General features: G+C 55.2%; 4 protein-coding genes across 9 annotated transcripts in view; 1 reads left to right on the forward strand and 3 right to left on the reverse strand.

Moving 5' to 3' along the window:
* Positions 1-952: 952 nt before the first annotated feature.
* ELF3 (E74 like ETS transcription factor 3) lies at positions 953-6,898 on the reverse strand. Of its 4 annotated transcripts, XM_022562034.2 has the most exons (9): positions 5,485-6,660; positions 4,954-5,124; positions 4,451-4,672; positions 4,210-4,305; positions 3,984-4,103; positions 3,771-3,860; positions 3,498-3,614; positions 2,357-2,552; positions 953-1,712 (listed from the first exon to the last, which is right to left on the reverse strand). In XM_022562034.2, exons 2-9 carry the CDS (start codon positions 5,114-5,116, stop codon positions 1,598-1,600), a joined length of 1,119 nt encoding a protein of 372 aa, XP_022417742.1. In that variant the 5' UTR covers positions 5,117-5,124; positions 5,485-6,660; the 3' UTR covers positions 953-1,597. The 4 variants fall into 4 exon arrangements, with proteins under 4 accessions (XP_022417742.1, XP_089759960.1, XP_089759985.1 ...); XM_089903834.1 differs by lacking the exon at positions 3,984-4,103 and having other exon boundaries at positions 5,485-6,898; XM_089903859.1 differs by lacking the exon at positions 4,451-4,672 and having other exon boundaries at positions 5,485-6,896.
* Positions 6,899-8,090: 1,192 nt separating this feature from the next.
* RNPEP (arginyl aminopeptidase) lies at positions 8,091-23,978 on the reverse strand. Of its 3 annotated transcripts, XM_089903758.1 has the most exons (12): positions 23,513-23,977; positions 19,607-19,747; positions 19,146-19,294; positions 15,107-15,223; positions 14,354-14,589; positions 13,864-13,977; positions 12,420-12,533; positions 11,616-11,728; positions 11,421-11,529; positions 10,401-10,625; positions 9,537-9,679; positions 8,091-8,622 (listed from the first exon to the last, which is right to left on the reverse strand). In XM_089903758.1, exons 1-12 carry the CDS (start codon positions 23,957-23,959, stop codon positions 8,464-8,466), a joined length of 2,067 nt encoding a protein of 688 aa, XP_089759884.1. In that variant the 5' UTR covers positions 23,960-23,977; the 3' UTR covers positions 8,091-8,463. The 3 variants fall into 3 exon arrangements, with proteins under 3 accessions (XP_089759884.1, XP_022417678.2, XP_089759831.1); XM_022561970.2 differs by lacking the exon at positions 13,864-13,977 and having other exon boundaries at positions 23,513-23,976; XM_089903705.1 differs by lacking the exons at positions 12,420-12,533; positions 13,864-13,977 and having other exon boundaries at positions 23,513-23,978.
* A 4,936-nt stretch (positions 23,979-28,914) lies between these two features.
* Positions 28,915-42,675, reverse strand: TIMM17A (translocase of inner mitochondrial membrane 17A). The gene is made up of 6 exons (XM_022562011.3): positions 42,581-42,675; positions 39,158-39,257; positions 38,961-39,024; positions 34,787-34,915; positions 33,966-34,076; positions 28,915-31,840 (listed from the first exon to the last, which is right to left on the reverse strand). The coding sequence occupies exons 1-6, from the start codon at positions 42,604-42,606 to the stop codon at positions 31,755-31,757; spliced, it is 516 nt and encodes a 171-aa protein (XP_022417719.1). The 5' UTR covers positions 42,607-42,675; the 3' UTR covers positions 28,915-31,754.
* A 6,187-nt stretch (positions 42,676-48,862) lies between these two features.
* The window catches only part of LMOD1 (leiomodin 1), a 33,442-nt gene continuing 13,926 nt past the window's right edge, over positions 48,863-68,378 (forward strand). The window contains exon 1 of the mRNA XM_022562016.3: positions 48,863-49,870. Coding sequence (XP_022417724.3) covers positions 49,610-49,870 — 261 coding nt within the window. The 5' untranslated portion in view covers positions 48,863-49,609. The remainder of the gene's footprint in view (positions 49,871-68,378) is intronic.

Genomic DNA, 68,378 nt, shown 5'->3' on the forward strand with positions numbered 1-68,378 from the left:
TAGCCCCCAGGCCCTGTCCTCCTGAGTGAGCCCCATGCACACACGTGCACACGCACACACCAGCACGCAACTGTTTTTCTCAGATGCCTTTCTTACCCGCATCCCTTTGGTGAATAATCTGATCTTTCTAAGACAGCTAAACAGCCTTGCAAACGCACAAAATGGCTTTTTAAAGTGCTCCCCGGAACTCGAGGCCTCAGACTTAAGGAACTCCGCTCTGGGAGACGTTCTGCACGAGGACCCCCCACCTACAGCCCCACCTGAACCCGGAGGTATCATTCTGTGCAGACGGAGCAGCACCTTCTGGAGTCTGCAGAGGACACCGTCAGAGGAGCCCCAGCCCTGGAGAAGCCTCTGGGGAGACGGCAGGGAGCACGGCTGAGTCCCCGGGGAGCCGAGCCTCCCTCTGCGTCTGTGACCCGGGCTGTCAGTCTCCGTCGTGGGGAGGGGGCCGCGCGGCGGCAGCGGTGTCCGCGGTGCCACGTAGACCAGGCCAGGCGTTCCTCCTCCCCCGAGTCCTCAAGCACTCATCTCGCTTTGTTTGCTTTTCCCTCCGCAAGATCATAACTCCGATTCCACGTCCGACAACGAAAGCTTGGATTCATCTTACAGATACTCAGCTTGCAGCCAGCTTGGCTGGAATGCACATCTACTCCACAAGGCCAGACACGCAATTCCAGACTCCTTAGTGGACGCCAGGGCACGGCGGCCTGACAGTGGGGCAGTGGGCTGCAGAGGCCTGGCTCGGCCCAGGTCGCCCCGCTGGTGCCTCGTGGCGGCAGGACAGCCCAAGCTCCAGGGAAGGATCACCCGTACCCTCACTCTCCCCCAACCTCAGCCTCCACCTTCACCTGCAGCCGGCAGACCCCTGCCCTGGTCCCCTTTCCCAGCCCCATTGCCCACATCCGGGCCAGAGCTCTAGACTTTAGTATACAGGTAGCTAAGACAAAGGTTAGAAAAAGCCCAGAAGGCACTTTATTGGAGGTCTCTGCCCCCATTCACAGGAGGAGGGAGCCAGAAGCCCCGTCCCAAGGGTCCCAGCACCGCCCTGCTCCTCACTGGTCCACAGAGGGCCTAGAACAGTCAGTGTGGCCACCAGCACCTGGTGAGGGAGGGGCGGGAGGGGAACGTCTTAGAAAAAATAGATCTCTATGTACATATCTGTATTTATAGCACATAAATTACGGAGTGCTCTGACCCCCGCCCGCGGAGTCCAAGCACTGAGTGGGGAGGGGGAAGCCAGTCCAGAAAGAGGGGGCCCTCTCAGGGCCCAGGGCCCCCAGCCTTCTCAGCCCGCTCCGGCCTCTGTAGGAGGTGTCCGCCACTGGGGTCTGATCGGGTCTGACGCGGCCCAGACAGAAGGAGCCGCGAGCACAGCTACAGCCAGCACACAAGTGGCCTCAAACACCAGGCTTGTAATTCCAAGAGGAGAACAGAGAGCAGAGGCCACTTGCCCCAGATGTCAGGACGACGGCCGACAGGAGCCAGAGCCTCAGCTTCTCTCCACGGCGCAGGGCGCATACCCAGGCGTCCTGGTGGTCCCCTCCGGGGGCTGCAGCCTCACGTCCGAGCTTTGGTCGCAGGGCCGATCCGACCCTCAGTTCCTATGCCCGGCCACTTCCTCCTCCTTCCAGCCGCTGGAGTTTTTGCCGAACTTGTAGACAAGCCGCCGGCCGTCCACCCGCTCCAGGATCTCCCGTTTGTAGTAGTACCTGAGGGGAGAAGGGTGGTCAGAGGTGCCCAGGCAGGGGCCCGCCTGCCAGGAATCCTCAGGTGACCTGCCCTGCTGGGCTGCAGCCCGGCCGACCTGGGCCCGAGCCACTTCCTGCACGGAGGAGCCTCTGCTCCTTCGCCCTGCTCTGTCCTGAGCACCGGGCCATGCCCTGGCTTCTGTGTGGCTTTCGCCTCTGTCCTGGGCCTATCACGAAGCCACGTGATTTTAGGGTTGAGAAAACCTTAGCGATGGTCTGCGAGGAAACCAAGGTCCAGAGACAGGCAACTTAATGGCTTCAATGGTGTGGGCCTCGGCTACTGCCCTTTTTACCACCAAGGGCCTTTCTTAGGACAAGCCTTGCAGGCGACACAAAGAAATGCTGTCAGACCGAATTCAGCGTGTGCTGCGGGCCAGCCAGGCTCCCACAGAGTCCACGATGTGGCCAGACCCCGTGGTTCCTCGCTGCACGGGACTCACAGCCGCCGGAAGGGGGAGGTTCTGATGGTGCCGGCGCCGCGCTGCCCGGGACTCACAGCCGCCGGAAGGGGGAGGTTCTGATGGTGCCGGCGCCGCGCTGCCCGGGACTCACAGCCGCCGGAAGGGGGAGGTTGCGACGGTGCCGGCGCCGCGCCGCCCGCTCACCTCATGGCCCGGCTCAGCTTCTCGTAGGTCATGCTGCTGTTCTTCTTCTTCTGGCCCCAGAGCTGGGCCACGGCCTCTGAGCGCAGGAACTTGAAGACGCCCTCTTGCCGGTTCTCCCACTTCATGAGGCCCTCGTTGAGCTCCGGGTGGATGAGGATGTCGCGGATGAACTCCCACAGGTGGGTGCCTCTGGGGGCTGCAAGGCCAGGCTCCATCAGTCAGCGGCCCAGGCGACCCCTGACCCCCACGACCGCTGCCCATCCCGGCGCACAGCCTACTGGCGGCTGCCTCCCTCCTGGCCTCCCCCACGGGACAGCCGGGGAAGCTCCAGGAAGACCACGTCTTGCACGGCACAGAGGTTTAACTCGCTCAGGTACTGATCAAATGTCTGGCTGGGATACAAGAGCGGTTGAGACATGGGACCGCATTGAGGGTCTCACAGTTTCGAGGGGTCACGGTAAAAAAGCAGATACAGCAAAAGGTGGTGAGAGCTCAGCAGGTGCAGGACCACAGAGCTGGCACTGGCCTGGGACACAAGGGGACGGCTTCCTGGGAAGAATGACCCCAAGAAGCAAACAGGCCCAGTGCGTGTGGGAGGGGTGCATGTGCAGATGAGAAGGAGCTGCGGGGGCCCACCCGGTGGCTCTGGCGGCAGGAGCCCACGCAAGGGCCAAGGCCAGGGGGCAGGGACTTGGTGGGTGGAAGGGCTACCCCTGCATGGCCCTCGGTGGATGGGCCGTCCAGCGGCCGAGCCACTGTCCCTGCCTGAGCCTGCCCAGCACCCGCCAGCAAGTGTGTCCCTCAGGCAGGACGAGGGGTGGGCAGGAAGCCTGGACCTCAGCCCCACCCTTCCTGCAGCCCCCGTGGCTCCACCGCCACATGCACCATGAAGGACCAGCCAGGCCCTGCCACCGGGCAGTGACCACGCGCACCCTGGCCCCGTGCACAGGAACATGTAGAGGGCCCAGCTCAGGAGAGAGGACCCACCGGCCCCACCACGGCCCCCAGCCGTGCAGGGTCCCCCTCACCATGCACGGCCCCCCAGCCGTGCAGGGCCCCCTGACCGTGCAGGGCCCCCTCTCACCGTGCAGGGTCCCCCAGCCGTGCAGGGCCCCCCCTACCGTGCAGGGCCCCCTCTCACCCTGCTTGCTCTTCTTGCCCTCAAGACACTCCCGGGAGTCTTTACTCAGCTTTCGGGGCCGGCCCCGTTTCCGCTTCCCATGCTTAAGATCCCCCTTCTTGTAGTCGGGAAAGCCGTCTGTGGGGAGAGGTGGAAGGTCAGGAGAGGGAGGGATGGGGGCTGCTGGGGGACGACCCCCCTCCAGGAAAACCCTGAGGGGGTGGGGGCAGGGGGCCAGCCCCTGAGCACTGCCAGAGGAACACCCACGGGGACCAGGAGGTTCCCTCCGCTCACCCCCAGAGAAGAGCTTGCTGTCCAGGGCGTCCAGGTCCACGTCGCTTCCACCGGAGTCTGAGGCCTGGGGGCTCTGAGAAGCGCCAGTCCCTGGAGGGGCGGGCTAGAGTGAGCCCCTTCCGGTCCTCCCAGAAAGCCTGGGGTCTAGTGCGGGGCGCCAGTGCTCAGGGCATCTGGGGAGGGGAGGCTGTGGGCAGATGCCCGAGGGCTCACCTGCGGTGGAGACGTCAGAGCTGCCCGGGGAGGGGGCCCCCGTGCCGAAGCTGCCCGGGTAGAAGGGGCTGGCCTGTCTGCAGTCCTCAAGCATCTCCTGGGCAAAGGGGCTTCCCTGGTCTGGGGGGAGGTGAGAGTTCAGAGGGGGCCCTGACTCTCCCAGCTGGGGGTGTGGGGCAGAGAGGGGACGGGACAGGCTGGGGGTGTTGAGAGAAGGGGCTCTCACCCAAGGGGCCCTGGTCCCCCAGGGGTTCCAGAAGCGCCATGCTGTCCTTCTCCAGAAGCTCCATGATCCAGCTGAGCTCGTCGGGGAAGCTGGAAGCTGATGAGAAGGGGGTCAGAGCCTAGGGGTCTCCCCTCCCCTCCCTGGGGCTCTCTCCCTGGTGGTGCCCTCGGGCCAGTCCCCAAACCAGCCTCCCTAACTGAGGAGGGGGCGGGGAGGAGGCGGGCTCCCCTCCAGGACTCACTGAGGTCCCACAGCTGGGCGTAGAGCTGGTCCCCCAGGGGCCCGAAGACCAGGCGCAGCTCCTCAGGGGCGCAGCGGCAGAGCGCAGCCCCGTCCATGTCACAGCGCGAGAGGTCAATGGTGCTGGCGTCATACTTGTGCTTCTCCACTTGGTAGCTGATCCAGTCCAGGACCTGGGCCTTGGACCAGAGCTGGGGCTGCTCTCCCAACCAGCTGGCCTTCTCTGCAAGGGGCCGGCACAGTGACGGGTCAGCCCCCTTTTGGGGCCAGCTGGGGATTCCGGGGGTCCCGCCTAGACTCTCAGAGCACCCAGCCAGGAGCAGGGCGGGCGGTGGTGCTCACAACACCCCGGCCAGCACCCCCGCCAGGCGCAGCCCCCAAATCCTAACACCCCAGCTTCTTACAGCTCACCCCAGCCCTCCCCCTGCCCGATCCCCCACTTGTCCCAGGCTCTTAGGCGGATGTCTCCCCCTCCCCAAACGCCCAGCCCCTCCTGAGACCCACCTGTGCCCTCCAGGGGCACCTGCGGGCTGCTGAGCGCCAGCACCAGGTCATCGGCCCCGAAGGCGGCGGCAGGGGGAACAGAGGCCAGATTGGGGTCATCCGAGCTGTACATCGTACTGAAGTAGTTGCTAAAAACGTTGCTAATCTCACAGGTTGCAGCCATGAGGCTACCTGGGAAGGGAGGGCAAGGCCGGTGAGAGCCAGGGGACCAAGGGCGTGAAGGTCAACATCTCGTAGGACACCCTCTCCTCAAGACGGGCTCCAGGGTCTCAGAGCCCGGGGGACGGAGGGTGTGCTGGTGGGGCGGGGGGCACAAGGCCCCCCGCTGGGCTCCCTCCTCTGCCCTCCTGGGCCCACGAGTGGGACCTGCAGTCGTGGCCACTCTGTCCTTTGCAGGGACAGGCTCTCGGGCCCTCAGGACACCGCCCAGCCCTGCAACTCCTGCTTGGGCAGGCTCAGAACCAAGCTCCACCGGCCCCTCCCCAATCCCCCCGGGGCCAGGCGGGGGAATGTGATAGGCAGGGGTCCTACCTTGGCGGCCGAGGGTGTGGCAGGCGGGTTTAGGGGCAGCAGGCGGAGGAAATCCAGGGGGAAAGCTCCGCCAGGTAGCGCTGACACGCAGGCCGCGCTAAGTAGAAGCTCCGAGCTCCGCCCGCGCCCGGGCCTTTATAGGCACCCGCGGTAACCTGAGCTGGTGGCTCATTGGTCGAGGGGATTTCCTGGCCTTTAGACTGGGCTCCTGGCCCCAGGTGATTTGCATATTTTGTGCCACTTGGCCGGGATCCAGGCCGGCGGTGCTGGGAAATCAGGCCCGGCTGGTTTAATGATTGTCAGGGTCTGTCATCCCGCACCCTCTGGGGTTGGGCGCAGGGCAGTGGCCTGGGCGGGTGGCAGGTGGACGCTGGGTGGGCATCTACACTTTCGGCCACCCTTTGGCTCAGGAAATTCCTCTGGGGGGCCAAGCCAAGGATGGGCTGAAGCGGGGAGGGGCGGGGAATCTGGGTCAGAACTGGGTCAGGAAGGCTCTTGGCCCCCAAACGTCTGCGGGTCTGAGGACTAGGGGGCCTAGCAGGGAGGGAAGATACGGAGGTTTGGGGATCTTTCCCATGACGCCCGGGATTCAGGCTGGAAGGCTCTCCAGACACCAGGCAACGTTCACGGCCTGCCAGCCTTGCCCAGGGCCCCAGCGTCCCCAGCGTCCCCAGCCACAGGGCCACCGCTGGCACCCACTTAGTTGGCAACGTCTTGGCATCCTTTGCCTGCCGGACGCCATCCAAGCATCAGAGCCGCTGCAGCCCCCTCTGGAGGACCTGGCTCTGCTCCAAAGAACTTACCCGGCCCCTGGCAGAGCCCACTGCCTGGGGCTGCCGAGGGAGGGGCCGGACCCACGTGGACATGTTTACCCCTCTATCTATCTGGCCTCCATCTAATCGCCACGCACACGGCTCAGCGGCACCTACCTGCTGCCCTCTAGCGTCAGAGGCCCGGCTACCTGGGCTGGCTCAGCGCTCATCAGGGGCCAGGCCACGTTAGCAGGGCTCCGTCTAACCCTTGTGAGAATCCTCAGGATGCGTGGTGATCCCCATCTTACAGACGAGCAGGTGGCAGCTCGAGGGTTGAAGACTTGCCCAGGCCACGCGGAGCTAGTTAAGTGGGGCTGAGGTTTAAATCCCCCAACTGGCGCTCCTTCCAGAGGCCCTCACCCTCCCTGTGGGCAAGGCAACCCCTCCTACCCGGGTCTCCTCCACGATCTCAGCCCTAACCACAAGGGCCGTGTCCCGCAGACCAGAGAGACCTGCGTAGGGACGGCACAGGCTGGCGAGGGGGCACAGACGGGTCCTGGGGCCTCTTCCGTTTCCCATCCATGAAGACAAGGCCCTTTGGACTTACTGACCCCTCAGACCTTTATGCATCAAAGATGCAGCATCTGAGCATCTCTTTCCCCTCCTCCTTGGTTAATGCCAAGGTCCTGGGAGGCCCGGCCTCAAGGGAAAGGCCACGCCCCAGCCCCCCTTCCTTTAACCCTCTGTAGGACTAAGAGGTTTGTCTCAGGAATCTGCCTCTCGTCCGGGGTCTGACACTGCTGGGTGCCCCGCAGAGCAGAGGGCGTTAAGGTCCAGGGTCCCTCCCACGGGCCACGGTGGGGAGCCGAGCTCTGGGGCAGCAGCTCCCCAGCCCTTCAGGGGCCTCCCCCACAGCCCGAGGCACGCCCTCTACCCTGTCCCTCGCCCTGGAATGTGGGAGAACCAGCTCCAGCTCCAGACGGCTCACGTGCTCCCCGCCAGCCCTCCGAGAGCACCTGGCTGGGAGAGGGCTGTGGAGGGGGCGGGAGAGGCGCTGTCGCAGGCCCACCTGGCGGGACAGCGGGGGACACAGCTCAGGACGCCTGGCTGTGAAGCTGCACTCAGGCTCCGGCTGCGGAAGGGGTCCCGCGGGGCCCCTCGGCGCCCCAGGGTCTGCACGGAACCAGGAAGGACACCGCTGGGCGCAGAGCTGAGCGGCTGGGCACCGAGCAGGGCACGGGAGGCGTCTGGCCGGCCCCCGGTTGTCTGCGCCTGTAACAGCGGCCAGGAGCAGCCAGGAGCCAGCGCCCGCGTCCTCGCTCCCACGGTGCAGGGCGTGCTGGAAGGTCTGCGCCGCCCGCCCGGCAGCCAGCCACCAGGGAGACCCTGGATCTAGGAAAACGAAGATCCTGAAATACTTCTGTGCGACCTCCCCTCGCCCCACACCCCACCCCAAGTCGCTAACTGCCTAGATCCCCACGTGGAAATCAGAGCTTAGTGCCAGGTTCTGAACAGACTCTACTACAGACCACACGGAGCCCGTCACCCAGGACCGGGGAGGGCAAGGCCCCGCGAGGCCCACGGATGGCGAGAGGCTGCAGAAAGAGCACTCCGGTGCGCGCTTATTAGCAGCAACGGTAAAGAGGAAGGGGCGGGCGGGACGCTGCACGGAGGGATGCGGCTCAAAGAGGCGGCCTCGGTGCCCTCTGTTTTGCACATGCTCCTGTGGGAACCCCACCTCCTCCAGCCCAGGCTCCTTAAGAACAGGGAGCCAGCGTCCTGCTCTGGGTCTCCCCCTAACCTGCTCAGAACAGAGAGCGGGACCTGGGAGAAGGGATTTCACAGTCACCAAGATACTTTTCACTTTAAAATATTTATTAAAATAATGATTAAACCTGAAAAAGGAATCACCAGAAATCAGCCCTTTGCACGGTACTTCAAGAATCAGCAAAAAAAAAAAAAAAGAAAAGAAAACAGAGAGTAAGGAAAATCCTTCCTGCTTTTCCCAAGACCCAGGCGGGGAGGGCAAAGCCTGCCGCCCACCCAGCCCAGAGAGTATGGAGGTTCCCGGTCGCACAACGGGTCCAGAGCCGTCCAGTCAGAGCAGAAGCCCAGAGTCCCAAACACCAAGCCCAGAGAACAGGTTACCCCATGGGGACCTGAACTTGGGAAGCTGATAAGAACTGGAATTGGCAGTCTGCAGACACAGAGGCCACAGTGGGAGCCTCTAGCTGCCCAGGGGCGCCACGATCTGCTGGACGTAGTGGACCACGTTGCTGTGGAGGTGGGAGGCCGTGGCCGCGAAGGTCTCCTTGGCGAGGGTCTGGGCGGCCTCACTGCTCCCCATCATGGCGTGGTAGAGTGGGAGGGTGTACTTCTGCTTCCCCTGCAAGAGACGTGCGTGCTCGAGGCCCGTCAGCCTGCATGGTGGTCTGCAGCCCCCAGCCCCTGCCCTGGGCCCATCTGACAGCCTCGTGATCAGGGGCCAAAAGGGATACGGGTATCATTGCTGGAAAGAGAGGCTTCCCAGATACGAGGGCTTGTGTTCCAGAATCTTCTTGGCAGCCAAAGATCCATGCGGCTAGGGTTCGGTATTCACCCTCCTGGAGATGTCTACACTCAACAAAACCGAGTAGGGGGTTGGCACATGGGAGACTCCAAACTTTCAGAGCTCTAAGTGGTCATGCACCGAGGCAACAGCTCACGGCAAAGGCTGCAGAGCCTAAGCCTAAACCAGGGCCCCAGAAGGGCCGCCTGCAGCCAAGTAGAAGGAAACCCGCACCTTCACGTCAGCGCGAGACGGCCACACCTGACACCCAGAGGCTGGGAAGCCTTCAGGGGCTCGAGAACCTGCCAGCAGGTACCTGCCAACAGGTGAGGGAGTCTGCGCGTGGCTTGTCCACAGCCCGGCTCTGGAATCTTGTGGAATGGTTCATCCTGAGGGCCATGGGCCCCTCCCCGGCAGGGCAGCGCTCCCGGTGACCTGGGTCCAGCAGGCCTCTGGACCCTCCCAGGCCACCGGCTTCCCCCAGAGGAGGAGCCTACAATCTCACCTTCACTCACCTGTCCTGGTCTCCGGCCTCTCCCGGAGACCAGCCCCGCCGTCGCATGACTGTCCCTGCCTCGGGTCAGTGCCGGCTGACCTGCAGGAGCTCCCGGGCCGGGGCTTCTCCCCCAGGGCGGCACCACAGCCTGCTCACAGGACCCCGCCAGGCCCTTCAGCCCTGCTCCGGAGAGGGCGGTCCGAGAGGCCCTGCCTGCCATGTGCGGAAGGGGCACAGGCAGGTGGCGGTCACCCACCTGGCTGTGCAGGAAGTCCCTCACTTTCCAGAAGTCCTCCTGGTGGTCGTTCTTGAGGACAATCTGGCCCCATCGCAGCCGTAGCTCCGCGTTCTGGGCATTCGAGATCTTTGGGTACGTCTCTCCAAGTTTCTTCACATTCCCTGGAGAAAAGAAACGGGTCATTAGTGACTTCGCCAGCACACCATGAGCTGAGGCGGCCATGTGTGTGCCCGAGGCCCTCCGAGGGCACCCGGAGGAACTTCAGGGAGGCTGCCGACCACCCGCTCTTCCTGCTGCTTCAGGCCCGAGGGGGTCACGCCTCGTCTTGACTTTGCTGTAATTCCCACGGCTCTTCCTCCAACCTTCCCTTAATACAGACTTCCTGTGGTCACCCCACTAAAGCCTGCGCACCTACCTCAGATATCCCACCGCCCACCTGCTAAACGTCAGCTTGCTCTGTTTTTCTGAGTTAACATCCCTTGGTGAATACTACTTCTGGCTGAGAAGCAACAAAGCATGTGTGCCGAAGAGCTGCGGCCCAGCAGGTCCAGACCCCAGCCCCACGTCTACTGGCTGTGGGATCTGTTTGTGCCTCGGGTTCGCTCCCCAGTCCCTGGGGTCACAGAGCAGCGACGAGGATTAGATGGCGTCATAGCCGGGGGAGCTTGGAAGAATGACCTGCACAAGCTGAGGACTCCACGAGCACCAGGCTTTACGATTTCCCGCCCCCTGGCACTCGTGCGGGCACCTGCATCCCTCCGCCGACGCGCTCCTTGCCCCGGGCTTCCGTCCACCCGCCCTCCCATGCCCCGCAACCCCCTGGGACGAGCGTCACAAGTCTGTCTCCCTCCAACCTTGAAGGAACAACCCACTTTTTCTCACCGGGAGGGAGAGGGGATTTCTGGAGGATCTTATCCAGGAAATAAACCAGCTGGTAGGTCTTCCAGGCAGAGGTGGACACGGCCTCAATGGCCCTCATGTCCAGCTCCTCGGCTGCCCACAGCTGAGCCAGCTCCTCAGCTGGCCTCATGAGGGAGTCCCCAGGGGAGAGGTCAGGGAGGTAGGGGGGCCAGCCCGGGGTGTTCAGCCAGCGATCAAATTCAAATCCTGTTTGGCAGAAGTAGAGAAGATACCGTCAGAATTCCCCAGCAGCATCACGGTCCGCCTGCCCAGGCAGTGCCCAAGACCTCGAGCCTCCGTCCATCCCAAGCTCTTCCCCCGACGATGGCACCACTGCCCCGCACGGTCATCCGCTCCACAGGGTCCCAGCCAGCGTGACGCCTAGACACTCTCTCATGGACCTGGCCGCCCCTTTCCACGTGAGCGTGTTCTGTCCTGCAAATCAGCCGTAGAGCCACGTGCACAGACGCGGCCCAGCCCCCACGACCAGAACGGCCGTGCTGATGCCCCTGGGCTCCGGAGCCAGCTGCCTGGGGTCCTGCCCGGCCCCACCCCTCACTAGCTGGCAGGCAGCTGGCTGGACAGCGCCCAGCATGGAGCAGGAAGTGGGGGCACATCTAACGAGCTGCCTGGCCCACGACGGGCCGTGCTCGCCCTCTCTTAGGAAGCAGGCCTCTCACGCGCTCCCCAGGCGGGGCCGCTGCCCCATTCCTGCCCTGGGAGCCCCTCGGGGCGGGGGCAGGCCTGGGCAGAGCTAAGGGTCTGACTACGTGTGTCCAGCGACGGGGAGACCAGAGGACAGAGAGGGGCAGAAGAGCGGAGTGGGGAAAGGGGGCCAGGGGGTGAGCGAGCTCCTCCTGTGGGATAGAGCCTGGGCCCCTGGGCCTGCCCCAAAACGCCGCCCCCAGGGGGCGCACCTCAGCTCCCCCCCCCCCCCAAGGCGTGGACCAGACCCCACCCTCCACGACCACCTGGAAGCGGTGGGCCGGCTCCTCTGCTCACCCGGGATGGAATCCACCCTCCTTCTCTTCAGCTCAGGGAAATAGTCCAAGAAGAATTCCAGAAAGTCATCAGCTAGGACACTTTGGAACTTAAACTCATCCACGTAGGCCTGTGAGGAGGGAGACACGGTCGGTCACCCAGAGCCCCCGGCAGCGGGGCCCCCGCTTGTCTCCCCTCACCTCAGAGCTGATGTACCTTGAGGAAATTGTCAAACTGGTCCTGGTCACCCACCAGGTGGGCCAGGTAGGAGACAAAGCAGAAGCCTTTCTCGTAGGGGGTCTCGTTGTAAGTATCGTCTGGGTCGACACCTGCAGAGAAAGCTCTGGATTCAAAGAGTAGCCACGGAAGAGACCGGAATTCAGCTTCCCAGGAACAGCAAGGCCACGAACGTTCCGGGTCCATCCTGGCCTCTCTCGAGGGACTTGAAGATGGACCCAGTGGGAGGACAAAGAAAGCAGGCTCAGGGGGATCACGGCTGCCCCTGCCCGGGGTGCTGTGCTCGGGGGGCCCTTCCACCCAACGCCTTCCCAGCCCCACGGGTCACCCACAGGCGCTGCGCCTGCCCAGACCGGGGCGGGGTGGGTTCTGTGCATGTTCTGGAGTAAACAGAACTGACTGCCCAACTACAGGAAGTTCATGGTCAGAGTCACAGGCATCGAGGAACACGCGCTTCAACTGCACAGAAAGGTTTAAGTTAGTCACACGTAGAACTGAAGAAAAATCTTAGGAAACAAAAACCCATGACCTCAGAGCAGTCACGAGCTTTCTGGTGCTGGGTCACGCCCTTGGTGAGGTGAGGGCGACCTCGCTCTAGAAACGCCAAGGGGCTGAGCTGACCATGGACCAGGGGCGGCAAAGGGACGAGTAAGTGACAGGGACCCAGACGCACAGAGCATCTCGGAGTCGCTCAGGAGCAGCCTGGGGGCTCCTCCCTCCCGAGGGGGGATCCAGGTGTGCCCAGCCCGACGGGGGCTGGGCGGCGGCCAGAGCAGCCCCCACCTGGCTCGATCTTCACGCGCAGCTTGTTCAGCGGGTGCTCCTCGCCCGTGACGTCCATGTGCTGCCGAAGCAGAGCCCGCCCGGTGGCGGCTTCCAAGCAGGTGTAGGCGGGTCCTGCGCGACAGGAAAGCGGCTGGCACCCCCCCGCGGTGCCCACGAGGCCCCGAAAAGAGGACGGAGGCCCCAAGCCCAGGGGTGGCACTCCCCAGGCACGGCGGGGGCTGTGGACAGCTGACTCCTCAGCCTGCCCTGCCCACACCACCCCTCTGACAGTGAGTGACCTTTCCCTTAAGCATGTTGTTATCTGTGGAGACGGTAATTTGATCTCCCACGAAAATAGAATCTCTTCATCTGACTGTTGTCAGACAAGAGAAACTGTCACCCAAGATTCTTCTAGCATCTGAGTCTCCTTCTGGCTCTAAAGACGACTGAGGGAGGGCATCCCCTGGCGGTGCAGTGGTTAGGACTGCGCGCTTTCACTGCGGAAGGCCTGGGTTCAATCCCGGGTCGGGGAACGAAGATCCCACATGCCGTGGGAAAGAAAGAACAACTACTGAGGGGACAGGGTTGGGGAGGGCCCGGGTGTGTACCAGCCACCGCCGCCGCTCGCGAGATCCTCTGATCTGGGCCAGTGACACCCCCCCCCCCGCCCCCGCCAGCCTCAGCGCCCTCAGGCGCACGCACGGTGCACACGAACAGCTGCGTGCCAGAGTCCGAGCGGCCGGTACACTACCGCTTTACGTACTCTGGATGGAAGTGTAAACTTGGGAAGCAGGAGACAATGTATGCCAAACAAAACAAAAAGCCTTGAAAATGTTCAGGTCCTGAAATGATGTTTCTAGAAATTTGTCTTTACCGAAATCATCTGAGACGCACGTGAACCTATGTAAAGATGTCAGAATATTATTTCGTTTGAAAATTGAAAACAGCCTAACAACTGGAGGTTGACTGAATAAATTATGAAGCCTCCATACTCTGGAGCTGTAGAAGAAAATTTAATGACTTGGGAAAATGTTCAACTTTATTAAAAAAAAAAGGCAGTTCTAAAACCATGTACAGTCTGATCACACACACACACACACACACGTAGAAAAATGTTTGAAAGGATAACCATCGATTACCTCTGAACAGTGAGATTACAGATAAGTATTTTTGTGTGTGCTTTTCCACTGGTGCCAAAATAGATTTTGATCAGAGAAATAATAAACATAACAAAAGCACCTGATACACCATGGCTTTTCAACATGGAGATTGTGTTGATAATGTATTGCATTTTATTTTTCGGCTGTGCTACGTGGCTTACGGGATCTTAGTTCCCTGACCAGGGATCGAACCCATGGCCTCGGCAGTGAAAGCGCGGAGTCCTAACCACTGGACCGCCAGGGAATTCCCGAGAATGTATTTGAAAAGCACAGCTGGGCTCAATTTGAGGGTCTGCCCTCACCTGCTAAGTGGCTGAGGGACATTTTCTGTCCTCTCTGAGTCGCAGTGAACTCACACGTAAAATCGGAGTAACAGTATCTCCATGCAGCCGCTGGGAAGGTGGTACGTGACAGATCTGGTACAAAACAGGTGTTCAATACAAGGTGACGACGACAGTGATCTGACGACTCGCTCGTTAAGCGAACTGGTACCTGGGCGATCAGCCCGGGCCACTCTCCCCCAGGCGAAGCACAGGGAAGCTTCAGCCCCAGCGGGAGGCACGTCCACCGCTAGTTCGTCCCGCCGTGTGTCATTGTCGAGACCCCCTCTGCCCCCAGCCCCTGCTGATGCGTGACGTGCAGTGAGGTGGGCGCAGTTCCTTACGTGTAACTTTGTCTCGAGTTGCCCTTCCTGGCTGTCACGGGCTCACTGCACTACCCCCTCCTCCCTTCACTCCCCAGAAGGAGCCTTGGGGGCCCAGGACCAGAGGCAGGTCCTCGGGGGCGGCTCACCAAACAGAACGGTGGAAATCCTCCTCTGGGCGTACATGGTGAAGCCTTCGTTCAGCCAGAACTCCCCCCAGTTGGCGTTGGTGACCAGGTTCCCAAACCAGCTGTGGGCGATCTCGTGGATGATGACGTCGGCCAAGGAGCGGTCCCCCGCCAGCAGGCAGGGGGTGACGAAGGTCAGGCAGGGGTTCTCCATCCCTCCAAATGGGAAGGATGGGGGCATGAAGAGCACGTCGTACCTGCCAGAGGCAGGCTGCCGTGAGGGGCCCAGCTGCATCCCGGCTACTGACGGGGGTGGCGGCGCGGCACAGCGAGCCGGTCCTCAGCCCTGCCCCCGCCCCCGGCCCGCCGGGCCTCCCTCCCAGGCCCCTCACAGTGGGCACGCGCTTGACTCCATCACACCCAGCTCCCCAGAGGCCCACGTGGGTCACACAGACCTAATGGAGCCTCTTATCTAGGGGCCGTCAAGTCTGAAGATGACAAAGAGAAAACGGGTACGGAGCTGCTTCCAGCAACAGGAAAGACAAGTCAGCCACGTCCCCGACAGCGCATCCCCACCTCCACCCCGGCAACTGCTGGCACGGGCACGCCTCTGTCTCCGCAATGCCTGCCCTCCCAGGCCCCTCCTTGGCCACAGTGGATGAGGCCTGGCTTATCTCCTCCCCCCTCCCCTACGTCCCCCGGATCAGAGCGGGGGAGGGGGGAGGGCCGGCTCACTGTAACAACAGAGACATGAGAGTCCACGTGATACCACACCTTCCCCAAACGTAGGGTCCGAAAAGCTTCTCTCCCGTTGCCAAGAACTCTTCTATGACCCCGTCATACTCCTCCTTGGCAGCTGCGATGAGGCAGGGCTCGGCCCACACCCAGCTCCTGGAGACAAGGGCGCAGAGAAGGCAGCACTGTGCTCAGAGGCCACGGCGGGACCCGTCCTGAAAGCACGTGCACCAACTGGGGGGGGCTGGGGGGGGCTCCTGCAGGCGACAGGCTCTCCCCCCGCCGAGCCTCAGTCCCCATCCGCAAGGTGTGCGGTAAGGAGACGAGATGGGTGTGAAGACCCTTCATACGGTGGCTCAGGTAGGAAATGCTGGTGTACCTCCGGAGAGATTAGAAAGGATTCTCACAATCGAATCTTTAGAATTGAAAGAAACGTTAGAGATAAACCAATTCACATTAACAGAAAAGTGGTAACTGTCTTCACTCTTCGGACAGGCAGGCGGATCTACTTGCTTTTAAATGGTCTAGCAAAAACCCCACAGATCCACACGAAAGCAAACCTAGTACGGCAACATGGATGGGCAGACAGGTGTTCAGTGCATCATTCCTTCAATTTCCTGCAGGAATTTCCAATTATGAAATTTTCACAGTAAAAAGATGAGGAAACAGAGGTAAGGGGGGGAAAAAAATCAAGAAGATCCAGTGCGAAGGAAGCCAAGGCTGAAAGGGGGTGGGAGGGACCGAGACCATTCTCGGGGTTCAAGGACGAGCTGACCCCAAGTTCAGAGGCCCTGCAGCCGAAGGCTGTGTCGAGGCCCCTCAATGCTCCACAGAGCGTTCCCTACACGGACATCCTCAGTCGAGGGACAGACGGCCAAGTGGGTGGGTGCGAGGCCAGGACAAAGAGAGCTTCCTTTCGGCAGAACTTCGGGGACTGTTCTAGCAGGAGGGGGAGCGGGGCGACCCGCGTCGGGGGTCCCAGCAGCAAAAGCAGGAGCCTCGTAGCGGCGAGGAACCACCGGGGTCTGGGGTGACCAGAGTCCAAGGTCTGATGGGGGTAGGTTGGGGGTGGGAGAGGCCCCAAGCTCGGGGCACAAAGGGCTTCAGATGCCACGTGACACAGCTGCCCCTGCAGAGCGCAGGGGGCGACACCATCAGACTGTGTCTAGGGAGCTGTGGACACAGGAAACATGCTCAATACTAGGGGGCGTGAGCTTTCCCAGGCACAGCCGGGGGCGAGGACCGAACCTGGGGCACCTGCGCCCAGGGCAGCCAGACCCACGAGGAGCCCAGCAAGGACCGGCCAGGAGGGCCCGGGATCGGGAAGTGGAGGCCAAGGGCACGTCCTCGAGTCCCTGCACCTTCCACGCTGAGCAACGGCCTCTTACCTCAGGAGCTTCAGCGAATTTAGGGGACTGGACTCCAGGGGTGGAGAGGAAAGAGCCAGTTGGCCAGTTGGGGGTGGAGGCCGCAGGTCTGAAGACGGGACTAGACGATGAATCAAAGCCCAGAGGATGGGGGTGGGGGTGAGTCAACGGGTCAGGTGAAGACTGGCTTTAACAAAGAAAGGACCTGTCGTCGGGGTCCAGACGGACGAGTCGGGGGATGAGAGCAGACGGAGGGACCTTGGACGTGCAGGACACAATCGTACCCGACAGACCAAACATCTCCACAAAGCAGAGCCGAGACCCTGTGCTTGGAGGGAGGGGCCGGCGTCTGAAAGGAAAACTGGAGAGACGGTTTAAGGGGCGCGAGATGCAAAGGTGAGTGAAAGACGGCTGAGCGCACGGAAACCTCTCAAACGCCTGCATCACCTTTTCTCTCATTCCAGCATCTCACCAAGAGACCAGAAATGTGAACGGGTACCACGCACAGCTTCATTACTTTCTCTGTCTCTCAAAAGAGAGAGACGCTGAGTGGAGAAAGGTGCTGAGTGGAGAAAGGTGCTGAGTGGAGAAAGGTGCTGAGTGGAGAAAGGGGATGGCAGGAGCCCGGGGCAGATGGGCGGCAGCAGGACACGCCGGGCCTGGGGTGTGGGCGAGAGATGACCAGTCACCACCCAGGCAGGAGAGAAGTCTTGGGAGAGGCTGCCGCCCCGGGAGCAAGCACCGCCCTGAAGGGCGAGGCGCAGGCACAGCGGGACGTGGTAGGAGTGAGGCCCCCAGAGGGCGAAGGTCAGCAGGAGGGGCAGAGAATGAAGGCCTATATGCAGCTGGAAGTTTCTGATCCCGCCTGGTTCACAGCGATACCCGAGTCCAGGCCTGGGATGCAGGGTGCGGCCGTGAGTGGGAATGGGGGTCGGGCGGGGGGTGTGGGGAGAAGGCAGAGGAGGTAGAGAAGCCCTCAGGCCACCCTCAACCCAGGAGAAACCCACATGGAGAAAAAGGGCACCGGGCTGAGAATAAGACCCCAGCACAGAGTCCAAGTCCCCAGGTACTACTCTGAGCTGCTCCATCACCAGCCAGGGCACCACAGCTAACGAAGACCTTCAGCCCTGTCCTTAGCGACAACGGGCTAGGCCGCGGACGCCCACGACATTTCCGCCAGCACACAGATTTCTGTCAAAGAAACCAGGATGCTCTCAGTCAAGCTGGAATCTCTTCACCAGGATTCTAGGGGCACAAAGCACGGGATCTGCAACAGAAACCCTTGCCTCTGAAATCCAGTTCTACCAACCACGTGACTGCACAAGGCTCTTTACCAAAGCCACAGTTTCTCAACTGCAAACTGGAGACAGCAATACGTCCCTCAGTGTTGCCTGTAAGGGTTAGAAGGGACCGTACATAAAGGGGCCCCTGGGGATGTCCACCAGTCTCTCCTGCCCAGGGTCTTCCCCCTGAGGTAACGGGGACTAGATGGAAGACCCTCCTACGCGGCAGACTCCCTCAAGACAGACCCTCCGACATGACCCAGGAGGCAAGGACTGTCCACCTGACGGGGGACTGGAGTAAGTCATCAGCACCAGTAAAACGGGTTCTGTCACCTGGATTAACGTACTGTGTCGTCACTTCAGTACAGAGGGTTGAAAAAACCTCCGTGATCCAGTGTATTTAGAATAGACTGTTCTCTCATTTCCCCTTCGTAGCTCCTACTCCTACTAACAGAACCTCAGCAAGAGTAAACACCCTAAAAGATGTTCCTCCCCTTGTCTGTTTTCCACGCTCGCAGGTCACCTACTGCCCCGTCCACCAGGAAGGGACCCCACGTCTCTCAGGGCTGGCGCTCTCCTGAGCGCGTGGCGGGAAGCAGACGCCAGCGGGGCCCCGCCCATCTCTCCCTCTGATCTCACGGCCCTGGCGCCACTGCTGACCCCAGTTGCGAAGCCCGAGGCGTGTAGCCAATCCAGCACCTCCAGGGGCTGAGGGCCCGGCAGAGAGAAGGACAGCAACAGGGCCAGGAAGAGCCACGGCTTCACATCCAAACCGACCCTCTCACTTCAGGACTATGCTACGCTGGTGGGTAAGATGACAGCCAGGAAAAACCTGTGCTCCTGGTCAAATTTCTTTCTCAGGAAACCGCACAAAATCCTTATTTATCTCCACTAAACCCATCTCACTTCACGGAGGCCCCTCTGCCAACACAGGTCCAGGCCTCTGCGTCTGGAGCAGACAGACAGGCGGCTTCCCCGGGCCTCTCCAGAGGGAGACAGAGAGATCAAGGCCGTACATTTCCAGGACTCAAGCGCCAGAGAGAGTGGGGAGATTTGCTACAAAGATAAAAAAGCAACTATAGTAGCAAGAAGGTAATTTAGACCTTAAAGATGCTAATAAAGATCATCTTCTAAAACTCCCACCTAAAACTCCCTCTAAAGCTCCCACCTCCCTCTGAAGGTGGCCCAGGACCGCAGCCACTGCCGGACCGACGGTCTCAGCGCAGACACGGGAGGAAGGCAGGAGGGAGGGGGAGGAAAGGGCACATCCTCTGGCCATTCAGGCCGCACCCTGTCCCGCAGAAAGGTCCCAGGCTCGGGAGGCTCCGACGTGACCCCAAGGGCCACCCCAGGAGGTCCGCTCGCTGGTCAGAGGCCTCTGTGCTCAGAGGCCGGTTCACTCTTGCCTGCGGGGTCTCGGTCTCCTACCTGGGTCCAACTTCAGCCGAAACCAGATCTCCGATGGCCAAAGCTATCAGATAGGACGGGATGGGCTGACACATCCGGAAGAAGAACTTATTTGGCCCTCTCTTCTCCCAGGTGTTGGCACTCATCACAGCTGTGAAGCCATCTGGGACCTGACAAGAGAGAAGGCTCAGGAGATTTCGCCTGGACAGAGTCTGCCCTTGATCAGCTAGAAGGGCGGCATGGCCAGCACCCTGCGTGGTGATGACAGAGGCCTGGGGTCCACCTTGGGAAGCACAGAAGCTTCAACAAACTGAACTTGTGCCAAACTGATGGGATTTAGCACAGATCAAATTTCTGCAGGTGGAGGAGTTTTTCAGAGGTACCCCCCAATGGAGGTAGTAATCTACCACCTGAAACATGACCTGATAGAAATGAACTTTTCAGTCCCAAGGGCAGGTACATTTGCTCTCAGCCTGCTTCACCTCAATAAGAGCAGAGTACGTGCACTTCACCGCGGGAGTGTCGAAGCAGGGGAAGAAGGACCGGTTCAGGACAGCCTGGCCCTGCGTGTAGACGAACGGCTTCCTCTTTCCTGCTGTCTGCTCCGGAGACAACCAGCAAACCTAAGAGGAGGCAAGACCCTTTGGGAACTGACATCCTGCACGAGCACAGCGCGGCCGGACGGAGCTGGCAGGAGGGGAGGCTTGAGGTGACCCTCGGGATCCTCCGCCCGCCAGTCCAGCTCAGACTGTGACGCTCTCTCCCCCTGTGTATTTAATCCCCCTGGAGTCCAGGCCGAGGTCTGACGTCCACTTCCCAGGGTGGACAACACCAAAGGGCCACTCCTCAGTGTGTCCCATGGGCCGTCTCAAGCATTCCTGGGGTGGCCTCCGACCCCCTGGTCCTGCCTCCCTACTCTGTCCCCCCCGCTGTAGTAACTTCTCACCAAAAAACAAATACTGAAGAAGCTGTTCTTGAACTTGTGATAAAAGACACAGAAAAGCAGAAGATAATAGCAAGGAGTCTGATTAATGCGTGTTCTCCATCCCTCCAATCTACCCTTTCAGAATAAACGTGTTTTACATTATAGGCATTGGCTATGATTCTTGTCTTCTGTCAGCCCTTAATCAAGAGCACATTTGAACGATTTTTACAAACCCAAATCCTGCCCACAGCGAAGAGAAGTTCACCTGTAACACAGATGCCACCGCAGGGGGTGAGGAGGGTGTGTGTCAGCACCGCACACCACGGAGAGGTTAGAACAGGGTCAGGTGACTCCAGGAGGGTTTCATAGGGGAAGCAAAACTCCCTGGCTGGACCTTCAAAAGTGGGCAGGATTTAGACGGCAGGAAGGAAGGGAGGAGAGTCCCTCCAGGAGGTGGGCAGCAGCGTGAGGACGGTGCGGGGGAGTGCAGCTTCCGGCAGAGGTGGGCACCCACCCGGCAGCTGTGATGAAGGGCTTTGAGACCAATTTCCTCCCCCCTGGGAAAGACACTCAAGGACGAGAACATTCCCTGAGGTGTCTCTTGTTCTTTTTTAAATTAATTATTAATTAATTTGGCTGCGTGGGGTCTTAGTTGCGGCACGCGGGCTTCCCTCTAGTTGTGGTGCATGGGCTTAGTTGCCCCGCGGCATGTGGGATCTCAGTCCCCGACCAGGGATGGAACCCACGTCCCCTGCACTGGAAGGCACATTCGTAACTACCGGACCACCAGGGAAGTCCTGAGACCAATTTTTAAGAGGCACAAGGGAGACACAATGGGTTGCTGGGGTTTTCTTTGCTTGAGAATGTGTGCGTGCGTGTGTGTGTGTGTGTGTGTGTGTGTGTGTGTGATGAGTCTCGTTCCAGAGTCCAGTACAGACGGAAGCAGGGGAGAGAGAGGAACGTCCTGGTGCAGAAACCCAACAAGCTCTGCCTCAGCCCGGAGACCGGAGGTACATTTGCACAGCAAATAAATGTACCGGAGATATATTTGCACAGCAGCCATAAATCCTGTCAATACTGTTGCCCTCAATACGACGTTACAAAAATGACACCTTATCTCTGTGAACTTCTGCTCAGTTTTGCTGCGAAACCGGAACTGTTCTAAAAAATAGTCTATGAAAAACAAACAAACCCCCATAACCCCAGTCTAATCGTGAGAAAAACAACAGACAAATTCCAATAGAGGGTATCACACTCCTCCAAACTATCACGGTCACCACAACAGGAACATCTGAGAAACTGTCACAGCCAAGAGGAGCCAAAGGAGACGTGACAGCGGAACACACAGTGGATTTCTGGATGGGACCCTGGAGCAGAAAAAGACACATTAAAAACTAAGGTTGTGGACTTCCCTGGCGGTCCAGTTGTTATAACTCCGTGCGTCCGCTGCAGGGGGCAAGGGTTCCATCCCTGGTTGGGGACCTATGATCCCACATGGCATGCCGTGCGGCCAAAAAAATAAAATGAAATAAATTAAAAAAAAAAAAAACTAAGGTTGCTGTACACCTGAAACTTACACAACATTGTAAATCAACTATACTCCAATATAAAATAAAAATTTTAAAAACACTAATAATACCTTTACATGAAAGTCGCTCAGTAAATATCAGTTATTATTTAAAAAAAAACTAAGGAAATCTGGAAAAACTGTGGATCCCAGTTTATAATAAAGTTATCAATACTGCCCCATTAACCGGAACAAATGTATCCCACTTGTAAAACACCAGTAAAGGGTAAACAGTGTGTGTGTGGAAGCGGCTCATGGAGACTCTGTACGATCTGCTCAGTTTTCCTGGTAATCTAGACACCTATCTATCTATCTATTTAGGCTGCGCCAGGTCTTAGTTGCGGCACGCAGGATCTTCATTGTGGCATGCGGGATCTTTACTTGCGGCATGCAGGTGGGATCCAGTTCCCTGACCAGGGATCGAACCCGGGCCGCCTGCATTGGCCGCTGGACCACCAGGGAAGTCCTCTACACAGCTTTTTAAAAAATAAAACCTATTAATGAAAGCAACTGTAATGAGTTGGCAGTGAGAGGTACCAGGCACCGTATTAGGACTTTACATAAAGACAACTCACGTAGCTATTGTGAGGCTTAGCTCAATAAACACTGACTATCATCCCCTCAACCACAATTCCTTCTCGTCATCTTTGCTTGAGTTTTCTTTGGTTCTCGGCTTTGTTTTATTGACATGAAGAGAAGAAAATGAAGGAGGCTGGCAGGACACACACTATAGAGTCCAAGTCAGAGAGATGCTGCAACCCACGGTGTCCAAGGTGAGAGCCCTCCCTGGGACGGTGGCAACGAGAGGAAGGAACAGGCACAGTGCCACCAGTGGAGCCTTCACAGGGCAAAGGACAGTTCTTCGTCAAGCGTGTATCTCTGCCACCACGTCTTAAATAAAAGCTATTTAGTTCCGATATTTAATTTGGGGTGCCACTTTTGTTAGGCACACCCAGGAGGGCCTGATTTTTCCACTCATCCTATTTAATTTCTGCCCCAAACCAGGAACCAAAATATACTAGAGCAACCAAACACATTTCCCGATGGCATGTTATCCCTAGAGGTCCCTGGGTTTCTCCTCTGCCTTAGAGGTCAGTCTACATTGCTTTGGACTTTAATTTTTTAAACAAGTTCTACCTTAAGGTTCATTTACTTCCCGAATGGTGAAAGATGGAAACAACTGCCCTTGGAGCGAGCTGCAACAGCAAAAGGGGAAGTGCAACCAAATAAGCAAGCTTCCACGGTAGGCAGGCAGCCACCTGAGACCTGTAGCACACCCCATCCAAGAAAGGACTGGCAGCCACGCCCGGACATTCACGGATGTGGACACATGACCTTCCCCTTTCTGATCGCCAACATTTGCCGCCCCCCGCCCCCCAGTTAAGATTTGAGTCAACCAACAGTGAGAAAGCCAAGTTATTACAAAGGCTGCTACACCCTAATTCTGGTGCTCACTTTTACTCAGACTTTTTTGTTCATCAAATCCAGGACTTCGCAGGAGGAAACACTACTAACTGCCCAGTTTCGAGCTGTTCCAGCCCGAGGCATTAGGAGGGCACCTGGAACAAAGGACTGAGTCAGCAGCGGGTAACCAGCCAGCACTGTCAGGCCGCCCTAGAGGACAGCGGAGCAGCTCATCACCAGGGCCCAGCCTAGGCCGAGCGCAGCGACAACCCTAAGTTCTGTTCGTGAACCGTCTGCTGCCCAGCCTGGAGGAGGTGACCTCCTCGGGCAGACGTGGACTAGAGACAGCGGTGCCGTGGGAGGCAAGGGTGGGGGGAGCATCTGGATGAGGATGGGGCGGAGGGATGGGAGGGGAGGTGGGAGGGGATGAGGGGGGCGCATCTGCACGAGGAGGGGCGGGAGGAGGGGCCGGCGCGGGGCTGGGGCACTCACCCCGGGTCCTTCGCCGACGCGGTAGGTGAGCTGCACCCGCAGGCGCTCGCCGGCGATGCAGGGCTGCGGGAAGCGCACGCACAGGGCCTGGCCGTAGTGCGAGAAGGGCCGCGTGCACACCGGCACCGGCTCCGGCTCCGGCTCCGGCTCCGGCTGCCCCGCGTCCGGCCGCTCCCGCCGCAGAGCCGCCGCCGTCACCTCCACGCACGGGTGCGAGTCCAGCCGCAGCTCCGCGGCGCCGCCGGGCTCCAGGCAGCGCAAGTCCAGCACCGCCGAGCCGCTCAGCCCGCGGCAGCCCGGGCCCGGCCCCGGAGGCCCGAACTCGGCCCGCAGGTCCAAGTGCAGGTGCAGCAGCTCGAAGGCGCGGAAGTTGGAGGCGGACGCCACGTCCTCGGCCTGCGCTGAGTGCAGCACCCGCCCGCCGGCCCCACGCCCGCTGCCCGCCATGGCCCCGCGCCGCCGCTGGACCGGGCCGCCGCAGGCCCCGCCCCGCCGCGCAGGCCCCGCCCCGCCGCTTGTCGTGGTCCCCGGAGCTTCTGCAGCTCACCCGAGTGGGCCCCAACAGGCAGCGCTGGGCTCGCCCCGGCACTCAGCATGGCCACGCCCCAAAGCTCAGACTACGCCCCGCCGTTCGCCATGGCCCCCGTGCACTGGTGCAGGCCCCGCTCCTCAGACCACGCCCGGAACCGGCATGACCAAGCCACAAAGCTCAGACCACGCCCCGCAGCGCTGACCACGCCCCGCCGATTGCCAAGGCCCCGGTACAGGCGCACCCTGACCCTGCCGCCGGCCCCGCCCCACCGTGCAGACCCCGCCCCGGAACGCGGCCGGGCCACGCCTCTCTTCTTGACTTTCCCGCACTCCCAGCTCTGCACCGGCGTCTCAGGACTTCCGACAGGCGTGCGGGTGGGGGTGGGGGGGTACAATTTGATCCACCTTGGCCAGAATTCATCCCACTGGGATGTTCCCCAGTCCCTTCTCTACTGAGGTTTCCCGTGTCCTACTCCTCCAGGCAGGCCGCACTGAGCACGATTGCAAGGGTCCGGGTTGGAGGTCGCAAGCTCGACGCTCGCCCAATTATTAGGGCCGTGTCATCCTGGGCCGTGTCAAACCTCCCCCAAGAAAGGGGACTCTTTCCGAGTCTCCCTGTGTACCTGTAAAACAGAAGGAATTATAGCATCTCTCGAGCTAGCTGTGAGAGCTCAATCGGAAACAGCACGGGATACCACGCCGATGGGGGTCCTCCCGGGACTCCGGGCGCGCGAGTCCTTTGTCCTTCCGCCAAGGGATGGGGAGAGGCACTGCACCTTTAAGGCTGGGCGTCTGCTGTGCCGCTTGTCCCCCACTCCTGAATGGGACAGCTCTTTGAGCCAGGTACACACAATTCCTGCTGTGTTTCTCTCCTGTACCAGCGGTTGCAGTAGCCCTTCTGTGACTAGGAGCCACTGGACGGTGAGATTTTTATGGATCAGCTAGGAAATGAAATTTTAAGAGACAATGTAGGGAGTTTTTCATAAAAGGAAATAGTATCCTAGTATGTTCTTCCTAGTTTTACACTGTTAAAATACATTTTATTTCATGAAATGCTTATAGTATATATTTTTAAATTCCATATAAGGTCAATGTTAGTTTTTTTTCTTTTCTTTTTTTTTTTAACTTACTGGCTAGTGAAATCCAACAACTTTGGAAAACCACTTTTCCGTGGCATTGAGCACAGTACTTGGTACTTACTAGTCATTCAATATAGCTACCCTCAAATTATTCGTTTCCTTACGCAATGCGGTTCTGTTGAGCATCTGCATACACCAGCCACTGGGCTGGGTGCTGCGGATACAACCGAAGCAAGCCTGGCACCGCCCCTGTCCTGGTGGTGCTCACGGGCCGGCTCACAACTTAACCTAGAGACAAGGACGAAGGTCACGACAACTCCATGTGCTGTGCTGTGACCTGGGAAGAACAAGATGCTACGGGAAGCAAGGAGAGACACCGGGCCTGATGTTTCCAGGTAAGTGTTGCTGGAGGAGGAGGGCCTTTTATCCTTTTTTTTTCATAAATTTATTTATTTATTTATTTATTTTTGGCTGTGTGGGGTCTTCACTGCTGCGTGCGGGCTTTCTCTAGTTGCGGCGAGCAGGGGCTACTCTTTGTTGCCATGCGCGGGCTTCTCATTGCGGTGGCTTCTCTTGTTGCGGAGCACGGGCTCTAGGCGCGGGCTTCAGTAGTTGTGGCACACGGGGCTTAGTTGCTCCACGGCATGTGGGATCTTCCCGGACCAGGGCTCGAACCCGTGTCCCCTGCATTGGCAGGCACATTCTTAATCACTGCACCACCAAGGAAGTCCTGAGGGCCTTTTATCCTTGGCTGTAGAGTCAACCATTTGTGGAACTATGCTGTTTCTCCTTTCAGCGTTAACTTCTCCCTGGGGATAAGAGCAGTCTCATCCCATCCATTCTCCTTCCTTCCTTCCTTTTCTCCTTCCCTCACTTTTGAATGCTTAGAATGCAACGTATCTTGGACATTTTGAAATAATGGCTGAGAATCTTCTAGAATTGATTAAAGTGTGATTCTAAGGATTTAAAAGTTACAACAAATTGCAAGCAAAAATATAAAAATAAACCTACACCTAGACGTGTTTTAGTTAAACTGAGGAAGACCAAGACATACAGGTCTTAAGAAGACCCAAAGAAAAAAAGACAGGTTACTTATAAAAAAATGACAAATGGAAATTGGACCAAGGGCAGACCTCTCATTAGCAACGAGAGGCCAGAAGGCATTATCTTCAAAACACTGAGAAAAACCCTGTCAACTTAGAACTGTACCCGACTATCGTCCAAGAAGGAAGGCAAGTAAATTTTCTGATGACAAAAATTCAGTGTTCACCATCAACAGACTCCTACTAAAGAACTTCTAAAGGAATTACTTCAAGAAGGAAAATGAGATGAAAAAAGGAATGGTGAGCAAAAAAAGTGAGAGAATTTAAACACTGTATAAAGCAACAATAATAAATATATATTAATCATGTTTGCATGAGGGAATCAGAATAAAATGAAAATATTAGACTAAATGTATATAAGAAGAGGGGGTGATTGAAGTTGAAGCATTCTAAACTCCCTGGATTATCAGGAGGAGAGGGATAAATGTGAGATTTTTTTCTTAGGTATGTGTTTTAAGATTTTAAAGAAAATCACTTATGGACTATAAAATGAATATAACTCACAAGCCAACAAATGGGAAAATATGTAGTATGATTTTTAAAAATCAAGGAAGAAAAGGAAATGAGCTGGACAGGACAGTACTCACCCCAGGCTGGAGGAAGCAGAGCTCATAAATACCCAGACGTAAACTACTTATCAGTGTTCTAGCTCACACATTGGGGATGCACCTAACAGTATGGCCTCGAACTACAGAAAGTAGAAGGTAACAGAATTACAAGGGAAATGGGCAAGTCCGCCAACAGAGAGGCTTACGTACCTCTCCCAGTCATTAACAGATCACACAGACAAAAGTCATACAGACATAAAAGATCTGTACAAAAATGTCACAATCTTGACCTAATCAACACACACCAAACTGTGCACCTAACAATCAGAGAAAACACACAAAACCATAGATAGGCCATGAAAAACTCCCAACAAATAAAAGAATCGATGGCACACAGAACAACATTCCTTTAACCGCAATGTAATTAAGTTAAAAGCAACGTTGGGAGCCAATTCTCCACGGATCACGTGCACTTCTGCACATCTTGCAAAAATGAGCCGCTGAGTGTCCTTTGTTCTGGACCATCTGGTCGAGGATGCTTGTATAGAGAGCCACTCTGAAAGACAGATGGTGACTTCCTCTGGAGCAAAGGGTGAATCTGCTTATCATAATGGTTCTCAACCAGGGCCAGTTTTGCCCACTAGGAGATATTCGACAACATCTAGAGACACATTTGGTGGCTACAACTGGGAGAGGAGGTGCTGCTGGCATCCAGTGGGCAGAGGCCAGAGATCCTACATCCTACATTGCACAGGACAGGTCCCCACAACTGATTATCCAGCCCCAAACGTCCACAGTGGTAAGGCTGGTAAACTGGCTTACACCTTTCCAAGACAGAGACGGGGTCTTGCTTTGGAGCAAAGGGAAGTCACGCTATCTAGTATGATAAAGGTAATGTCTCCCTCAGAGGCAAAAGCAGGAATGCTACTGCCCACTATAAAAGCTCAGGGCATAAAGAGCTTTTTATAAAAGCTCCTCTCCTATCATGCCACCCACTACATCCCTAGGCATCCATCTGGATCCACCCATATAATCCTACCCCATAAGAAATGTTAGAGGACGCTCCTGAGACAGGACTATGATACCAGAGAGGAACTTGGGTCCACACAGAGAAAAGAAGGAGTGCTAGAAATGGAATCAGTTTAGATAAAATAAATCTTTTTATTTTTAATTGCTCTAAAACAGAGGTCAGCAATTTTTTTTTCTCTAAAGGGCAAACATCTCAGGAGTTGTGTGCCCCGAGGTCTCTGACGCGGCCGCTTAACTCTGCTGTGTCGTATGAGGGCAGTCGCTCATAAAACGTGAAGACCTGGTGTGGCTGTGCACCAACAGAACTGTATTTATGGACGCCGGAATCTTCATTTCGTGTCATTTCCACGTGCCATGAAACATTTTTCTTCTTTTGATTGTTTTTCAACCATTAGAAAAACTTTAAATCCATTCTTCAGTCACAGGCCTTACAAAAAGAGGCAGCAGGGTAAATGTGGCCCTTGAGCCTTAGGTGGCTGACTTTTGCTCTAAAAGATAACGTACTGTACAAAGCAAAACCAGCAGCAAGAGTATTGTGTTCTAAAACTAATGCACCACCGGGTGGAGCTGTGACCACGCCGTCACAATCTGCAGACATCTCATATAAGAAAACAGACGGGCTTTCAACAGATGCAGCTGTAACCCACGCGTTCCAACCCTGACTCAGAAATTCACTATTTCAGGCCAATTTCACACCAAGTGTCAGATACTAAGGAAAAAAGGGAGAAGCAGATGGGATCTTTCTGATGAGCATTTCAACCTTGAAACCGAGGAAACCACTCCATTATTCCAGAAAAAGACCTAGGGAAAAATTCCTTCCTGTCTGCTTGTTTCTGCATTTATCTTGGTAATTAAAACAATTTTCGTGATTTTACCTTTTATTCTGGGTTCTTGTACACCAAAATTAGTTTTAGAATATGTATTAAACATCTCAAAATAGGTATTTTAAGATATTTATTAGAATCTAAACTACCTGGTTTCTATCATTTGCTAAACTTAAAAAAAAAATCTATGTATAACTGATTCATTTTACTGCACACCTGAAACACATTGTAAATCAACTATACTCCAATAAAAAAAATTTTTAAATCACATCTTACAGAGCTTATCAATGGATTTCATAAATTTCAATTTTATTAGGAAACGGGTGATAGGTGAACAGGTACACAATGGTAAAGTATTGTAAAGTTAATCATAGAATCTAGGTGATGGGTATATGTATGTTCACTGTGAACCTCAACTTTACAGTTTTGATATTTTCATTGAAAAAATGTTGGGGGAAAAGGTGGGGGAGAGAAAACAAAACAAAACAAAACAAACCGCTCAGCACCTCCTCCCGCTGTGCAGTGACAACAGAACACGGAGAGGGGACGGGAGGCTGCAGGGGCGCTCGAGCTGGTCCCCAGACCACCAGGAACCAGCCCGCTGGACAAACGGGGGCAGGCAGAGGACACAGCACACGAGGACGTTCTTGGGCGGTTATGAAACACCTGTGACCGGAAACGCAGATGGCACGAGGCTTCCAGTAGAAAATCAGAGGCGTGAAGTTTGCTTTCCCCTTTCCCTCTCCTCACCGGCCCCCCCATCTCCACGCTAGACACATCACGGAGACGGAGCCACTCCGCTCAGGCCAAGCCCCAGCAGGTAGGTGGGCAGCCAGGCTTTCCCCGGGAGCAGCAGCTCTCCTAAGTGCGGGACGGAGGAAGGGGGCATCCACCAAGGAGGAGAGGGCCAAGAAGCAGGGAAACAACTGGAAAGGTTTTCGGGGTTTCTACCTGCCGTCCCACATATTGTGGAATTAAATGTCAAGTTCTTCAAAAAGAAATGGCTTTCCATCTTTTTCAAGCTTCTTCTCTCCCCCCCCACCCCTCCAGAAAATTCCAGAAAATTCATCTGTAACCAAGGATTGCTTCAGATATGCTGAGTTAACCAATAAAATGGCAAAAACACGCCAGCATCACATACACACACCCGCCACAGACTCCGAATTCCCAAGAAAGGAACTTACTTTCCAAACCAATAAGCCATTTAAGAGGACGTTTAGGAGAACTTAAGAAATGTAAAGCATTTTATCTGCGATTCAACATGCCCTCAGCTTTGAACTGTTCTTATAACATCTCCTTACATTTACTCCTGGAAGTCAAAAGAGCTACAGACTGAAAGACAAATCCCAAATACTCACAAATGGCCAATAAGCGCAGTACGTCGTCACCAGGAGAACGCAAATCAGAACCACAGTGAGATAGTCACACATGCTAGACTGGCTATAATCTTTTTATTTAAAGGAAAATAAAAGTGTCGGCAAGGATGTGGAAAAACGGGAACCTTCGTGCACTGCTGGTGGAAATGTCAAACGGTGCAGCGCTGTGGAAAAGTTTGGTGCTTCTTCCAAAAGTTAAACATAGAACTACCACATGCCCCAGCAACGCCACTCCTAGGTCTACACCCAAAGGAACTGAAAGCAGCGACTCAAACAGGTATTTGTATGCCCATGTTATTCACAAGAGTCACGCGGTGTAAACAGCCCAAGTGTCCACCAGTGGAGGAATGGACAAATAGAATGCGACCTCTGCACACCATGCAGTATTACTCAGCCGTCGCACGAAGTGTTGGCTTATGCTGCACCACGGATGGACCTTGAAACACGACGCGCCACGAAACAAGAGCGACGCAGAAGGCGAGTATCGTACGGTTCCACTTACACGAGGTACCCAGAATAGGCAAACTCAGACGCAGCAAGCAGACCTGTGGTTACCAGGAGCTGGGGGAAGGTGGGATGGGGAGTTTCTGTTGGTGACGATGAGGAAGTTTTGGGATACACGATGGTGACTGTTACACTGTATGTAAATTCCACTAACTGTACACTTACAGATGGTTAAAACGATAAATATGATTTCCTGTATATTTTACCACACAAAGAAAGATCAAACCAGCATTAGTAAATTAAATGCTTACTATGTACGTGGCATTGGGCCAGAACATGCATGTGCTCACCACACCCACACGGATTTGCTCTCCGTTTCACAAAGAGGCAGGTAAACGGGGAGTAACAGCCTGCCTCCCGTAAGGCCGCATGGCATTTCCAGCACAGCCAGTAAAATGGCCTATTCCGAAATGCTAATCCATTTTCCAGGCCCGGCCAGACCCCAAAACACACCCTCGACGAAGATCAGCTTCAGGGGACTTGCAACACATGAAAAACAGCATGTATTGTACTTGCCAGCACACCATAACCGCCAAACTTTTCCAGGGCTATTACGCCCTCCAGGAACCTTCTCATACGGAACTGGGTATACCGGAAGGAAGCTTTTCTGATGATGAAGAATCAAGACACAGGAGCCTCAGAGGTGAAGAGAGTTTTGTATCTGACACCCTCGAAACCAAGACGTGGCGTGTTTTTTACTCGCAAGGAGAAGGCTAAGCACTTTCCCGCAGCCCTCCAGCCCGGAAGTGTTTGCTGTGGACCAATCCCTGGAGACTGTACCACGTGCAACTTTCAACGGACTCTGCGTTATTTGAATTCAAGGATGAAAAGTAGAACTCTGCAACTTATCTTAATAGAAAGAGCAATCTCCTGGCGTTTTTTATTGTTTGACTAACAGAACAAAACCAGGCAGAGAGGTCCCCGAGGAAATGATGGTCATGCTTCATTGCCGTTTGCCGCTGGTCCTTCATCTTCCAAGCACTTGCTGCTTTTCCTTCTAAAGATTTCAGACATTTATTTTGATCACAAACGCAATCCAAGTGTGAATAAATAAATGTATTATCTTTTAAGACCCTCCCCCGCCCCCCCCATGTTCCTTTAAATAGAAAAATGTGCTAAATGTCTCTTCACAGCCTATTTGGCCATAGTTGTCCCACCTACAGTTTTAAAAACAGACTGAATTTGATCTTCTGAAATCCTTCCTTGAACCGCAGCTCACTCTGTTACAGAAGTCCTGGGAGAGAGGCCCTACTGGTATTGCTGGTAGTCCCCGAAAGGTGAGGATGGTAGCTGGGCTGAAGGCAACTGGGAGGGGTCTTCAGCAAGCGGAGGACCTGCAATTAAGAGGGAATTTAAACACCACCTGAATATTATGTAATTTAAAGGGACAAGTCTCTGTAAAGAGCAAATCAGTCAGCTCAGATAACAAAGTGCTACATCAGAGCTGTAACCTGAATTTCTTTATCGAGCTGCCCGATTCCCACGAGAGCGCGTGCTAACGTCCGGCGGCCTGGCGGCCCTCCTCCAGAACGAGCAGCTCTCAAATGCTACGCCAGCGCAGTCACATGGAGTAGTTATGGCAAGAAACAACACGCCAGTTTTAGCGCAACTGCTGAACAAGCTGCCGTATCAGGACTGGACGAATCTCTCACACCTCCTGATGTATCTGTCAGTGGCTATTTAAAATTATTTTCACGAAGTTTAAGTACCTTAGTCACGTTTCAAGAGAACTCAGTAGTACAATTTACACAACTAGGTAAGCAGTGGGCCCTGAAATGGGAAGACACCGCCATCCCCTAGCTTGCGCAGAACTACGTGTTGTAGTATTTGCTTTCAAAGGATGGGACGGCCTGTGACCTAAGAAAAAATGTGGCCCTTTAAAAAAAAGACTTTAATGGGAATAATCACTCCTCTTTTCTTCAGGGAAACTGAGGCAGACTAAAAAATATCTGGAAGGAAGAGAGAAAGAGGACAGTGGTAAAGAGGGCTTTCTTTCCAACACTTTACTCCAGTGATTTTTTTTTTATATTCTAAAAATATCTGTTCATTACAGAAAGCTAGAGAAGACACTGGGTGAAAAAGATAAACCAAAAATAACCACTGTTACCATTTCGATACAGTTTTATCTCATCTTTCTGTTTTAAGAACTCTTTCATGTAAGTTAACTGGAAAAATATGATTAACTTTTCAAAGATTTTTGCCCCCACATAGCCTTTCGGAAACACTCCTCCTGTCTAAAATAAAAAGCACTTCTTTTAGAGAACTCCTTCCGAGGAAAGAAGCCGAAACCCCAGCAAACAAGGCTAAATCCTACAAGACAGTGTGACCGAGTTATTGTTCTATCAATTTCTGAATTTCTGCAAACACGGAACTTTTCTCACATCTTATGTGAAGTCTTTCACACTGAAGTGCTAAACTAAAAAGCAAAATAAGAAAGTGGCCATCACAACAGAGTATTCAGTGAGAAATAATGATTGGAAGCAGAGGCAAGGACCGAGGGCCCAGGAGCCAACCGGGTCATCCACTGGCCACAGGGAGCAGGCCTCAGAACCACGCCCAAAAGACACCGAATCCCTCGCCTGGTGCCTCAGGGAAATCAAATCGAATCAGGAGCTGTCACCTGTCCCTCACTCTATGCCGAATCCTTTCCAAGCTCCAAAACTGACCTCCAACCAGTCACACCGTTCTGCGTACTTCCTTCCCCAAACGCCGGGTCAGCTCTTCCCCATGACGACCCTCGGTGTCTTTCTGCTCCCTTCCAATGCCAAGGAACAGTCCCGTTTAGACAGCTCAAGTTTCCTAAGTTACAAGCATCTGCGCACGCTAGCCGCAGAGCAGACGTTCCCTGGCCACGTCGTGACCACCCGTGGACCACTAACCGCCCAGCATCTCACCTTCCCTGCACCAGGCAGGAGCAACAGGAGCAACGCGTTACATCACCAACGTCTCAGAAGAACCCTCCTTCCAGCCCTAAGTGAGCCCCAACCACGGGTCACCTTCTCCTGCTACTTCACTCTCTTCAAGGAAGCAGCACAACCAGATGACCTCATTTATCTGTGAGCGTGTCAGCCTGATGCTCCCACTGCCCCCGGCAGCTAGAGCGGTGCCCCACACACAGGCAGTAATAAGCTGGCGACTGACGGCCATCGTTGTTCCACGTCTGCAGGGACCCTTCTTCCCGCACCGCTGAAATGAGCGGCAATTTCTTAGAATGAGCAAGTGAGCACTGATAAAACCTAAGAACTCTAAGGAAAGATCGACAGCAAGTCATCGGCCAAAGCATTCTGTTACTGAGATGAAACACAACTAACGGCACCCACACCCGTGCGGAGGCAGAACCAGCACGAAGCATGGCGTATTCACGTGTGATGCAGAGACGTCAAACTGCCACATTTGAGCAGACATCGGGAAACCACTTCAAACGTCTGAGCCGCGGTGTCAGGCAGAAAGACGACTCACCGTTGGGAAACTGGGCAGAGGCAAATCTTGTCAACAAGATACCAGCTCCTTCGATGAGAGCTAGCAGAATGCCACCCATCGCGGCTGACCCAACCATGGCCACTGGTCCGTCTGAGCACATTGAGAACAGAGAGATTACTTTAACAGAAATCCAGGTTAATGTAAGACACCACAGAGCAAAGACCTGTCCATAGGGCTCCATGCTACTCCCCGTTCCCAAACCCCCTTTCTCGCTGACCAAGACCAGGGTCAGCAAACCATGGCCCGCAGGTCAAATCCAGCCCACGGCCTGCTGGTGGAAATACAGCTGTATTGGGACAGCATGCGCGTTCATTCACGTATTGTCTAGGCTGCGCTCATGACAGCAGAGCTGAGTACATGTGACGGAAGCCCACACATTTACTACCTGGCCCTTCACAGAAGAGGGTGCTGACTCCTGGGCTCACCCACTACGCCCCAAGGAATCCTAGGTTGCTCTCTGTCCCAAAGACCCAGAAGATGGATCTAAGCTCTTCACTCATAACAATGCTGTGTGACAGGTACAATGATTAATTCCAGAGGCTGAGGAGAGAAACTGCCCAGTTACACAGCTAGTAAGTGGCAGAAGCAGAACCTGAACTGCTCTTAACCATGGTGATTACCGGTTAGAGCTCCAGGCTCTCTCGTCCTCAACATTCCAAGTTAAGAGATCCTTTTACTCTCCCCCCAAATCACCATACACACTCACACTACGCCAAGTCACACAATGCTCCGTCTCTCTGTCACAGATGTTCCTAAACGCAGGCAGAGGCCGGCTTCAATGTGTGTCTATGCCTGCTTACTTCTTGCTGCCAGGATGGCTCCTGTTAAGGCACCACTCGTGATGGAGTTCCAGGGATCTTCTTTCCCTCTGACTTGAACCATACTGCAGTCAATCATGGAAAACAGGCCTCCCCAAACGGCAAAGCTGCCTGTTTTATTTAAAAACAAAACAAATAAATTTCAGTTTTTATACTTTAGCCTTTAAATGTAATAGTCAGAAACAAGCTTAAATAACAACACTCACTATATTCTTAAAACTCTCACAAACACATGCAAGCAAGTTTGAATAAGCACCGAACAGGAGTCAGAATACTTATCTTTTTCATAAAGCTTGGTTTGTATTACATCAGCAGGGAAATCAGCAACGGCCCAAAGCCTAAAAGAAATAAGCCAGGCCTAAAAGAGTTGGGCTAAACCCATTCAAACCCCCTTTCAGGAGAGTGTGTATCTGTTTAAGAAGTGTCATCCTTCCTTCTTCTCATCACCTTACCTCTATTTTTCTTTTCTTCAGTCAGTGCCACTGAGCACCTGCTCTACGAAAATCACCGATGTGAACACAAAAGAAACCGGGCTATTCTGGGATGTACTACAGGCGTAAGCCAATGCACATAAAGGGCAAAAGGGTGATACAAACAGTCTGAATTATGGAACCTCGAGGGAATGGGAATTACCTTTCCTCTCTCATTTCTATCCTTCATTCCTCAAGCATGAAACTAAAAGCAACCCTAAATCAGATTACTTTGCACTTTAAACTCTTCCTAAACACAGTGACTATTCTGTGAAATAAAAAACAAACACCCACACATACACGTGTATAAGTACACACAAAACACAGAAAGGCAACACCAAGATTTTAATTGTCAGCGTCTCCGGGTGACAGATGGTAACAAGACGACTTCACTGCTTTGTGCTTTTATTTTCCAAATCTTCTAAAATCAATACACATGACTTACACTCTATGAGGAGTTCTTTTATTAAGATTAAAGAAAGAAAAACTGCACTGAGGAGCCCTTGTCAGGTTATCCTTCACCCTCTGAAACCTCACAGAAGCAGGAGTGTGTCAATAAGGACAATAAACTGGGTTCCGCCAACTGCCTGAACCAGGCCATCACCAGCACCCTTCCCCAGAGCTCACCCTGTGAGTTAAATCCAGCAGATACAACCAGTTAAAGTATGCACGAGGGACTTCCCTGGTGGTCCAGTGGTTAAGACTCCATGCTCCCAACGCAGGGGGCCCAGGTTCGATCCCTGGTCAGGGAAGTAGATCCCGCACACATGCCGCAACTCAAGATCCCACATAACGGCAACAAAGATCCCGCGTGCCTGGTCAGGGAAGTAGATCCCGCACACATGCCGCAACTCAAGATCCCACATAACGGCAACAAAGATCCCGCGTGCCGCAACAAAAAAAAAGATCCCACATGCCGCAACTAAAAAGATCCCACATGCCACAACTAAAGATCCCGCGTGCCGCAGCTAAGAAAAAGATCCCGCATGCCGCAACTAAAAAGATCCTGCATGCCATAACGAACGTCCCACGTGCCACAACTGAGACTCGGAGGAGCCAAATAAATATGTTTTAAAAAAAATAATAAACTATGCATGAGCCTCCTCGTTTTCGGTCCAACACTAAATACCACATGCTACATACAGATGAAATAGTCCGTCCTAACTCAGTGGCTCTGTGCCCTGGGAGAGAGATATGTCCAGGTATATTAGAATTATCTCACCAAATTCCTCCAACAAGGCTCTCCCACTCCCTCACAAGGATCTGATGTCTGCCCACCCCAAGAATGACTGCCAGAGTAAGCTATGGTGGCTGATAAGAGTGGAGACCGAGTCCACACAAAAGGCTGGCCCCGTGTGGGCAGCCACAGCCGGAGCAGGGCGAGGAGGCGTCCGCAGGAAGGACACTCCCAAGCACGGAGATCAGTGTGCCCATGTGGAAGGGTGGCCTGTTACAAGGTGCCCTAGCCCAAGTATTCATATGAAAAGTGAAAGAAGAATGAACCTGTGGGGCTGGACTGGACTTAGAGGTATCAGTGTGATCCCATGATTCCTAATACATATAGATATATAGAAACACAGATATAAACTTGTGTATGTACGTGTACGTGGTGTGTGTTCATAGATATACAGTACATTCCTAAGACGGCCTGGGAACAGCAATGCCCCACAGCAATGATACACTTAGTGCCCAGACTTTGGCTTCTAAGTACCATTCTCAACTAGAAGGAAGCAGGGCTCCTTGGGGACGGATGACTCTACACTCAGGCAGGGAAAGTACAAGATAAGCCTGGAACATCTTGTTCCAAAATGCAAGGAAGGGCTGGAAGCATAATGGGGACACATCAAAAGCATGTCTTATTTCTGCTATGAAAATACAAGACCTTTCAGGACACAACTATAACTTTCCCACACTGCCTTTTTCCCAGGAGCCTGATTGGAAGAGCTCAGTAAACGCTCACTGAATTAACTGGAAGTGCCATCCCAGTACTTTTTTTTTTTTTTTTTTTTTGTGGTACGCGGGCCTCTCACCGCTGTGGCCTCTCCCGTTGCGGAGCACAGGCTCCGGACGCGCAGGCCCAGCGGCCGTGGCTCACGGGCCCAGCTGCTCCGTGGCATGTGGGATCTTCCCGGACCCGGCCACGAACCTGTGTCCCCTGCATCGGCAGGCGGACTCTCAACCACTGCGCCACCAGAGAAGCCCATCCCAGTACTTTTAAAATTCAAGACTCCATGAAGATGCCTCAGTAGTTTCCTTAAAAAGCCTGATTCCAATTCACTCACACCACAACATACTCTTCCTCTATTTCACCCTGATTGTTTTTTAACCAAACCTTTATTCTTAGAGTAGTTTCAGAGTCACAGCAAAGCTGTGAAGATGGTACAGTTCCCACATACCCCACATTCAGTCTCCCCAGCATCTAACATCAGCACCGTGCATTTGTCACAGCAACCCAATATTGACACATTATTAACTGACGTCCATACTTAATTCAGATTTCCTTAGTTTTTATGTCCTTGTTCTGTTCCGGGACACCTCGTAACATTTAGTAGTCTTATCTCCTTAGGCTCTTCTTGACTGTGACAGTTACCTGATTTTTTTTTTATTCACTGAAAATGCATGTCATAGAAGCAGCCTCTCAAGAAACCTGTTAAAACCTGTATGACTTCTGCATTTATCGAAGGTTCAGGGTTTGGTGTGTACTTTTTTTTTTTTTTTTTTTTTTTACTACTTATCACTCTTAAACAACACGGTAACCATTAAAACAAAGGAAAATTAGTCACTGTTTGCTTTCCAGGGTGTACAATTATTACAGGGAGAAAAACAGGAAACAGATACACCATCACTTCAACCCTCGGAGCCTCAATTTCCTCATCTGGAAAATGGAGATAATAGTACTCACCTCCTATGTTGCTGTGAGGACTAAATAAAATAATCCTGTAAAACACCTGGAGTGCCTGGCACATGGCAGGCACTGAATAAACAACAGACATCGGCCACTATCTTCTAAAGAAAACAAATGCTATAAAAACAAAGAAGATTATTTCTTCTGATGCACAAAATCACTACGGAACGACTGAGCGTGCTAAGTCCATTCCATGTGTTACATGTGGCCTCTTCAGCCTGACTGTATCTTTGCAAGCAACTATAAGCTACCAGATTTCTTCTTCTCTCTTCTCCCAGCTTCCGAATTACCAAGCTTAAAGAGTGTGATGGACGTAATCGTTCTCCACCTCCGCACTGACCTCGGCACAATGTCCAGAGCTAAACCTGGAGGGAGCCCCATGAGTTCCATCAGTCCCTCTCACACACCCCAACCCTTCTGCTCACACCCTCTTCAGTTTCATGCTAACCCAGAAGCTATCACTCCCGACCCTCACAAACCTGAGCTGTGGACACACTGTCTGGATAACGGGAGAAAATCAAATGAAACCAAGCAGAAACAAAACCGCACTGAGCTTCTGAAGGACAGAGTTTCAAATGGATGCAACAATTCAAGTTAACTTTCCAAATAAATCATAAATCAAGAATTCGCATAGATACTAACTTGTGACAAGCTGTTATTTAGACCAAACTAAAATCACTAACTGGTATAATCTAAAAAAGAAGAAAAAAAAAACAGAATTTCATCTTCAAAAAAATAGGAAAAAAATCATCTGAAGTACAAGTGGAAACATTCTGCTTACCTCCCAACTGTGGAGCCCTGGTTCTAACAGCTGTCAGACTCCCTCGTAGTCTGTGGTTTACTCCCTATAAGGAAACAAAAGGAAGCAACCAAAAATACATTAGGAGTATAACACATTTCCAACCCACTGATGGGGCCCAAGTGACATTAGCAAACGGGTCTCAAGTAATGATGATATGAGACCATTCACCCACTTACCACCGGAGAATTGCGAAAACCTTTGATTGCCTGAAAGATCCCACCACCTATGGTTCCCATCGTAAAGGCCCCACCACAGTCGTCCACAATGCGCCAGGGGCTAAGAACAGGAAAGGGAGAAAAAAAGAAAAAAGATGAGCGTATTTCTCATTTATAAACCATAAAACCCTCTTTGTTAATAAGGGATATACAACAGATTCCAGGGCAGGGCTCACTGCAACCAGTAACATCTGGCCCATAAAATACAGACAAAGATTAAGGATTCTAAACAGATCCACATCTATTCAGCCCAAGTCTTCTAAGCTACAGGGAATGAACTTGTAGTTGAATGGCTTCAACTCCCTACTGTTCACAGCGCTTTATTCATTTGCTCAACTACTAGTGCATCTATTCTAAGGCAAGTAGTCAACGGTGACCCAGTCGCCTGGGGGACCAAGGAAAGCTCTCCAGCTGCAGCAAAATTTAAAGCTGAGACCCAAAGAATAAAATTTCAACAGGCGCAGAAGAAGACACACTATTTAAATTTTAAAACTTCTTTTTGGGTTTACTGAGTCCAAGTTAGCACTTGGAACTTAAGTTTGTATCAGATCCACTTAACACATTAGTAACCTCTAACATCTGATAATTAGAGGTTAAATGTGTAAACCCGGCTTCCAAATGCAGCACCCTAACTCATGCAGCACGACGACATGAGTAATCTGATCAGTAGAACAGAACCACTCTTCTAGGAATCTGGCTTCTTAAAAAGTCTGCGAATGGGAATTCCCTGGCGGTCCAGCGGTTAGGACTCAGCACTTTCACTTGTGGTGGCCCGGGTTCGATCCTTGGTTGGGGAACTAAGATCCCGCAAGCCTCGCGGCATGGCCAAAAGAAGAAAAAAAAACAAAAACAAGTCTGTGAATAATTCAATTCATAAATGTCTTTTCCAGTCTCAAGGGTAAAATGCTGTAACGACCCTATGCACAATCCAACTGCTCAAGTAACCGTGTGAGTTCAGCGCATCGTTGCTGCTGAAGAATCCGAATAAGAAGTAATTTCTCACTTTGCCAGACAGAAATACGAAACACCTTGTCCTTTCCAAGTCTAACACAAATCAGGAGTTTGTACAGAATGACAATCTCATGCGGCAGATGTTCCAGCTGTCAGCCTGAGGCTTCGGGGCCTTGCTACCCAAGGCTTGCTTCCTGCAGGCCTAAATGCAAAATCAGCAACACCTGGGAACTCGTTACAAATGCAGGCTCTGGGGAGGTCCCCCTCAGGACCTACTAAATCAGAGTCTACAGCTTAACACAATCCACGGGTGACTTGATTTCACTTTAAAAGTTTGAGAAGCAGTGCTCTGAGAGACTAAAAGGATTAGGAAAATTTCTTCAAAATGGTAGAAACATTAATAGAAGTAAAGAGATAGGGAATTCCCTGGTGGTCCAGTGGTTAAGACTCGGTGCTTTCACTGCCGGGGCCCAGGTTCGATCCATGGTTGGGGAACTAAGATCCCACAAGCTGCGTGCTGCGACCAAAAAAAAAGTAAAAAGGAAAGACAAAGGAGAGTCACTAACTCTAAACAATCGATCCTAAATGATCCTATAATCAGTTAGAATGAAAATGAGTATTTAAAAAATCAGTAAAGAACAGCAGGATTCAGATCAGAGAGCAGCCGCAGGATTGCAAGAGGGGACGTCCAAAACAACGGCAAGATGCAAACAGTCTCTGAACTAAGTCTGGCTAAATCAAGGTTCCTGCAGGGAAGTGACGGCTACACAAAAGGAAGGTTGAAGCCAGACTCTAATGTAAATGCCAGACAAATACAGGGCAACAGGGAACCAATAACTAACCACAAGATTAAAGTTATCATTTACTAAGTATCAACTATGTTTTAGGTGCCTTATAGTGCAAATAACCTGATTTTCAAGAAAGCTAGCTTATTTTCTTATAGACTCCCTAATCTTTTAACTTTGCAGAAGAGTATCCCTGTCTCCTCTCCATTATATACATGAACAGAAGCTCAGGTTAAGTACCTTGCGCAAGGTCAATAGGTAATAACTGGTAGAACCAATTTAAATACAAAATCTAGTACGCCACAGGCCCCAAATTCTTTCCACTATATCCTATAGACTAAGGCTTCTGAAAACAAAACACATGATTAAAAAGTATTTAGGACGATTAAGTGCCTATGATGTATTAAAAAGGACTGAAGAGAAGGAAAGCAATTAAGAAACTACTGTAAAAGGCATTAAGGATGCCAAGTAAGATCCTGACAACAAGAAATGAAAGGTGGAAGGTTTGAAAGAATTCAGGCTGCCTATGGTGTTGGGGCAGGTGCAGAGGGAGGAGAAAGATGCTTATAGTTGGAGCTCGGATGACTTCACGAAAACAGGGTAGTCCAGAAGATCAAAGCAGTTTTGAGTATAAAACCAACCAGACAACTGACTGTACTGCTTCAGGACATATGTACTGAGAAAGCAAAGGGGCCACCTAATTTAGTAGTAGATGAAAATTTATGATTCCCATAACATCTTTAACCCAAGAAAGTCAAGTATTTTCCCCTCATGCCAACCTGTTTCACGATATCATACCCAAGAGCAGGTGACAACAGCAGTGCACAGCATGCTGGGTCCTGCACACCTGAGCACAACCCAGGAAGGGGGACCACTACCTTTGGAGAAGATAAATTTAAAGAGCTGGGAGGCGCTGAAACATACTCTGTATCTTATTTCAGGGAGGAAAAAATGCACAAAGCAGGCAATATGGCTAATACTGGAAGGTCAGAATGTAAAGCCCTGGGCCCTTACACACAGCTGGAAAACACCCTGGTTCTTGCTCTTACAAAAAACACAGGTGACTAACAGGTGATTAAAAACAAGATGTGATTTTTCACTCATGACCTCCGAAGCCCTAAACTGTGCGCGTGCCTGACTCCTCTATGCTTTCATTCCTGGGACCGACCGAGCGCGGGGCACAGACCACCCCCACCCCCCGCTAAATGCCGAATGAACGGACCCCCGTCGCCGGCTTTTCACACACGCTACTCTCCCCGTTTTCCCGACCGCGCCGCCACTCCCCCACGGGGAAACCCCAGCCCGGACCGCCGCCGCCGCGCCCACGCGGACCCTCCCCGGGCACCGCCCCCTCCCCACGCAGGCCGAGCCGCCCGAGCGCAAGGACGAGCCCAAGGTCGCCGGCGGGCAGAGGGGCTGCTCCCGACCCGCGGGCCGGGCAGGGGCCGGGGCCACACAGCCGAGCCGGGGCGCCCTCGAATTGCCGCAAGGTCACCCGGCGCGGCCCCGCGGCCCCCGCTGACTAGCCGGCTGCTCACGCCCGGGTGCCCACGGCCCCCGGCGCCGCCAAGCCCGCGGCTGAGAGCGGCCTCGCTCCGGGGGCCGGGCAGTGGCAGAGGGGCAGGCGGCGGGCAGCGGGCTGGCTCACCAAGGCTCGCGCGCATACTCCTCCATCTTGATTCCGCCGCTCCGCGATGCCGGGCGAGCGGGGCGGGGCCTGGCCCGGCGGCGGAAGTGATCCCAGGCGGAGGGCGTTAAAGTGTGCGGGTATTGGCTCGCCGCCTCCTTCCGCAGCCAATGGGAGCCGGGAATAGGGCTGCGGGGCGGAAGGCGGGGCTCCGGGCGGGGCTCCGGGCGGAAGGCGGGGCTCCGGGCGGAAGGCAAGGCTCCGGGCGGAAGGCAAGGCTCCGGGCGGAAGGCAAGGCTCCGGGCGGGGGCGGGGCGCCCGGGGCGCCCAGGTGCGGAGAGGTACCCGTTACTGAAGCCGCGGGGCGCGGCCGAAGACAAACCTGGTGTTGCTCCGCTAGGGTTCCCAGAACTCCCGAACACGTTTCTTTGTTCTAGTACCTGGCTGTCAAGTGTGGATTAAATGCTGCCTACTTCGTCAGAGTTGGTGAAGCCCCACCGACCAACCGCAGCTTCTTTAGGGCGGGCAGTGCCCGAGTCCTTTAGAGTCTCGGGGCCGGACCGTAGTGGATGTTCCATAAATGTTTGTGAACATCTGGAGCTTCGTGTCCCGTGGGGGCCCTCGACGTGAGGGACAGCGACAACGAAGCCTCTTTCAGACCTCACTCCAAATGATCACCGGGAGAGTGAGGGGTGTTTAGCTCAGAGAAGAGGTAGCAGAAGGCTGGGGACCCCGGGCCCTTTGAGCTTGCAGCCGGCAAAACCTGTCATGTGACAGCTGCTACGGGACCTCTTCCCCACCCTGCGCTCTTGAGGTTGACTTTAAAACTTGTATGTATTTTTTTCCTGGGAAAGTGAGTGTAATAAATAATAGGAAACGGCAAGGAAGAGTGACGTTCCCTCCAAAATCTTGGAAATAAGGTGAGCAAATAAACTGAACCCTCCGTAGAACCAAATGAAGACTGTCAGTAAAATGTGTCTCATACTGAAAAGAACAGTTCAAACCAGTCCTGTGATTTGGATGCCTAAGTCCAAGAGGGCTTATTTGGAATGTGACTGTGATTAAGAGCGCATCAATCTAATTAACTGACAGCCTGAAGAGAACGTGGGAGACGGGCAACCAGGGACCTGGAAAGAGTCACCAGGCAGCAAGGGTCCTAGCGGGCATAAGTATTTCAGTAACTAGAGATTTGCGTTCTCATGAGGTTCTGGTCTCACCAGGACCCAGAGGAGATATCCCTTAGCTCCTGTTCCATATTCATTATGCAGTCTTCTGATTGTTATTCGGTTTCTGAATGGATTTTCCTTTAAGAGAGAATGCTCATAACTATTCCTGTCCACTCGGCGTTTATATTGGTTTATGCATTCACCTCTTGTGAGGTTGGTTCCCTTGAATCAAAGCAGTCACCAGGAACGGTGATCATACCAAGTTGCCGAGTTTGCAAAGCTGAGTCAGGGCCAGACTCTAGGCTGTGGTTACCCAGCTCACTTCATCCCAACAGTCCCTCTCCTGGAGCAGCCTTCCATTTTGGAGGGCACTGCTCACGTGGCCAGCAAGCATTCTTGGACTTCTCACCTTCTGTTTTCTGTAACTGCAGCAGATAACAGGGTGGAGCAGACAGTTGGGCCTGAGCAAGGCCTAGGGCTTGGCCTTTGGCTAGAGAAGGAAGCTGCCCCCGTGCCCCCCACACCCCCGGAAAATATCCCTATCCATCTTGGAAGAAAAGAGCGTAGTGAGTCTTCAAGACGTCTGCAGAGCTGAACGGTCAGTGACACGAAGGAATGACGTCAAGACCGACAGAGGAAAGGAGTGGGGTCCTTGAGAGGGACCTGGCCTGAAGGGGACGGGAGTCTGAGATGGTGACCGAACACCCCTGGGCACGTTTGGTGAAAGTCGGTGTGCTGGGCCCAGTGTGAGGCTGCGCTGGAACCCTGCAACCCAGGTCCTCCGGGTGTTGCTTTGGGGAAAACAGCTCCCTGTGTGAACTGAAAGGGGCCCGTTTTGCTATGAGATTTCCCCAACCGAACAAAGTGAAGGAAGGAAGATCCTCCCTCAGAAACCACGTGGAGGGATGTGAGGTGGCGGGTCCAGCAGTGACTCTGATGCCTCTTGCCCACCCCGTCCGTCCCTCACCCCACAATGAGCTTTCCTTCGTCTTCTGCTCTTGGACAAGTAGAACTTGTCTTTTTTCTTGGGGAAGGACCGCTTTCAGAGGCTAGGGTTGGGGACAGGGCCATTTGATGATATTAAGGGTACAAAGGTTGTGCTGAACCGAGAAAGTAACAAGAGGGATTGGTAATCCCAAATCAACTGTAAGCCCCTTCCCCTGTGCTCAGAGTTGCCTTAGTGTAAGCACTGGGGTGGAGAGAATACTAAAAGTATCCATGTGGTTCCTCCCCTCGGGGTCTTCAAAAGTACTTGGAGAGAAAGAATAAGCACTTGAGAAATAGCTGTCGGGTCAAAATTATAAAATGCCAGCATGTGACGGAGAATGTGCTAAATGCTAGAGGCATCCGGAGGGGAGAGAGAATGCGCCAAATGCTAGAGGCATCCGGAGGGGAGAGAGCCCTGGCGGCTGGCGTGTGCTTGCAAAAGGGTCCTGGGGGAAGAGCAGTCGAGCTGGAGCCTGAAGATTGGGAGGACTCTGCCGGGTGAGGGGGGTCGGAGGGAGAGGGGATGCCAGCGACAAGGCGCAGGAGCACGAGGGACTCAGCGTTGTCACCAGGTGGGCTGCTGGTCCCACTGGGAGGGTAGGAAACTCGAGAAGCGGGAGAACGAGGCTTTCTCAGGGGATCAAGTTCCCGGCCGTGGAGGTGGTGTGAGCCAGAGGGAGGGTCTGCTGTGTGTTGGGAGACAGTCCTCCACAGACCTCTCCCGTTTCTACACATCCGAGCGTCAGAAGCTCACCTCTGTCCGAGAGCGTTGCTGTAAGGAGGTCGCCTGGGACAGCTCCAGACATGACTTCCTCTGGAGCAGGTGTATTTATGCTGCAGCATAGTGAAGGGACAGCTCTCTCCCTCCCCTCCCTGGAGCAGACTGTCTACCTTCCAGGTAATAATGATGTATTAAAGTTTTCTCTACTTTATTCAAGTAGCTGAGGGAGTTCCTTCCAGAAGGATGCTGTCTTTTCGGTAGACGGTGAGCTCACCGGGTGAAGAACAGGCTGGAAGCAGCTTGGGTGAGGGGCGCGAGGGAGGAACCCTTCTCTCCACCCAGACCGCACCCTCGGAGAGGGGTGGACGTTTTCAGAACGCGCCTGCCACTTAGGGGGTCCTGGCCCCCAGTGGGCTGGGCTGCATTGAGCCAGAGGTTTGGGGACCTCAAGAGCTCCACACAGGAGCAGTAGGTCACAGGCCATGTACGTGGCTCCAGACCCCCAGCCCCACCTGGCCCGTCAGATTGCCGTGGACAAGTGAGGCTGGTACCACAGCCAGCTCTGGGTCTGGGGTTCCAGTGTGTGACTGGGGCCTGTTTGGGGTTTTAGCCGGGCTGGGGCGCCGTGGGTGGGGAGAGGAGGCAGTCTCTTGCCTCTCTTCTGCCCTCGTTCCTCCCCCTGCCCTCCTTGCAGGAAGACGTGTCCGGCCTGTGGTCTGTCTCCGAGCTCTCCTCTGGCCGCTTCTGCCCATCCCAGGCGCGCGGGGCCAGGCCGGCGGCTTGCTTCAGAGACAAAGTCTGCTACTCCAGAGAGACCTCCAGGCTCCCTGAAAAGGAGAAAGCCGGTGTGGCCGTATACTGAGCATGAACACTGAGTGCTCACAGCGTCTGACGCTCTGCCGCACGCTCTGTGCGCGTCACCTTGTTTGATATGTTTAATACCTTCGTAACCCTGCGCAGTATGTTTTTTTCTCAAGGTGCTTTTAAGATTCTCGTTTTCCATTTCCTGCAGCTCAGAGAGGTTAAACAGCTGACACAAAGTCACACATCTCAGATTTGAGCCCACGTCATTCGACTCCTGAGCCCGTGGCCTTATATGCTACACTATGCTAACACCCTGTATTCCTGAAAATGTGACTTTCCTGGGGCCACTCGGCCCGCTGAGAGCCACCCTAAGCGTTAGTGAATTGCTTCTGGTCCCTGTCCCCCGACACGTACACAGGTTCTGGCCAGAGTTTGGGGTCCCTTTCCCTTCCGTCTAGTACAGCAATGCTGGGTTTTCTCTGGGGACGAGGCCATCCCATAATCCCGATACTCAAGGTGAATTTGTTTTGGGTGGAAGTGGATTCTGAGCTTGGATAACCATTGCCCCTGGAGAGTGCGTGGGGCGATGGTCCCTCGCCGCAGGGGCCCAAGTCCTCCGGCCCCACAGGTGATGCCTTTGGGCTTTCAGGGTCTGCGGGCCACGCCCGGAACCCGGGTTCTAGGAGCAAAAGGCCTTGGACCGAGTCACACCAGGAGAGCCAGCTGTTTGGCATCGTGGGACCGAAGCAGAGAACCTGCTGGGCTTCTGGGCAGAAACCTTTGGTCGGGAGGCCGGGAGTCCTGCCTGGAAGTGTGGAAGCTCTGGCGTTGTTTTCGGAGTTTAGAACCAGTGGGAGGAGGCTGGCTGCCGAAACCAGGTGGCCCGGGGCTGAGTGACTCGGTCGCCGGGGGCTGGAAAGAGCTGCTTTCAGCTGGTGGCATCGAGAGGTTGGCTGGGGCGGCCCCAGAGATCAGGCCTCTTCTGGGCGGAAGTGAGAGCAGAGGCCGACAGACGTGAGGGCCTGGGGGGAGACAGTTCTGTCCACACGCCCTGGAGCCCCAGGCCAGCCCAAGGCCTCGGCGTGCCCGCTGGGGGCCACCTGACCCTCCCCACGGGGTTAGCGTGTCTCCCTCGGGCCCGAAGCAGTTGCTTCTTGCTCTCCTGGTTCGCCTTGCCTCCTAGTACGTGCGGCTTTCTACCTCGATAGATGACACATTTAAAAGAGAATGACCGCACTGTAATTATTCTTGCGTCTCTCTCCCTATAGCGCCTGGCCGGGTGGGATATAAACACAGCGCCCTTGAGTGAACGAATGAGTGAATGATGAGAGCGAGGTGAGGAGATGAGTGTGCACACACACGCGTGTGTGCTGCATGTGGCCTCTGCTGAAGGACGGAAAGACAAAGGTGAGCGAGGAGGTGGGGCGTGGAGAACAGAACCTGGGCCGGGAGAAGACATGAGTGATGGCGCCTACAGACAGTGACCGTGTGCCCACGGCCCGTCAGGCGTATCGACCGCGTGGCTCACGTGTAACGCTCACAGCCATTCTCCGAGCCTGGCACCAGCGCTGTCCTTGTTTTATAGGTGATGAAGCTGGCTCTCAGAGAAGGAGGTGGCTGGGCTGAGCAGGGAGCCCAGGACCTAAGCAGGTCGGCCGCCCGGGGAGCCCGAGCTTGAGCCGTGAAACCAGCCTCCCTGTTGTGCTCCCCGCGGCCCCTGCACTGCTCTTTTGAGGCATTTTGTAAACTCTTCTTTTTCTTTTCATAAACTGTTCGAAGTTACTTGTTTATTAACTGTCTTCACTGGGGGACTGTAAGCTCCAGGAAGGCGGGGACCACATGGATTTTCTATCCTTTAGCTTCATCCCCTGCTCTCGGGCCGGTGCCTGCCACGTGGTCCGTATTCATCAGTACCTGCTCACGACTCGCCCACAGACGCCCCGCCTCTGGAGAGAAACAGCCCCAGGAGCCCCCAAGCCCCTCCTCCCGCTTCCCCTCGGGCCGCCTGCTCGCCTCTGCCCTCCAGTCCCACCAGCCGGCCCCAGCTCCTCCTGAAGCGGGACCAGCCGGCGGTCAACGCCAGGGCCAAGTTTTTCTCCCAGACCATCCCTGGCGTCAGCAAGTGCCGATGGGTGACTGCCTCTCTCTGGCTTAGGGTGGACCGACGCCAGGAAAGATCGGAGGCGCTACGCAGTGGGTTACAGCAGGGCTTCTAGAGGGATTTTGTGGCAGGAGATTGAATGTCCCTGCGCCTTGTGCAGGGCAGCGGGAGGGATGAGCAGTGAAAGCCCTTTCACGAAACCTGCCAGACCCATTGCAATAGGGTCTCTCCCAACAGCCCAGTTATATTTCCCCGGATTTACACATGGTGGGGTCCTGCTGCCCCTCCTGATGCCCCCACGGGAGGTGCCCCGGCAGAGGAAGGAGCCGACGGGACGGAGGGAGGTGGGAACCCTCTTCCCAAGAGCTCGTGGAGGAGGACATACCTGTCAGAGTTCCCTGACCTACTGCACCTCACACTTTCTTGCCCAAACAGCCTGCCAGTTTTCAGTCTAGGAACACAGTGAGGATTTATTTTCCATCTCTCTCTCTCTCTCTCTCCCTCTTTCTTTCTGTCTCTCTCTCTCTCTCTGTCTCGCAAGAAGTGGCCACGGCAGGCGGGGGCCTGTGATGCTGGGCCCTCCTCAGCAGGAGAGAACGGGCGTGTGGCTCGGGGCTTCTGGAATCGAGTTCCTTCCTGGGGTTGTAGACACTGGGGAGTCCCCAGCACACTACCAAATACAGTAGAAAGGAGTCAGTGGAGCACGTGCTGACCACAGCACCGTCCACCCCGGGTGGAGGCGTCACGTGTGCACTTGAACAGGGCAGGCCTGGGGCTGGCCGCTCGTGAAGCCCGCGTCCTGTCTGCTTGCATTTCTGGCTCTCCGTGGCTCTCGCCTGCTTCTGCCAGCCTCTGCATTTTTGTATTATATCTTTTTCTCATTGCGTGGCCCCCTTGTCTTTAAAAGGCTAAATGCTCTGTGCTAAATTTGGTCACACAGCGCTCCAAGATTCCCTGGAATGTCCTCAAGTTTCAAACAGCTCTGACAGCGAGGCAGGCCCGCCCCCGCCCGGGGATTGGCCTTTCCTTTCAGGGCCGGGCCGTCATGGGGCCTTATTGGCTGCTGGCTGGACCAGCCCGGGTCCACTAGCCCTGGGACTGGGGAGGCTGCTGCCCCCCGTTCACACTTGGGCACCTGCAGCAGGCAGGGCAGGGGAGCCGAGGTCCTCGACCAGCTGGGGGTCTGCTCTGTCCAGATCGGCTCGCACCCCGTCCCGGCCCACCAGGACCTCCCCGCAGCCCTCACGAGAGCAGCAGCCCACTTTGCCAAGATGTCCAAGGTAGCCAAGTATCGCCGGCAGGTGAGCGAGGACCCCGACATCGACAGCCTGCTGTCCACCCTGTCTCCTGAGGAGATGGCGGAGCTGGAGAAGGAGCTGGACGTGGTGGACCCAGATGGGAGCGTCCCCGTGGGGCTGCGCCAGAGGAACCAGACGGAGAAGTCGTCCACGGGCGTGTACAACCGGGAAGCCATGCTCAACTTCTGTGAAAAGGAGACCAAGAAACTTATCCAGAGGGAGAGGTCCATGGATGTGAGTGGGGCGGGGGGCGGGGGAGGGGGAAGGGAGAAGGGGGGGAGGGGGAGGGAGGGGGAGGGGGGAGACCCCGACGCCGCGATGAGGATGCTCTTTCCTTAGAAGAAGAGTTCTCGCTGGCAAAGGATTTAATGTTTCAGAACCGATTGTCATCCTCTGAACTGGCCGTGTGAGCCCCTTACCCCTATTTGCTGTCTCATGAAGCAGAGGTCGGATGTGTTGGGGGGACCTGCACCCACGTATCACGCGAGGCTGCTAGCAACTTGGGAGCTGGAGGGGACGCCCTTGGGGTGGTCACTGTCGGGTTGACTCCACCCGGACGCCCACACCTGGCTTTTTTCCTTCCCATTCATCCCACCCTCCTGGCAGGAAGGGAGACTGGGCTTGCAGTCCAGTCCTTGTGGAGAACAGCTCGCTTTCAAGGCCTCTGGGCATCTCGTGGCATGTGGACTGTGTGAGGCAGCTGGTCAGATGGGCTTCCCAGGGCAGTGGAGACAGGCCAAGGTCTGCACCTTCACCCACAGCTTCCGTCCGTCTCATTCCCAGGGGAGGTGGGGTGTGCACTTTCTGGAGGAGCCTCTTGAGGGAGCAGCCCCCCTTTTGGGGGTAAGGCCCCTTGGCTGGGGGATGAAGCTCTTTCCCAGCCACCAGGTGTTTTGCCACCAGGAGGGGACAGAGGAGGGGCAGGGGTGACCGCTGGGGAAGCGTCTGCGCACATCTAGGATGGGCTTAAGCAAAGCGGCTTTCTGGGTTTTCCCGGGTTTCTGCCGTGCGCTCATATGTGGGTTTTCTTGGGACAAAGGAGCCTGGCCTCGGCCAGAGGACGACTCCACAGACACACTTCCTCCAGGTCAGGAGTGTCTGCTGGGGAGACTGCTCTGCTGTGTGCCGCCTCCCCACCCCCCCCGCCTGGACCTCGCCGGCCACCTCCCTGTGCGCCATCACCTGAAACTCCTGCGAGGCGTCCGGCGGGGACACTAGCCGCAGTGCCCGCCAGTGGGCACGCGTGGCCCCTCGAGGTTGGGAAGCAACAGCAGAGGGGCAGGCTGGGGCAAGTGGGGGGCTGGCGCCCGGCCTGCCCCTGCCACCCGGCCTGTGTTTAAAGCTTTGCCAGAACCCTGGTAGGGGAGGGGTCGTTTCGTGACACACAGAAATGTCAAATCACTAAGCCGTGCACCGGGAGCTAACATAGCGGTAGCGTTTTAGGTCAGTTATCGTTTATTATCCTGTGGGCAAGGTCCAGGTGCAGCTCTGACACGCTGGGTAGATACTACCACCTCGATGGGAAATGAGAGGATGCGGGGACTTGCTGTTGGGACACACGGAAGGAAGCAAGACGCTCCCCGGGGGCTGGCACCTCTGTCAATGCCCCACTGGACCCCTGGCACCCAGTCCCCAGGCTCTGAGCCCGCAGCTGCGAAGGTCCCCGGAGGTGAAACACAAGCAGGAAACACTCCTGATCTCAAAGCAAGGCGTTCAGGCCGCAGAGCATGTGAGGGGCTCACCCTCACAGGCCTCCTTCCCAGCCGGCCGGTTAGCACCAGGTGGACACTTGTCTCGCAGGCAGAGCCCGAGTCAGGGGACACATGACGCCTGTGGGGAAGGCACCCCTAGGCCTTTTCCCTTGGAGAGAGGCTGTCGGTCCTCCACACCCCACACCGCTTCCTCCCCCAGGCCGGGGGCCCATGCGGCTCGGTGGCTCCCGGGCCGTGGGCAGAGTCACCTGTGTCACCTGGGGAGGGGGCACAAACCCGGGGACGCGGCTTCGTCAGCACCCTTAGCAAAACTCGAGCCTGGTACGAACTCTGCTTTGAAACACGTGGTCTGAGGACCAGAGTCCCGCACTGTGACCTGCCTTGGTCGCCTCATCCCCACAGTGAGGCTGGAGCATCCACCTCATCGACTTCATCGACTCCATCAGGCTGGTTCGAAGGCAAAACTGCAGCTCCAGCGTGTCGGCTCTCTGGGTCAAGAAGCCCAGGAGCCATGGGGCTGGGAGGGCGGTGCCGGAGCTGCCTCTAAGCAGAGAGTAAGGAGCCGGCGTCGCCTGACTTGATGACGGTGCTATGGGCGCACTTTTGTCTTTTTTTGTATTTATTTAATTAATTTATTTATTTTGGCTGCGTTGGGTCTTCGTTGCTGCACGCGGGCTTTCTCTAGTTGCGGCGAGTGGGGGCTACTGTTCGTTGCGATCCTTGGGCTTCTCATTGTTGTGGCTTCTCCTGTTGCGGAGCACAGGCTCTAGGCGTGCAGGCTTCAGTAGTTGCGGCACGTGGGCTCAGTAGTTGTGGCTTGAGGGCTCTAGAGCGCAGGCTCAGTTGTTGTGGCCCACGGGCTTAGTTGCTGCACAGCATGTGGGCTCTTCCCGGACCAGGGCTTGAACCCGTGTCCCCTGTATTGGCAAGCGGATTCTTAACCACTGCGCCACCAGGGAAGCCCGTGGGCATACTTGTTAAAGGATCCTTATCTTTTAGGTGCGGACACTAAAACACTTATGGGAAAAAACCTGCTAGGATTAGGGAATTTGCTTTAAAGTACTGCAGCCGGGGGGAGTGGGCAGGGTATAGATGACGTGAGACCGTCCGCTGGTAGACAGTTGCTGACGTGTTGAAGCTGGTGGTGAGTCCGCACTGTGCCATTATACTCATCTCTCTACTTCTGTGTCTATGTTTCAGATCTTCCATAGTAAAATGCTGTTTGTTTTTGTATTTAATACATAGAGACCAAGAGTGGAAGGCGGGCCCAGTGTGGGTTTTGTATTTAATACATAGAGACCAAGAGTGGAAGGCGGGCCCAGTGTGGATTTTGTATTTAATACGTAGAGACAAGAGTGGAAGGCGGGCCCAGTGTGGGTGCTAAACTCTGGCTCTTCCTGGGGCGGGGTCCCCAAGGTTCATATGCAGACTGGGTGGGTCTCGCTGTGGAAGGGACCTCGCTCTGCTTCTTCCCCACCCCCTGCTTCCTCCAGGTCAGCTCCTATCTGTCCTTGGGTCTCAGGTACCACTTCCTCCAGGGAGTCTTCTCTGACTTTCCCTGCCCCTGGCAGTGTCAGGCACCTTGCCTGATCTGAGGCCTCCAACGCCGCTTGTGCCAACCCCGTCCCGACCCATCCTGTCCTCCCGTCACATTGTTGCTGAGTCTGCTTTCTTGTGCAGCTGGTGTGGTTCTGGGGAACACGTGCTAGCTCGGCCTGGTGAGCAGGGGGTCAGGGTGGGCTTGACAGAGCTGACCCTTGGCTCCCCCCCCTCCCCGTAAAGAGGCAGAGCCCTCGGCCAGTGTGTGCCATCCCGGTCCTCCCGCCCAGGTGGAAGACGGCCCTGGCAGGTGTGTAGCCAAGGGTTCAGTGAAACCGTCGTCGTGGCTCAGGTTTCAGGAACCGGATCCTAGCGGGTCAGCCGTGTGTTCTCTTTCCTTCCCAAGTGGGAAAGAAGGCCTCCCGCCTGCCTCTCCATCCTCCTCCCTGGCCTGCCGGGGGCTGGGATTAGCACCTGCGCCCAGGCAGGAGCAAGGGCAGCTCAGCCGGGGTGGAGGACGCCCTTCTGGGTTCTCCCTCGGGGAAAACTCGAGAACCTCCACGAGCCAGTAGCTGCTGGGCCCCAAAAGCCTCTGAGCTCCCTGTGGCCCCTGCCCCCACAGCCTCAGCTCCCGGCCCAGCATCCGCGGTCTCCCCGCAGCGACGGGAAAGCGGAAGAGCCCAGAAGTACCAGCAGGTCCCATTGCCCTTTGCCGTGTGCACTGGGCGGCATGGCTCCTTGCTTAAGGAGATTAACCCCAATGGGTACACAACCAGAATAGCCCCGGAGGCCGGGCGGAGTGGGCAGGAGAGGTGATGGGGAGACACCAGCGGGCACCGGCGATGGCCCGGCCAGCTCAGAATCCCACCCTGGATCTGAAAGCTGCCTCTGTCCATCTGGAGTGTGAAAAAGCACACTTCTTTTTTTTTTTTGCGGTACACGGGCCTGTCACTGTTGTGGCCTCTCCCGTTGCGGAGCACAGGCTCCAGACGCGCAGGCCCAGCGGCCATGGCTCATGGGCCCAGCCGCTCCGCGGCATGTGGGATCTTCCCGGACCGGGCCACGAACCCGTGTCCCCTGCATCGGCAGGCAGACTCTCAACCACTGCGCCACCAGGGAAGCCCAAGCGCACTTCTTAAACTAGGTGGTGGGATCCACGTGTGTTTGTCTTAGTTGCTGTTCTTAATCACGTATTATATAGGTTCTTCTGGATGCATAGAATGTTCAGTTTGATGAATTTTCAGCAAGTGAAGCTCCTGCTGCCACCCTTGGGCTGCCCCTGGGCGCTTGCCGTCTCCTCAGCGAGGCAGCAGGGACGCAGCTTGGCTGGATGGGCCGGGGGGGCAGGGAGGCAGGACCATGGAGACCCGAACACGCAGAAAGTGCAGCAGTGCTGGGGGATGCAGGTGGGCGGGGCTGGGATGAGCATCCCACTGACCAAGGGGAGGTTGCTACCAGATCAGGTAGGCTGGGGGCTCGGGGTCCCCAGGCTGAGGCAGGAAGGGGCAAGGGTGGGGCCAGAGCCCGCACCCACCATCTGCTCCCATCAGCCTCTCCCTCCACCCAAGAGACTGGAGCATCGGTGTCAGACATCTGGGGTGGGGGGGTAGTTGATATTCGATGCCTGCCAAGTCGGATAAACAGGAATAGCCTTTCCAGACCAGCCTGAACTTGTTTACCAGACCTCTCCTGGCATAACGGGAGAAGGAAGACGGGTCTGAATTCGGGGTCTGTCCCCCCACAGTTTGCTGGCCCAGGACACGCGGGTGGGGGGAGCCCCGCCCGAGGTGTCCAGGTGTGACCCAGCTCCTGTCCCTTACGAGCTAGAGAACTCAGCAAGTACTCTCAGGAAGGAAGCACACTCACGGTGCTGAGGACCATCTGGACCAAAGGCCTCATTAACGTGGCTTCCTGAGTCGACCACGCTACCTGTCAGGTGACCTTGGAGGGTTACTGTGAGGTTGAATTGGACCAGGTGCTGAAAGTGGCACAGGGACCTTGCCCTCCTCTCCCTGAATCCTGCAGACTTCATGCCTGGGTATTCGCCAAATCTTCTTAATCTCTCATGAGGTTAAAAACTACTGCCGGTGGGAGTGAGGACTGGATGGATGCGGGGAGAGTGGCGGAGAGTTCAGTAAAGAGGGAGGCAGGGGGAGTTTAATTACTTCCTGCCCCACCCCCATCCCGTGGCCCGGTTTCTTCTAGCCTCTGCCTAATTATTTTACCCCCAGGCTCAAGGGCTGAGGCACAGGGCTGGACGCTGCTGGGGGAAGGGAGATGGGGGAGGTTTGGGGCCTGTGAACCCTCCTGGTCTCTGGGGTCCCCGGCAGAGAAGACCAGCTGGTCGTCCCGAGGCTGTTTACAAACAGCTAGGAATAGAACGGCCTCCTGCCCCACACCCTCTCCCTCCCACCCGCCTCTTGCCTCCCCCAGGAGGGTCCACAGCCCCTTCAGGCTGTCGCATCAGTGCCAGCGGGACCCCGTCCTGACCTGAAAAGTAGAACATCCCTGGCGCAGAAGGTAGCGAGTCTGGAGGTCAGAACAGGGTCTCCAGAGGCAGCTGGACCTGGATTCAGACCCCGTCCCTTTGCCTTTCGGAGCCCAAGATGCCCATCCACGAGATGGAAGTAAAGCCCACCATAGGGCAGTTGTGAGGTTTAGGCACGGAAGGCCTGTGGCAGGGAGATTTCCCTGACCCTGAAGGTCCGGTAGTTAAGACTCCAAGCTTCCACTGCTCGGGGCACAGGTTCAATCCTTGGTCGGGGAACTAGGATCCTGCATGCCCTGCCATGCAGCGCGGCCAAAGGAGAGAAGGCACTTGGCAGGCTGGGGGCTGGGGGCCTGGAGGTGGGGCCTTGAGCCCTGTCCCGCCTTCACTCTTTTTAGGCAGGGTTCACGGATCATGTTTGTGTTTCTAAGTAGGGAGGCGGATTCCACTAAATCATTGATTCTCCAGCTATTTCGTGAGTTCCCAACAGGCAATTTCTAAACGCTAGGAGACAGTAGTAAGACAGAGAGGCTCTTGGCCCTGAGCTCACATTCTAGTGGGTGAGACAGATAATACTCATAGAGACCATATACACACATCACATGTAACATCTGTTTGTTACAAAGAAGAATAACCTAGTTTCAGGAAAGAGTATATAACCAATAGTCTTGGTGAGGGGAGATTCCTACCAGGGGTCAGGGAAAACACTGCCCAGAGGCGACGTGGGAGCAGGTCTGGGATGCACTGAGGGATCGGCCACGGGACAGTCTAGAAGGAACAGCAAACACAAGGCCTGTGGTGCTAGCAGGTGTAGCCTGTCAGAGGGCGAGCCAGGCCCTGTAACTGGAGCAGTCGAGGGGGGATGAGGCCAGGAGTAGGCTGGGTTCAGGTGAAGCAGGGTGGGTTCAGGTGAGGCGGGGCGGGTTCAGGTGATACAGAGCGGGGTTCAGGTGATACGGGGGCGGGTTCAGGTGATACGGGGTGGGGTTCAGGTGATATGGGGCGTGTTCAAGTTCTATGGGGCGGGTTCAGGTGATACGGGGAGGGTTCAGGTGATGCGGGGCAGGGTTCAGGTGATGCAGGGCGGGTTCAGGTGATAAGGGGCGGGTTCAAGTTATACGGGGCGGGGTTCAGGTGATGTGGGGCGGGGTTCAGGTGATGCAGGGCGGGTTCAGGTGATACGGGGCGGGTTCAAGTTATATGGGGCGGGGTTCAGGTGATACGGGGTGGGCTTAGGTGATGCGAGGCGGGTTCAGGTGATATGGGGCAGGTTCAGATGATGCAGGGTGGGTTCAGGTTATACGGGGCGGGTTCAGGTTATACGGGGCGGGTTCAGGTGATGCGGGGCCTTACAGGGCAGCAGTGGGAGCTTGGAGTTTTATTCCAAGCAGGGTGGGATGGCATTGGAGGGTTTTGAGCAGGGGAGAAATGTGGTCTGATCTCCGTTTTCAAAAGGAAATGTACACACTGCTATATTTAAAATAAAATGCCTTTCCATGAAAAATAAAATAAAATGCAAGGACCCATTGCTCTGCCAGCGGTGGGACGCACAGAGGGCAGGAGGACAGGATTGAGAAGTGGTCAGATTCAGGAGATACTTCACAGCAGCACAGCCAGGCCTGGCTGACGTTTTGGGGGAAAGAGAGGAGTGAGGTGACCCGTCCTGCCTGAGCTGCGGGTATATCTGGCGCCGCTCACTGACGTGAGCAGGGGATTTGAGCAGATGCAGAATGCTTGCGGAGCTTAGCAGCCCCACGGGGAGCGCTGGGTCGCAGGTGCGAGTCTGGAGCTCAGCGGCGAGAGCCCGTTTGGGAGCCCGAAGTGTGGAGGTGATGCTGAAAACCCTGAGCCTGGAAGAGGCACTTGGGGAGCGAGTGTGGGTGAAAAGCCAGGGCCAAGGACCAGTCTCCGTCCCTCCCACGCTTCAGGCGCTGGAGAAGGGGGAGGAGCCCTGAAGGAGGCTGGGGAGGAGGGCGGAGGCTCGGAGCCGTTTCTTAGAAGCAGGTGAAAGGGGCTCATGGCTGGGGGGTGGGGGCGCCACGTCTGTTCCTGCTGAGAGATTCTGGAAGGTTAAGACTCGAGGAGGATGGCGGGGCCGGCAGATGGAGCACACAGACACGGCTCTCTGTTTTTTCTGCATTTTGTTCTGGTGGGGAGCAGCTGGAGGTAAACACGGATCACGGGAGGAGTTTTAAAAGATGGGCTATGACAGCGTGTTCGGTGCTGCTGGGGAGGGTCAGTAGAGAGGGAGACCTTGATGGCGGGACGCACTACGGTGGGGCCTCACCTCCCACACTGGGGGGGGGGGCGCGGAGGGGGGCACGATGCGTCAGGAAGGCGAGTCGGGGGAGGGGGAGGGGAGCTTGGCCTCTCACATGGGGCCAGGTACCCGGGCTGCTCTGGGAAGACACGCCCCGCCAAGCGGGGGTGGATTGAAGGGGAGAAGCTGGGAGGCTGGGGTCAGAGGTCAGAGGTTATGCCTCAGGTCCCAAGAGAAAGGCTCAGTGAGTGCTTCCTGGTGAGGTAGGGACACACGAGACGCCCCAGACGTGAAACCCGGCCTTGAACATCAGCTTCAGCGGCTGCCAGAGCTGTTCCAAGACCCAGTAGACTGTCACTCGGGGGCACTGATCCTCTGTCCCCAAGGCCGTCGTGCCCAGCGGGAGGGGGGGGGCTCCGGGCCTCTCGGCATGGCTGGCGGTGGGACGAGCCCTGGGCTGCAGGCCAAGCAGGGGCCCCGGGCTCCTTTCCCGGCCAGAGGGTGCAGCAGCCGCGCAGCCCCAGATGAGCTCCGAACGTTCGCCAGGTTTACTTTCTTTCATCTTATTCTTCCGTGTCTTACCTGTGTCTCATTGACAAGAGTGGATGCTTTCTCTAGCACACGTCTTTATGGAAATATAAAACACATGCAGAAAAGTGTACAAAACACAAATACAGACTTTCCCAAATTCCCACAAAGTGAACAAAAGCTAGTGCGTTGAGGGCACCGCCCCAGGCGTCCTCCCCGTCGCCCCTCCCGTCCGTCCCCACGGGAGCCCAGCCCTGGCTTCTAACCCCAGGCTTCGCTTGCCCGTTTGAAATCACATATTTAGAGCCACACAGTGTGTGTCCTGTCGCGCGTCTTTATGTTTGTGAGATTCATCCATGTTGTCCGTAGCTTTGTTTGTTGTTGTTGTTGTTTACTTTCACCGCTATGTAGTAACCCCTTGTATAAATATGCCATAATTTATTTATCGTTTCACTGTTAGTAGACATATGGGTTGTTTCCAGTTTTGGGGATATTACAAACCATGCTGTTAGGAACACTTTTGTACATTTTTGGGTGCACTTACGATTTCATTTCTGTTGGGGATGTGCCTGTGAGTGGAGTTGCTGCCACACAGAAAACGCATAATGAAGTTCCCATTTCTTTGCCTGTGGATAGAGGTGATCCTATCTAATTTGGAGTCTCTATGAGGGTGGGGCACACAAGTTTGCAGAATGTCTAACATAGCAGTTTGCAAACAGCAGGCATTTAAGTAAGTGATAGCCACCGTCATCATTTCTCCTGGGACCCATCCTTGAGGGCAGCTGCCTGCCTTCACGTCCTGGGACACATCCTGCCCTCCCACACGCCCACCCGTCGCTCTGTTCAGACCTGGATGCCGCAGTGAGGCCCGGGTCAGGTCTCTCCACCCCCAGACTATAACTTTCCCAGAAACGGTGGCCCCTTCCATCCTTGGCCCCAGCGTGGACAGACTTCTCATCAGTGTTTGGAGGCTTTTCAGCTTTGCTTATTTTCCCCTTTAGCTTCTATCTTACTCGGTCATTCTCAGCATTGCCCTCGGTTCTCATGCTTCGGCCCCCACCTTCGTCACCGGGCCGGCAGGAGACTAACCCCCCGGCATATGTGCCCCGCCCCACAGCTGCTCCTCAGACCTGGAGAGAATGACGTGGCGGGTACGTTGTCGGTGCCGCGGCCAGGCCTCAGGCTGCCCGAAAAACCTCCGCACATCCCCCTCTTCTTCCAGAAGCCAGCCTTCCTCTAGGAACCCTCTTGTCCCAGCTCTCTCCTCACCAGGCCAGCAGATGACCTGGCGCCAGGTTTCACTGAGAACCTTGAAGGCTTCGGGTGGTAATACCTTCAAATTCCTCTTCTTCTACCTGAAAACGTGTAGGCGTCCATGTATGTAATCTTCCCCCTTCCCTCCCATCTCAGCACGGAAAAGACGGCCCTCCTCCGGACGAGGCACTGTTCGGATCCTGTTCTCTCCTGTGTCCTCTGCAACCTTTGCTCCCTTAAACACCGGTTTTCTCTCAGTCAGTCTCTCTCTGTCTCTGTCTCTCTCTGTGTCTCTCTTCTGTCTCTGTCTCTCTGTGTGTGTGTCTCTCTCTCTGTCTCTCTGTCTCTGTCCCTCCCTCTGTGTCTCTCTGTCTGTCTGTCCATCTCTGTCTCTGTCCCTCCCTCTGTGTCTCTCTGTCTCTGTCTCTCTGTCTCTGTCCCTCCCTCTGTGTCTCTCTCTCTCTCTGTCTCTGTCTGTCTCTGTCCCTCTCTCTGTGTCTGTCTGTCTGTGTCCCTTCCTCTGTGTCTCTCTGTCTCTGTCTCTGTCCCACCCTCTGTGTCTCTCTGTCTCTGTCCCTCCCTCTGTGTCTCTCTGTCTCTCTGTGTCTGTCTGTCTGTGTCTGTGTCCCTTCCTCTGTGTCTCTCTGTCTCTGTCCCTCCCGCTGTGTCTCTCTGTCTCTCTGTGTCTATGTCTGTCTGTCCATGTCTGTCTCTGCCCGTCTCTCCTCAGCCTGCCTCCCTGCTCTCTCTCCGGCCCCATCTCTCCTCCTTCACAACAAAACTGCAGGAAGCAGCCCCACAGTCACCATCTCACTGCAGCTCCCTGGCCCCTGCACCGACAGCCTTGGGGGCTGGCTTTTTAGTCCTCGTCCCGCGTGCCTCCTCTGCGCCATCCGACGCCACCTCAGTCCCTTGGCATCCTGACCAACGCGCTGGTTTCCTTCCCTCCGCAGCTGCTCCCTCCCCATCTTCCCCTGGTGTCCAGACACCGCTGTGGCCAGGGCTCTGGCCGCAGCCCCTGTGCCCGCCCACTCCCTCTGGCCTAGATCTCCATTCTGAGTCTAGAGCATTCACTTGCCTCTTGTGCTCCTCGAGTGTCTCAAGTTCAACTAGTCCAAAAATAAATGAACCATCGCCCAAGCCGGGGCCCGCCTCTCCTCCTCCTCTGTAGTTTGGTGAGCAGGGGGGCCGCCTAGCCCCCCTGCCCGTGTCCCGGCTTCTCTTGGCGACAGAACCCTGGTGCGCTGTCCTCCCCTCCGGTCCACCTCCCCAGTCGCTCAGATCGCTCGTCATGACCTCGCCGCCCACCCCCTCCTCTGCCCGTGGAATCCATCCTCCCCGAGCTGCCAGCGTCTTATCATTGAATGCAATCTCGGCGCCAACACTGTCCTGCGTGAGACCCCCTTGCTCCGCACGGCTTCTACCACCACCCCACACTCCTTGGCGGCCCAGGGCGCCCTGGGCAAGCCAGCACCTCCCTGACTCCCGGCTACTATCGCTCGTCCCCTTGACTTTCACCCTTTGCCACGTCTACGCCTGACGGTGGCCCACAAAGGGGCTTCCTCTCCTTCCCCTGTGCCTGTGCTGACCTGCCAGCCCGGATAATCCTCCTCCCTGGAGGCTCGGCTCCGGTGACAGCCGTGACTTTCCCGCACACGTGGAACGCGGTGTTCCCGCATCGCCTGTGCCCGTGTTTCCCCGCACGTCTAGAGGGCGAGGCCTGACCCTCACCCAGCCCCGCTCCCCAGCAGTGAGTGCAGGGCCCGGCTCAGAGCACATCTGAACGTTGAATGAACAGAGGATAATAGTTTGCAAATACCATTCTCGTCCTGCTTGACTGGACCTGCGGAAGTTACTTATTCATCTATGCTCTTCGGAGGCTACTGGAAAATATGATTTTGTGTCCAGATCCCCAAATGGAGAGAGATTTGGCAGTGATTCCTTTTTTCCAGTTTCTGTAAACAGCCACTGAAATCGCTCCACAAGTTTGCACCCTACGGCCCCAGCGCTGGGAGAGGTCACTGCCGTATTTCCCCCTCAGTTTGTTCTGCACAGAACGAGACTCAAGGACTCATTTTTAACTTGTTCCATTTTTCTTCCTTCTCTGGATCCTCTCTTAAATGGCTCTCCAGGGACCTGAGATCACAGGCTGACATTTTTAGCCTGACCAGTCAAGTTCGCCTGTGTCTCGGGGGCCACTGATACACCCTAAAAAGCATATTAATGATTAGCTCCAGACCCAGCCAGCTGGGTCTGGTTTCTCCCCTAAAATGTCTGGAGAAGTTTGCGGCTTTGCCTCTAGATCCAGAGAAGGTGACGTGGCTCCTGCAGAGAACTGGCTCCACGCAGGTCTCCCCTTGGAGCGGGAGCAAAGCCCCGGTCACAGTGTCGCAGGCCCACCTGTGGGGAGGCTGGGGGTCTGAACGTGGGGGTGTGATAACCGGGAAGGTCGTGGATGGGCCAGTCCTGACCCAGGTAGATGCACACCGGCCCTCCTGAAGCCAGGACTGTGAGGCCAGAGCAGAGCCGGGAGCAGGTCCTTGTGGATAAACGGTCAGCTTTTCTCACCAGGGCTCTGCAGGGAACCAAGCCCTGCAGAAAATTGAGTGACTGTTTCCTCAGTTCTCCCAAAGATGCTAAACAGCTGGTCCCATTCTAAATACAGAGGAGAAAGGAATTCAGTACATACAGTGGATGCCTTTGGGCATCTCCTGGAATCTCCTTTGACAAGGGCTGACTTCAAGCCATTTTCCTCGTACCAAGTGTCCCCCGGATGGGTCACCTCCCCTGCTCCAACGGCAGAGTCTTCCGCGTGCCTATCCCTGTGTATTATTTAGAAAGAATGTATTTCTACATCACCAGGAAAGTGTCTGCTGATGACCCAGGTGCTGAAGGCGCCAGTGTCCCAACGGTCAGGGTTCCTTCAGGTCGCGGGTCAGAGAGACTTTCTGTTTTACTCTCCGTCCCTGTAATCCTTGCCTTAAAGGCAGGAGGAGACAGTGGTACACAGAGCACGGAGGTGCTGTTTCTTCAAACAGTAATTTATAATTGTAATGTCATGAGGCTCATTATAGACAATAGCAAAACATAGGGGAAAAAGAGAAAATAACCAATAATTCTTTGTCTTATTAGCTAAAGGTGTCAGCCATGGTCACATTTCCTGAGTGCAGGCGTGTGTACACACTTTTCCTTTTGTAGCTGAGATACCTTTATGCACAAACACACATATTCACATACATTCTGATTCCTGCTTGTTATTATTATTTGCTTATCATATTACAGTAGTCATTTTCCCATGTCACTAAAAATTCTTCCTGAACATCGTTTTCAGAGGGTATTATGGTCCATCGTATGGCTGGGTTAAGCCATTTGCCTATATTTGGACACTTACATGGTTTCCAATAAATACACTTTCCAAGTCCCCAAGTGGATCCCCAGACGCAGGCTCCTTCCCCTGGCCTTTGGCGCCTGTCCCCAGAGAGACTAAGCCAAACCCCATGATAAACAGAGCCACTGACACACTTCCCGGCTGAGACTCGTGGCCAGATGGGCGAGACCGACTAGGAAAGGGGAGAAAAGACTCCCTGATGGTTAATCCCGGGACAGGGACACGCGAGGCCACCCGTGCTCCTTCTTGAGGCTCAAATTCCTGATGTTGGCACATCTGCCAAGCAGGGCAGCCCTCCGCCCCCCCCAGGACCAGTCACCTGCGTGCACCGTGGCAGAACTGGTGTGCCCGGCTTTCCTCGGACTTGGGAGGAAAGAGTTGTTCCTACTGACAAAGAGAATCAAGTCTCCAGCCTGGGAAATTTCAGGTGTGGGCAGGATGTCAAGGAGGGGAGGGCACTGGTCCATCCTCCTGCTTCCGAGGCCCTGCCCCAAAGGCGCCCCAAGGTACCAAGTCCTCGTGGTACCGGTTCCCTCCCCCAGAAAAGCAGAGGAAGAGTGTCTCGGCTCAGCTGACCCAGGTGAGCGCTCAGCTGCCGTCCTGGGACATCCGCCCACAAGCCCCAGCTGTCCAGGCTCCAAAGGGGAACCTCACGCTTGCCGGCCTGTCCGGGCTTGTGGGTTCCCGCAGGCGCCATCTGATTTCCCCTCCCGTCAGCCTTGCAACGTAGATGGGATAGACAGGCTTTAACCTGCTTGACAGACAAAGGAGCTGGGGCTGAGGAGGTCACCCAGCTGGTGACCAGGGACGCTCTCGAACGCCTCCTTCTGACTTCATGTTCACAGAAAAAGAGTCTGTCTCTCAGCCTCCTTTCTAAGCACCCCCTTGAGTGGCGGATGCCTGCCGTGCACCCGCCTGGGGCAGGTGCTACGCCTGGAAGCCCTCTGCGCTCTGGGGCGGGAGCTGGCCCGGCCCACCCTGCCCTCGGTGGTCCCAGGATGGCTTCTCCCTGATGCAGACCCAGGGCTCGCTCACCCAGCCTGCGGCCCCGGAATCGCCACCCCGCACCCCCTCCACCCCAGGTCCTGCAGCCGCTGCGGAGGAGGCCGTGGTCTCTCCACTCGCCCCCTCCCGGGACGCTGGGTCACTAAGGGTCTTTGTGGATCACAGGAGCCCTTATTATTTAGGGCTTTTATTGCTCATCACAAATGGGAATAAACAGAGGGAAGCAAACGGCCCACACGGGAAGTGCAGTCACTCGGGATCCGGCACGGGGACCCCTCCACATGGGGCTGACGAGCTGGAGGTGTGGCCGCTGGTAGCCAAGCGTGAGTCACGCAGACTCCCCAGACCTGTCGGGAAGAATAAAGTAGCTCACTAGTAATTTTACATTGATCACATGTGGAAATCATTTTCAGATGGGCTCCAAGCATGTATTTTTTATTTAAAAAAACACAGGATTTATTAGGAAATCATGTCATCAACCTTTCCCGCGTGTGTCCCGAATGCATATCTTCACAGAGGGAAGTCTGATGTGGCGTTGGGTGTGTGTGCACACGTGAGCATATTCTTGGGACGCTGGGAGCAGAAGGATGTGATGGGTTCAAGGTCAAGTTCAGTCAGCGCTTATACATTCAATCTGCAGGGTTAGTGACTCAGCCCCTTCTAATTCAAGGGCACTGAAACGTCAACAAACACATTATTAAAATTCATTTCACTTGTTTCTTTTTCCTTTGTATTAATGTGGCTAGCAGAACATTTAAAATTGCTGGTATAACTCCCATGATGTTTCCATTGGGTGGGGCTGGTCTAATAAACGGTGTTCCATCGATGGTCCCAGGCACATAGGTTCGTTTTATAGTTTCAGTTCTTTATTGAATCTTTATCCTTTAGAAATTAAAGCAAGAGAAGATAAACACGGTATGTACAATAGGATTTTGTTCAGTATAACCTCCCATCATTGTGTAATAAAGAGCAAGGTCTCTTTTAATTATCTTCCCATTTTTCGTTGAGATATAATTCACATACCATAAACTTCATTGTTTTGAAGTGTGCAGTTCAGTGGTTTTTTTAGTCATTCACAAAGTTGTACCGCCAGTTCTACTATCTAATTCCAGGATGTTTCCATCGGCCACAAAATACACCCCGCACCCACGAGCAGCTCCTCCCCAGGTCCCCCCCCGCCCCCCCAGACGCTGACAACCGTTCATCTGCCTTCTGTCTCTATGGGTGCGCCTGTGCTGGCATCTCATGTACGTGGAACCGTACAGCACGGGGGCCTCTGGGCTCTGCTCCTTCTGCCTATCATGCTTTCAAGGCTCACGCCCGTTGGAGCGTGGCACTTCGTTAGTTTTATGGCTGAATAATATTAATTCTTATGGCTACACCACAGTAGCTGATGGACATTCGGGTTGTTTCCGCATTTTGCCCGTCATGAATAACGCTGCGGTGAACACGCGTGTGTAAGTTTTTGTGTGGACACGTTTTCATTTACCTTGGGTATATATACGACCTAGGGGTGGAACTGCTGGGTCATAGGGTAACTGTGTTCAGCTGTTTCAGGAACCGCCAGGCTTTTCCAAGGCGGCTGCACCATCTTACATTCCCGCCAGCAGTGTATGAAAGTTCCAGTTTCTCCACATCCTCGCTGACACCAGCTATTATCTGACGTTTTTATTTTTTTTTTAATCATAGCCGCCCTAGTTGGTGTGAAGTGTATCTCACTGGGGTCTTGCTAACCTCAGAGGACACGGGTTTATTTCATGAAATAATGTGGCGATTTCCTCAAATCCCTTCTGTCTTCCCAACGCTCCTTCTCCAGACCTGCCGTATTTATTCTTGTGGTTTCACTGTTGCTTGCACACCTGCCACTCCCAGATCTGCGTCTCAAGCCCAGGTCTCTCTCCTGAGCCGTCGGTCTTAACTAAAGCCAGCTCCTTGGGCATTTAACCATCATCCCGACCCAAACTGCCGTCACCCCACTTCCCACCCGCCTTCCCTCCATCCTCCTCGTCATGGTTTTAAAGCATCACCATCTCTCCTGTCAACCGAGCTGGAAGTCCTGGAGGCTTTCCCCACTTAACCAAATCTTGTTAACTGTCCCCCAGAAATGAGCATAGAATTCACCTCAAGGCGGGCACTGTCAGCCTCGGTATGGGATCCCATCACGTCCTGCCAGAGCTGTCTCTCTAAATACAACCTGACCGTCACTTTCCTGCCTAAAAGTGTGTGTTTCCGTTGCCCATCATGTGAGGCCCATGCGTGAACTCTGGCGTCTGGAGTGATATGGCCCCAGAGCAAGGTTCTGGTCTCAGCCCCTCCACCCTGTGCCCAACAAGTCCCGTGCTTTGCCCGTTTTGACCCTCGCGCTGAGAGAGTCCTTCCCTGTCTCCTGTCCCAGTTGAGCCCTCTGAAGGAGGCCCCCTGGGATGACGCTTCAGTCCCATGTCCTCCTGGCCCAGCCTCCACTGCATAGACACAGGGTCCTGTACTGGGGGGGGTGCTTGGCCTCCCTGATGTAAGGGTTTGACATCCTCCTTCACTGCCTCCCCCCACTAGATTTTTTTCTTTTTAATATTTATTTATTTATTTGGTTGCACTGGGTCTTAGTTGCAGCAGGCGGGCTCCTTAGCTGCGGCCCGCCCCCTCCTTAGTTGCAGCGCACGGGCACCTTAGTTGTGGCATGTGAACTCTTAGTTGCGGCATGTCGGATCTAGTTCCCTGACCGGGGATCGAACCTGGGCCCCCCTGCACTGGGAGCGCGGAGTCTTACACACTGCGCCACCAGGGAAGTCCCCCCGCCCCCGCCCCTAGATCTCGACTTCTCTCCCTGCAGTGGAAGGACTAGACCTGCCTCCCAGCTGTCCTGGGGCTTAAAGGCTCAGCTCAGTGCTCAGGCTGGTCCCCCGCTCTGACCCTCCCCCACCAGCGTGTCTCAAACGGGAAGATCCAGCCTTTTCACTCTACTACAAGGGGGTCCCAGCTCCCTTGCAGCTCCCTGACCTCAACTGCGGGAAGGGAGCTGCCTCTGGGAGTCGTGACGACCCCGCAGCATGAAAGAGGGAACTTTCCAGAACAACCTGCAGGTGCCCAAGGCCTGGGAGATGGAGGCTCGGGTGCGGCATTTTCCTGGGGTACAATGTGCAGGAAGAGTCAGCAGCTGGGGAGGTGGCACTGGAGCCAGCAGTCCCTCATTCCCGTGGTCCCGTCCGTCCAGAGGCATCGGGAGACCCCTCACGGTGGCTAGGTGCCCAGGATGGCACAGGGGGCCTAGAACGTGGGGGTTCCCCAAGGCCAGCAGAGCTGTCGTCCGTTCTGCCCTGTCCTGCGGGCGTGGGGGTCTGGGAGGCACACCAACCAGACCTGTGGATTATCTGAGGCCCAGAGGGAGTCCGAACTTGGAAACAGCGGAACCAGGATCCAGAAAGTTCTGGTCAGACTGGGATGACGGGCTCAGTATAACAGGTGGAGGGGACCTTGTTCCGTGGGACCCTGGGGGCGGAGCCAGAGGGCTTCCTGCCATAGAGTCAGCTTCAAAAAAAAACAAAAAGGCTTGGCTTCCTCAGGAAGAACTGAGCTCTCTGTCCCTGGAACCTACATGGTAGGGACATCATAGGTAGGGTTGAAATATTTCATTCCATCCCAGCAAACATTTGTTACATGCAAAGCACTGGGCCAGGCCAGATGCCGGGGACAGAAATAAAGGGCCGGTCCTGCCCTCAAGCCGCTCACCATCTAGTCCCAGGACAGCGCAGAGAGGGCTACGGGGCAGCCACCCAGGAGGGGCTCCCGGCCCAGGGCCTGGGCTGCATGTTGATGGACCATTCTGAGGAATTAACTATTATTAACCTTTTAGGTAAGAGAACAGTGTCGTAGCTCTCTTTCTCAAAAGTTGCCGTCTTTTAGAGATACACACTGATTTGTTTGTGCATGAAGCGATATACCTGGGATTTGCCCTGAAATAATGTGAGGGTGAGAGAAACACAGGTGGGCAGACAGGGATGACTGAGCTGCCAGGAGGTCATTATGCTCTAGTTTTACGAACCGTTGAAGTTTCCCCAAATACAAAGTTAAAAAGAAGGAGGAGGGGACTTCCCTGGCGGTCCAGTGGTTAAGAATCCACCTTGCAATGCAGGGGACGCGGGTTCCATCCCTGGTCAGGGAACTAAGATCCCACGTGCCATAACTACTGAGCCCACGTGCTGCAACAAAGATCCCGAGTGTTGCAACTGAGACCTGATGCAGCCAAATAAATAAAAATAAATATTAAAAAAAATTTTTTAATTAAAAAAAAAGAAGAATGAGGCAGAGGAGGAGAAGTTGGGGGGAGGAGGACAGTAAGGCAGGCAGGGGGAGGACAGGACACTGGGCGGCATGAACAGCACCTCGAAGGCAGCCAGGCCGTGTGTCCTGCACGGTGACCGGAGTGCGGGCAGGAGGGGGCGGGGCACAGCCGCGGGCAGCAGCCACGTCACGAGGACCTGTGGGCCTGCTCAGGGGTCTGGGGCTCATCCCAAAAGCCTGGCCCCACTGACCAGGTGACATTTCCGAGAGATGGCCCCGGCTGCAGGTGC

This window comes from Delphinapterus leucas, chromosome 1 (genome assembly GCF_059928025.1).
Source record: "Delphinapterus leucas isolate spDelLeu-1000000601 "Yukka" chromosome 1, BTC_Dleu_Yukka2, whole genome shotgun sequence".
Taxonomy (NCBI): Eukaryota; Metazoa; Chordata; class Mammalia; order Artiodactyla; family Monodontidae; genus Delphinapterus; species Delphinapterus leucas.

Bases quoted from the DNA above. Each gene is read 5' to 3' on its own strand.
- TIMM17A (XM_022562011.3), bottom strand. From the start codon at position 42,606: ATGGAGGAGTATGCGCGCGAGCCTTG. The intron at 39,025-39,157 runs GTAAGTGGGTGA...GTTTCCTTATAG, and splicing joins GTTTTCGCAATTCTCCGGTG to GGAGTAAACCACAGACTACG. The intron at 34,077-34,786 runs GTAAGCAGGCAT...CAATGTGCTCAG, and splicing joins AGCCATCCTGGCAGCAAGAA to ACGGACCAGTGGCCATGGTT.
- RNPEP (XM_089903758.1), bottom strand. From the start codon at position 23,959: ATGGCGGGCAGCGGGCGTGGGGCCGGCGGGCGGGTGCTGCACTCAGCG. The intron at 14,590-15,106 runs GTGTGGTATCAC...TGCCTCTGGCAG, and splicing joins GGACCCTACGTTTGGGGAAG to GTACGACGTGCTCTTCATGC. The intron at 12,534-13,863 runs GTGAGGGCAGAC...CCTGTCGCGCAG, and splicing joins GTCCCTCAGCCACTTAGCAG to GACCCGCCTACACCTGCTTG.
- ELF3 (XM_022562034.2), bottom strand. From the start codon at position 5,116: ATGGCTGCAACCTGTGAGATTAGCAACGTTTTTAGCAACTACTTCAGT. The intron at 4,673-4,953 runs GTGGGTCTCAGG...GGCCCCTTGCAG, and splicing joins GGTGCCCCTGGAGGGCACAG to AGAAGGCCAGCTGGTTGGGA. The intron at 2,553-3,497 runs GTGAGAGGGGGC...CTGGCCTTGCAG, and splicing joins GGGCAAGAAGAGCAAGCAGG to CCCCCAGAGGCACCCACCTG.